This window comes from Vulpes lagopus, chromosome 16, assembly GCF_018345385.1.
Source record: "Vulpes lagopus strain Blue_001 chromosome 16, ASM1834538v1, whole genome shotgun sequence".
NCBI classification, from domain to species: domain Eukaryota; kingdom Metazoa; phylum Chordata; class Mammalia; order Carnivora; family Canidae; genus Vulpes; species Vulpes lagopus.
The window spans coordinates 16,031,625-16,103,713 of NC_054839.1; the positions used below are offsets into that span (position 1 = coordinate 16,031,625).

The 72,089-nt window shown below is 44.2% G+C and overlaps 1 protein-coding gene across 1 annotated transcript; it reads left to right on the top strand.

Moving 5' to 3' along the window:
• The first annotated feature begins 24,900 nt into the window (after nt 1-24,900).
• SOX21 (SRY-box transcription factor 21) lies at nt 24,901-27,395 on the top strand. The gene has a single exon (XM_041730894.1). It carries the CDS (start codon nt 24,935-24,937, stop codon nt 25,763-25,765), a length of 831 nt encoding a protein of 276 aa, XP_041586828.1. The 5' UTR covers nt 24,901-24,934; the 3' UTR covers nt 25,766-27,395.
• Nucleotides 27,396-72,089: the final 44,694 nt, after the last annotated feature.

The window sequence follows — 72,089 nt, forward strand, 5'->3', positions numbered from 1 at the left end:
GCAAAGTCCCTTTCACCTGTAAGGGAACATATCCACAGGTCCCAGGGATTAGATTTTGGACATCACTGTGGCCACGATTCAGCCCACCTCACTCTGTATGCTGATTGTGGCCACTGTTGGCTGTTCTACTTTATCACAGAAGGTAACCTCTTTGTTTTTCTTTTCTCCATAAGGATAGAATGAAAACATTTACCTTCACCTCCCGGAAAATTTGTCCTCAAGAAAAGAAGAACTAGGGGCACCTGGGTGGCTTAGGGGTTGAGCATCTGCTTTTGGCTCAGGTCGTGATCCCGGAGTCCCGGGATCGAGTCCCACACCGGGCTCCCTGCATGAAGCCTGCTTCTCCCTCTACCTGTGTCTCTGCCTCTCTCTGTGTGTGTCTCTCATGAATAAATAAATAAAGATCTTTTTAAAAATTGAGAAGCTTATAAAAAAAGAAAAGAAGAACTAGACTTTTGATTGTTAATGATTTGAATTCTGATTCTAAGGGACACCCACACATATTGGGAATGTTCCTGAGGAGGACACTGCAGGATTTGAGAGACTCTGAAATGGCAGAAGCAAAAAGGAATGACCACAGATTAGGAGGAGAGGGCGGGCTGCAGGAAGGAGAGAGACCTATGAGTCTGGAGTAGCAAGGCTGCCAGGAACATGGTCCCCTGGCGAGCTCATTATTTACCTGGAGCATCTCAGCTCTGATCTACCCTTCTCTATTTTACCTGTGATTCTGAAACTGGGGCTTTGCAAATTTCATTTCCCAGACTCCTTTGTCATCTTGCATCCTTGCCATGTTCTGCCAACAGGAGGCTCTGAGGCAGATTAGAAGATTGAAGGAAGAAAACAGAAATACTCTCTTGTTGTTGTTGTTGTTGTTGTTGTTGTTGTTGTTGTTGTCAGCATGGCCCCAGCAACAGCAATTGGTTTCAGCATCCACCTTCTTTTTATGAAACCAGAACCAGCCCCACCATTCCAGGGATATCAGCAGCAGACAGGTGGTACCCCCTACTCAGAGGTCTGAGAACCAACTCTGCTGGATGCCTTCTAGACTCCTACATTCTGGTAATCCCCATTTTCCTTTAATTTTCCAAGTGTTGGCAGGGGGTGGAGGGGTAGGGGTGGTGGTGATTTCTTGCATCAGTATGCCTGGTTACTCAGTGATCCCTGTTTGCTCTTTCTGTTTTTCATCCCCTATGAAACAGATTCCATCTTGAGTCCCTTGTATTCAAAAGACCCTGTGTGGTTTCTCTGTTTTCCTGAGGAGACTTTATTGGCATTCAGGTCCCATACTTCAGATTCCTGAGTCCTGGCCACAGCATGGAAACCACAGAGGACTTGTGGATCTGAAGGGTCAAATGGCACTGCATAAAGCCCAGGAATTTGATGAGACACCCATAACAACTAACATTAAATGTTCTACCATGCTGGCTGCCCTGAAAACCTAGAACAAGTTCATTCATAGAAAATTGGAAGAAGCTGTATTTCTTACATGCCCAAGAATGCAAACTGAGGCTAGCACCAACTATACCATTATTAAAAACCATCTCCTCAGATAAACACATTTTCTTGCTTCTCAGTTCTCAAGATAATCATAAATATGCTCAAGTCTCTCAAAAGTGCTAGCCATTTCTAAAAGAATAAGAATCAAGGGCTTTCATTTCAAGAACTAATCTCCTCTTGGCTGCTAACTTAAAAAAAAAAATTTATTTATTTATTCATGAGAGATACAGAGAGAGACAGAGACATAGGCAGAGGGAGAACCAGACTGCCTGTGGGGAGCCTGCAGGACTCAATCCAGGATCCGGGAATCTCGCCCTGAGCCAAAGGCAGACTCTCAAACTCCAAGCCACCCAGGTATCCCAGCCGTTAACTTTTTTATTCTTATTTTCCCTTGTCTTTCTTTTAGAAAGCATGTAAATATGTTTTGCCCAGCTAAGTTGTAATCATCTTTATTATATACTTTATTATTATTTATTTAAGTTGTATTAAATCATTTTAGGCACAGAGTAAAGTTTTAATTTATTAGCCATATAATTAGCTTCCCCATCCAATCTATTAGCAAATGTTAACCACTTAATTTTCTATATATCTTTCAAACCATTCACTTAATTCCATCCTCACATGCACCCTAGAGCAGATCCTCCGATTCTTCATAGATCTCCAATTTCCCCTCTGCTCCACAGACAGAGTCATCTCTTTAAAGATGAATCTGATTTAACTTAGATAGTCTGCTATTGTCGGTGGGTGAAGGACTAACCTCTTTAAGAGGCTGACTTAAGGGTCTGTGATCTCCCTTTCTCTCCCTCCAGCCTCATTTCTATTCATTTTCTGTCTTGAATTTTGACGTACTTGACTTTTATGAGTTCCTCAAACCCCCTAGGCTATTTCTTGTCCCTGGGCTTTGAACATGTTTTTACCACTTTCTAGAACTTTCTTTCCATCTCATACCGTTATCCACTGTTGCTTTTCTGTTAACTCTTACTCATCCTTCAAATTTCAGCATCAAATCCCTTCCTCAGAAAAACTTTCTTGGAAAGATTCTCTGTACCACCAGTGTTGGTGAGGAAAATTGTGACTATTATATCCCAATAGTACCCTATATTTTCTCTTTCATGAAAGCCATCACTCTTGTTATTACTTGTTTCAATGCCTGATGGTTTCATGATGGTAGGAGCTATATCTTCTATGTTCATTGTTCCTAACACAGTGCTTCACACCTAGTAGATCAATAAATATTTGCTGAATTAATGAAGCAATGATTATTTCAACTATGCCACTTAGAATCATGGGATTTTAGAGCAGGAGAAATATCCTTAGAGATTACTAATCCTTTTATCTTATGAATAAAGAAGTTTAATAGTTTGTCTAAGAAATGTCATATAGTTCCTTACAGTTAAAAAATGTTTTAAGTATAATGAATAAATAAATGAGTGAGAAAATAATGGCAGAAGTAGATCTAAATCTGCCCCTCAATTTGAAATATTATCCTTGGAGATTCCATAAAATTCCATGGACATTGATAAATTATACTAGCTCTAAGAAAATAATTGCATCAACTAATAATTTGGGTTCTTGTAGCTTTTATAAATTGTATGTCAGCTTTTCACAGACAAACATTCCTTCTAAAGTTACTTCTCAATATATTCAATCATAATATTTTTAATCTTTAAGCAGAATATTCTGTCTCATATAATAAGGTCTGTATTTCCTCTTTGCATTCTTTCATGCCATGGGAACAGTACTTACTCTTATTTATCTTTTATCTAATAATATCTCCCTCCCCATTGATAGTAAATGCCTGGATAATTCACCCAATAGTGGTGACAGATGTATACATATACGACCCTTTCTGAGCTCCAGTTCAGCTGGCAATTAATTTAAAGAATTAAAAGGTGTATAGAAGATTTAAAAAAAACAAACTGATGGACACCAATCCAAGTACATCACTAATAACATTGAATTTGAATTAGGTAAACAATGCAATCAAAAGAAGGAGTCTGATATGATCTCACTCATATATGGAATTTAAGAAACAAACAGAATCATAAGGGAAGGGAGGGAAAAATAAAACAAGACAAAATCAGAGAGGGAGATAAGCCATAATAGACTCTTAATCATAGGAAATAAACTGAGGGTCACTGGAGGGGATGTGGGTGGGGGGATGGGGTAACTGGGTGATGGACATTAAGAAGGGCATGTGATATAATGAGCACTGGGTATTATATAAGACCGATGAATCACTGAACTCTACCTCTGAAAGTAATAATATATTATATCTTAATTGGATTTAAACAAAAATAAATAAATATTTTTAAAAACCACATGAGCCATATGTAAAGCAAGTAGTAAAATGGCAGATGCAAATCCTGCTTTATTATACGTACATTGTTATTACATCAAATGTATGACTATGTGAGTGGATTAAACACCCCAAACAAAGGGTATTAAAAGCCTTACATTAAAATGCACTAAATGTGAATGGCTTAAACACTGCCCTAAAAAGGTGGATATTAAACACACCCACCCACCCACCCACACCACACAAGAGTGAGACTGTCAGACTGGCTTAAAAAACACAAGACTCAAGTGTATCCTATAAATAGGAGACACACATCAAATCCAAAGATTCAAATAGACGAAAAGAAAAGGAGTGAAAAAGATAAATTATGCAGACAGTGACCATAATATAGCTGGAGTGGCAATAGTAATACCAGGCAAAATAAACTTTAGAGGAAAAAAATGTTAATAGAAATAAATATAGGGCAGCCCAGGTGGCTCAGCGGTTTAGTGCTGCCTTCAGCCCAGGGTGTGATCCTGGAGTCCCAGGACCGAGTCCCACATTGGGCTTGGAAAAACAGAATGTTTTCCGTTGTGTAGTTTCCAAGAAGGTGCCTGGATGGGCTGTCTCCGGGTCAGGCCTGGTTTTACTCACAGGGGGGGCGGGTTTCTTCATTAGATTCCAGGGAGGCGCCTGGATGGGCTGTCTCTGGGTCAGGCCTGATTTTACTCACGGGGGGGGGGGCGGGTTTCTTCATGTGGAACTAAACTTTTTCCTGTTTTCAAAAATAATGTGTGCTTATTACAGAAAGCTTGGAAAACTAAATTGATAAAAAAAGAAAATCAGGCAGCCCCGGTGGCCCAGTGATTTAGCGCCGCCTGAAGCCAGGGGTGTGATCCTGGAGACCTGGGATCGAGTCCCACATCGGGCTCCCCGTGTGGAGCCTGCTTCTCCCTCTGCCTGGGTCTCTGCCTCTCTCTCTCTCCTCTCTGTGTATTCTCATGAATAAATAAATAAAATCTTTAAAAAAATTTTTTTAAATAAATAAATATAGACATTAAGTAGTGATAAGAATCAATCAGGAAAATAAAATAATTATGAATATATATATATATATATCTAAACAATAAAGCCCAAAATAGATAAAGCAAAAACTGATAGAATTGAAGGAAAAGATAGACAATTCAGCAACAATAATATTTGGAAAGTTCAACATCCCACTCTCAATAATGGATAGAACAACTAGAAAATCAACAAGGAAATAGAAAACTTGAACAACACCATAAATTAACTAGACCAAACAGACATCTATGGAACATTTTTACTCAATAATAGCAGAGTGCATATGCCTTCCTTTCTCTTTTTTTTTTTTTTTTTTTTAAGATTTGTTTACTTGGGGAATCCCTGGGTGGCTCAGCAGTTTAGCCCCTGCCTTCGGCCCAAGGTGTGATCCTGGAGTCCCAGTATTGAGTCCCACATTGGGCTCCCTGCATGGAGCTTGCTTCTCCCTCTGCCTGTCTCTCTGCCTCTCTTTCTCTCTCTCTCTCTGTCTCTCATTAATAAATAAATAAAATCTTAAAAAAAAAAAGATTTGTTTACTTATTTGAGTCAGGAGAGGAACAGAAGAAGGAGAGAGAGAATCTCAAGCAGACTTCCTGCTGAGCACAGAACCTGAGGTGGGGCTCAATCTCAGGATCCTGAGATCATGATCTGAGCCAAAACCAAGAGTTGGATGCTCAGCTGACCAAACCATCCAGGCATCCCAGAATGCATATGCTTTTCAAGAGCATATGGAATATTCTCCAGGATACCATATGTTAGGTCAAAACACTAACAGTAATAAATTTAAAAGGATTGAAATCATATTCTCAGACTACAGTGGAGTAAAATTAGAAATTGTTAACAGAAAGAAAATCGGAGAATTCACAAATATGTGGAAACTGAATGACATATTCCTAAATAAGAAACCGCAAATTCAACATATTTTGTAAGGCATCAAAATATAAACACAATATAACTAAACATGGCTTACAGCTAAAGCAGTGCTTAGAGGAAATGGATACCAATAAAACCCCATATTAAGAAAGAAGATCTCAAATCAGTAACGTTAACGTTCCATCTTAATATACTGGAGAAAGGAAGAGCAACTAATCCTAAAGCAAAAACAAGGAAGAAAATAATAAAGATTAGAATGGAAATTAGTGAAATACAGAATAGAAATTGACAGATAATATCAACAAAATCAAAAGTTATTTCTTTAAAAAGATCCAACAAAATGATCAAACCTTTATCTAAACTGACCAAAAGGGGCATCTGGGTGGCACAGTTGGTTAAGTATCTGCCTTCAGCTTAGGTCATGGTCCTGGGATCCTGGGATTGAGAACCATATCAGGCTCCCTGCTCAGCTGGAGGCCTGTTTCTCCCTCTTTCTCTGTCTGCTCCCCCTGCTCATGTTCTTTCTCTCTCTCTCTCTTTCAAATAAATAAAATCTATTTTAAAAAAATAAACTGACCAAGAAAAAGAGAGAAGACTATTAAAATCAAGAATATAAGAGGAACGTGACTTACAATCTAACAGTAGTAATGGATTATAAAATGGATTATAAAAGGATTGTAAGGGAATACCATAAACAATTATATGCCAACAAATTAGATGAAGTGGAAAAAATTTAGAAAGACTCAAGAAATCTTAAAAATACAAGATCTAAGAAGAAATAGAAAATCTGAGTAGAATCTTTAACAAAATGAGTGAATTTATAATCTTAAAACTTCCCACAAAGAAAAGCCCTGGCCCAGATGCCTTCACTACAGACTTCTACCAAACATTGAAAGAATTAATATCAATTTTTCACAAACACTTTCAAAAAATAGAAGAGGAGAAAACACTTCCTAATTCCTTTGTGAGGCCAATGTTATCCTGATATTAAAAGCAGACAAAGATATTGTCAGAAAATAAAACTCTGGATCAATATCTCTTATGAATATAAACACAAAAATACTCAATAAAATACTAAGAAACGGAATCCAGCAACATATATAAAAGATTATCCATCATAACAAAGTGGCATGTATCCCAATAAAGCAAATTTGGTTCCGCCATCAAGGTCAAACACTATGTCAATAAAAGAAAGGACAAAGCCACCTGATCATCTCAACAGAGGTAAGAAAAGCATTTGACAATATTCAACATCTCCTCATGATTAAAAAATAAAAGTCTCAATAAATTACATATAGAAAGAAATCTCCTCAACCTGATAAAGTGCCTCAAAGCTAACATCGTACTCACCAGTTAAACACTGAAAACATTACACCTTTGTTCAACCCTTATATTGGAGGTTCTTGCCAGGGCAATTAGTCACACACACACACACACACACACACACACACACACACACACACAAATTAGAGGCATCCATATTAGAAAAAAAGATTTCTGAATCTTCTATTTGAAGATGATATGAGCTTGTATTGATAATTCTAAATAATTAAAATATCAAAACTAAAAAAATAAGTTCAGAAAGATTGCAGGATACGAGACCAATATATAAAAACCAATCATTTCTATACACTATTATCACACAATCTAAAAATGAAGTTAAGTAAGCAAGTCAATTTACAATGATGTCAAAAGGCAAAAAGCACATGAGAATAAATTTAACAAGTTAAACTTGTGCACTAAAAACTATAAAACACTACTGAAACAAAGATATTAATAAATGAAAAGGCGGGATCCCTGGGTGGCTCAGCGGTCTAGCGCCGTCTTCAGCCTAGGGCGTGATCCTAGAGACCCGGGATCGAGTCCCACGTCAGGCTCCCTGCATGGGGCCTGCTTCTCCCTCTGCCTGTATCTCTGCCTCTCTCTCTCTCTTTCTCTCTCTCTCTTTCTCTCTCTCTCTGTCTCTCATGAATAAATAATAAAATAAAATCTTAAAAAAAATAAATAAATGAAAAGGCATCCTCTGCTCATTTTTCCAAAGGCTTAATATTGGTAAGACGGCAAAACTCCATAAATTGATCTATAGATTCAACACAACACATAAAGAAATCCCAGCTGGACTTTTTGTAGCTATCAACAAACTGATCCTAAAATTAATATTTAAATACAAGGGACCCTAGACAACCAAACAATCTTGTCAAAGAACAGGGTTGGAGGACTCACACTTCTGTATTTCAAAAAGAACTCTTACTTACAACTCAATAATAAGAAGATAGCCCAATTAAAAGTGAACAAAGAATCTGAACAGACATTTTCCCAAAGATGATATACAATTGATCAAAAACACACAAGAAAAAAAGCTCAACAGCTAGCAAGTAAATGCAAATCAAATCACAGTGAAATGCCGTTTCATATGAGCTATGGTGGCTGGAATCACAAAGATAGATAATAACAAGTGTTGGCCAGGATGTGGAAAAAGTGCCACCCTCATACACTGCTAATAGGGATTTACAAAGCTACAGTTACTTTGGAAAATAGCTACATAGTTAGCTATGACCCTTATCACATTATCATTCTATAAATCCAGAGTTCATCAGAAGGTTAAACATAGAGTTACTGTGTCACTAGCAATTCCACTTCTAGGCATATCCAAGAAAAATAAAAGCCTATGTCCACACAAAAGCTTCTACATAAATATTCATGACAATATTATTCATGATAGCTAAATTTTTTTTATTTTTTTTATTTATTCATGAGAGACACAGAGAGAGACAGAGAGGCAGAGACAGAAGGAGAAGCAGGCTCAATGCAAGGAGCCTGACATGGGACTCGATCCCAGGTCTCCAGGATCAGGCCCTGGGCTGAAAGTGACACTAAACCGCTGAGCCACCCGGGCTGCCCATGATAGCTAAATTTTAGAAACAACCTAAACGTCCATCAACTGATTAATGGATAAATAAAATGTAGTAAAGCCATACAATGGAATATTATTCAACAATAAAACTGGGGGATCCCTGGGTGGCGCAGCGGTTTGGCGCCTGCCTTTGGCCCAGGGCGCGATCCTGGAGACCCGGGATTGAATCCCACGTCGGGCTCCCGGTGCATGGAGCCTGCTTCTCCCTCTGCCTGTGTCTCTGCCTCTCTCTCTCTCTCTCTCTCTCTGTGTGACTATCATAAATAAATTTTAAAAAATTTAAAAAAACAATAAAACTGAATAAACCATTGATATATGATACAACATAGACAAACCTCAGAAACATGGTGCTTCGTGAAAGAAGCCCCTCATAAAAGACCATATATTACATGATTATATGAAATGTCCAGAATGGGCAAAACTGTAGAAATAGAAATTAGATTATTGGTTGCTCAGGGCTGAGGGGAGGGGAGGCAGCTCAGGTGTAATGGAGCTTGACTGCTAATGAATATAAGTTTCCTTTTTTTTTTAATATAACATTTCTTTTAGTGATATAAAGGGTCTAAAACTGATTGTTGTAATGGTTGCACAACTCTGTGAAGATACTAAAAAAATCGACTTGCAGGCTTTTAATGGGTGAATTGTATGCTATGCAGAATACATGTGAATAAAGAAGCATCATATAACATGACTATTCTCTCTGATGACTGAGTCCTGGGAGGGATGAAGAAGGGTGCTGAGCATCAGAGCAATTAGAGGAGGAAGACAGAGTAAACAAGCCTTACAATGTGCCTTTTTTTTTAAGGTTTTATTCATTTATTTGCAAGATGAGAGAGAAAGAGCTCGAGCTGGGGGCAGGGAGAGAGAAAAGCAGGCTCCCTGCTGAGCAGGAAGCCCAACAAGGGGCTTGATCTCAGGACCCTGAAACTATGACTCCATCCAGTGACAGATGCTTAACTCACTGAACCACCCAGGCACCCCTACAATGTGCCTTAACATGGAAAACATCATGTGGGGAAAGATAGCATGGACAGTTTCAGCCAACTCAACCTCTGTGGGGCTCTGGACGTTTCTCTGCACTAGACTTAATGTACAGCCTTCCCCCGCACCCTATCCCAGGGGAACCAGATACACCTCTGTCTCTAGCTTAGGTTTGGCCAGTTAACAGATATTTTTCTGAAAAATGACCCTTTACCACTGATTTGCATAGCCTCATTTCATTCCAGTCTTCACAACAACTTCCCGAGTTAGCTAAGACAGGTAGCACTATGATCATTTTACAGATGAGAAGACAGAGGCTCTAAAAAATTAATCTGGAAACCTGTGCAGTGCAGACAGGGAGCTCAAACACAGAGCGCGTGCTTCCCGGGTTAGCCTTCCTAACCATGCACTGCTCCTACCTGCCTTTTTAATACATATTGTTTATTCCCTATGATAGTGTCCTATTCAGAGTGTTTATAATGAAAAACTCATTAATTGCAGTATGTATTTTAATTGATGGGCCCTGCTGATGTCAGAAACCACAAAACCACTGATTCATCAGATTGAGTAGGAGTCCAGTCGGCTATGGAATTTATTAATTCATCTTTGCAGACATTACTAATATTTTCCTTAAGCAAAACATCCCCCCAAAAGAGATGAAAGTGAAAAGCTTGTGGCTAAAGCAATTGAGGTGGAATCACCCCCAAATAAATGTCATCATAGTCCTTTGTTACATGTTAATTTTTCAGTGAGGCTTTTGTGTCCTCTAGGGATGTCTTCTGCTGCTACTCCGTTTTGTTTTGTTTTGTTTTGTTTCGTTTTGTTTTGTTTTAAGAGCATCATTGTTAGATGTGCAATTGGCTCTCATTAAATAACAGATTACTTTCTCAGACCAATGAAGATAATTTATTCACATATATTTCCAAAAAATAAAATCCAAAATTTAGGGTTTAAAAAGAAAAAGAAATGTAATCCTGAATATAATCTCTAAAACAAGGACTGTGTTTAGGGGCTCTAGAACCTTCCTGACACTAGACAAATATTAACAAGGAAAATGAAATATTCAAAGTCTGTGTATTTATCTTTTAAATTAAGATTTTTTCTGGGATGCCTGGGTGGCTCAGCAGTTGAGCATCTGCCTTCAGCTCAGGTCATGATCCCAGGTTCCTGGGATTGAGTCCCACACTGGGCTCCCCAGGAAGCCTGCCTCTCCCTCTGTCTATGTCTCTGCCTTTCTCTCTCTGTCTCTGTCTCTGTCTCTCATGAATAAATGAATAAAATCCTTTTTAAAAAATAAAAAAAAAATTTCTAATACTCTAGATTTGAAGCATTGTTTTTGTTTGTTTTGTTTTGTTTTGTTTTGTTTTGTTTTTTTTAAGAATTGCCTTTAAACCATAATCATACGGATAGAAAGAGGCATACATGGTCATATAAAGTTCGTCTCTCTCCTATGGAGAGCAAAGGGTATATGGCTGACTGGCTACTCCCAGAAAATCTGGAAGAGAAAACCTAATTTTCTAGGCAGTGACTGAAAAAAGGCTAGCTTGTTTTCAGGATTGAAATTAAAGCCCATTACTGGAAATGAGAAGAGATTACAATAGAGTAGTCTCAGCTATGCATAGGGGCTCCCGATTTCTCCATCTTCTCTGCAAAACTATGTTTAATTTCATAAGGTTTGTGAGGAGGAGGCTGTCAGATACAGAATTTCTTCAGCTGTTAAGCCATTTCCTTTGCACCAAGAGAAAGTCTCCCCCTGCAGGCTTTACTACCTGTTTGTTTTCGTCCTTTACTTGATATATTAAATCTGACATCTCCAGGTTGAAGGCAACTCAGAAATCTCCAACAGAATGAACTTGTAAAGGAGTTGGTTGATTTGTTTAGTTGTTATACTCTCGACTTTGATGTCCAGACGAAGGCTGTTCTGGCTCTCTACTGCTGTATAACAAGCTGTCCCTAAACTTAGGGGTGTAATATAGGCATTATATTGTTTCTCATGATTTTGTAGGTCAGGTACTGGGGCAAGGCTCAGCTGGGCAGTTCTTCTGTTGCACATGGCATGACAAAGGTCATGGGGGGTTTTCTGCGGGCGGGTGAGCTACTCTGGAGAATCCAAGCAGCATCACTCTCATGTCTGGCCCCTTGACGGTGAAGGCTAGAAGGTTTGGGTCAAACAGTACTGTCTATCAAAGCATATCTCTAAATAGATAGTCTCAGAGTAGTTGGATTTTTCTCATTGAAGTTTAAGGCTTCCAGAGACCAAGAGACCCTAATGAAAGCTGCAAGGTTTCTTATAAATCCCACAAGAACCCTTTTGCTAGGTCCTGTTTTGTCAAACAAGTCACTAAGACAAGCCCAGATTCACTGGGTGAGTTATTAACACTTCACCTCTCTCTCCACTAAGGGGTAACAGAGAATTTGCCTCAATCTTACATCTATGATAATATCTATAGTCATTGAGCACAGGTTGGTGGAAGCAGTCAACTAAATTTCCATTGTAACACAAAATTGAAGATTCACATACTTAACCCTCAGTCTGTCCTCTCAATCTCATGTAGACTTAATTGTATTAATGCCTTATAAGTAGTACAGTGTGCATTCTCATGGTAGCTTTCTGCACCTACCCTCACAAATTTTGCCTCTGGGGTCATCACCCTAAGCAGTGCAGAGTCAGGCAATCCTGTCTCAAAGATCCCTGCCTCAGAACCATGGTTAATACTCCTCAGTCCCAGCTTGGAAACCCAGACCTCTGCTGGTCTAAGAGCAAAGGCAATAAATATCACCAATTCTTACAATTTGTGCCATTAAACCATTCTGTACTTAGAAATGCAACCAGTGTGCTTTGAAAATAATGAAGGATATTATTCACCCCAGAAGGATTTATTTTACTGGGGTGGGGTAAAGCTGTCAGTGGATGAGGGTTATATTTATTAGCTTTTTGTGTGACAAAAAGAATAAGAAAGTACGTTTTCAATGTAAACTATCAAACACTATAGAAGTGTTCATATAGAACCTGAATCAGCTCAAGTCGCTATAACAAAATACCTCAGACTGAATGGCCTAAAAGTCAGAATTTTTTTTCCCCATAGTTCTAGAGGCTAGGAAGTCCAAGATCAAGGTCCAGCAGGTGCTATCTCCCTGCCTGGCAGTCAATGGTTTTGTCCTTCCATGGCCTTTCTTCTGAGTGCCCGCAAAGAAAGTGAGCTAGCTCACTGGCATCTCTTCTTCCAAGGACACTAATCCTACTGGATTGGGGCCCCACCGTTATGGTCTTTTTAAACTTCATTACTTCTGTTAGAGGCCCCATCTCCAAATATAGTCACACTGGGGGTTAGGTCTTCAATAAATGAATATGGGGGGAGGGGCACAAAGTCAGCCCACAGCCAAAGTTCAGAACAAATCAAGTCCTCCTTCCCCAGCCCTCAGTCCCAAGCCCTTGTTTTGTGATTCAAATGCAGCTCTTGGAAAAAGGCTAGCCTTGTCACACCTGAAAGTCCAACAGCATGGATAGATTGGCTGAGGGTTCACTGCTTCCGGATCTCAGAGTAAAAACCATATCATTCATAGTAAAAGCATGGAAAAGACACGTGGTGGTTAGCATGTAGCCAGCGAGATGTACAGTCACCTTTAAGTGCTTTAAGTTTTTAATTCATTTTATTGAAATATAAAAGTAAGGACGACTAGGTGGCTCAGCGGTTTGGCGCCTGCCTTTGTCCCAGGGTGCGATCCTGGAGTCGCGGGATCGAGTCCCGCATCGGGCTCCCTGCATGAGCCTGCTTCTCCCTCTGCCTGTGTCTCTGCCTCTCTCTCTCTCTCTCTCTCTCTCTCTCTATGTCTATCATGAATAAATAAAGAAAATCTTAAAAAAAGAAATATAAAAGCATATATTGATTCAATTCAACTGTAAATGTTCATTTTATAGTCAAGGAACTTCAAAAAAACTGAAGGTGGAACAACTTCTCCTGTTGTCCTTGCTACAGACATATCCTCAGTTGCAATGTAAGATCCAGAACTTCTGTAACGGCCGAGCACCCTGGCTACAGAAGGTAAGAATGTGCGAGTTTTACTAGGGGTAACAGAGACGTTACTGAGGTCGCCTCGTTTTCAGCACTACTGGAGACTTCGTTAAGATTAATTAATTAGGGCAGCTCGGGTGGCTTGGTGGTTTAGCGCCACCTTCAGCCCAGGGTATGATCCTGGATACCCGGGATCGAGTCCCACGTCAGGCTTCCTTCATGGAGCCTGCTTCTCCCTCTGCCTGTGTCTCTGACTCACTCTCTCTCTCTCTCTCTCTCTCTCCTTCTGTCTCTCATGAATAAACAAAATCTTTTAAAAAAAACCCTTTTAAAAAAAGATTAATTAATTAAATAACGGATCAAGATTAGCTTGATGATCCTATGCCTGAATCAGGCGGTTAAATCCTCAACCCCTTCTTGGCGGTGCACACAAGGACTTCCAGCATGGGGCAATTCATTCATTCAGCCATTTATTTTCTGCCCCTTCGAAGCCAGGAGCCTCACTAGGTGCTGAGATATAAAGATCAATAAGATACGATCTCTGCCCTTAGGATGTTTAAAGAGAACATGTAATGAGTTAATAGTTGAAATCAAGAGGTACTGGCACTAGAATAATGGTTGGGCCGGGTATGGAGAAACATAAAGCAAAGAGCAGTCAACTCAGCCTCTTGACAGTATGTTTATGAAAGAAGCAACTCCAAGTAATTATTAATGAATCAATCAATCAGATAATATTTTCTTGTCAGGTTGTTGCCAGCCTCTTAACTCACTCTCATGTGTTCTAATAGTAAAGGCAGAATTTTATTAAAAAGCAAGCCCTGGGATGCAATGAAAGGCCCTTTTGCCTCAAGTAAATAAACAAAGACAAATTTTGTCAAATACCAGTCTTTGTTTGACAGCAATAGATGTATTTGCTAGGAGACAATGTACATGTATAAATGTCAAATACTGTTTTAAAAGTGCATGGAAAGCAGCGCTGCAGGCATGCCTATGATCATAGAGTCTGGCCACTCCTGACATCTGACTGGAATGTGAAATTGGAGGCTGATTATGAACAAAAGGACACGTCAACTAGGAAGTTAGTGTATAGAAACACTTCAGTGCACAAACAAAGCGTTACAATACAATGCAGCTCTCCAAATACCAGGGGGGCGATAAGTCCACTGAGGTCATGAGTCAACTTTTCAGGCTGCTGGAACGATTAGGTGCAGATTGCTATCAGACTAACCACCATTCCTCAATGCTTCTGGATTACTGCCTTGTATCCTTTTAGTACATTGAACTCACAAAAATTAGAAAGAGTTGTGTCATTTGCTTGCTCATGGATTATTTTACTGTGCCTCTAGTAGAAGGAAATGCTGGGGAAAACAAACATCCTGATGGACCATGTGGAGTGAATGGAGGACTTGGCCTGCCCTCCATACATTGAACACAGGCTGGAACAAGTAGTGACCTTCTGCATGGTGGGTGCAAGAAACTAGAGAAAACTAGTCCCACCACCTAGCCCCTAATGGTACAGGTGCAGAGGCTACAGTTGCAAAATGCAGATAGCAAAGTAGCATTAAAACAGGTCAGAGCAAACAGTCTAACATGACAGCCAGGCAAGTGATGACCAATTGTATTTGGTGAATACCTCTGCCAGGCTGACAGAGGAATAGAAGATGCACGAAATTATACCAATGGAGTTAATTCTTCCAGGGTGCAGAATTCATGGACCAAACCAAGTAGGCTTCTTGTTCTAGAGATAAAGACTGGATGGTTCAACAAACTGTCCAAAGTAAGAAAAGCACAGCCAAGCAGAATCCCAGGAAAATGGATAGATGTGTGTGATCAGATGACAGTGGGACCATGACTGAAGTAGGTCATTAAAACCCCCAAGTTCTAAAAAGAGTACCATGGCTCCCTCCCCTACTATGCCATACACAGGCAGGAAAAACACAAAGATATCCACTAGCATAACTTCTGTTCAACAATGAACTGAATAGTTTAGACAGTGCAATAAGACAAGAAAAAGGAAATAAAATGTACAAGGTTGGAAAGGAAGAAAGAAAACTCTCAATATTCACAGATGATATGATTTTGTATATAGAAAATCCAAAAGAACCCACAAATAAATTACTTGAATTAAAAATGGTTTCACTAGTTTGCCACTTAGAGTCAATACACACATATCTATTGTATTTCTGTATATCGACAACAGAATATAAAATTATTTAAAAGAAATCATCTTTTTAAAAAGATATCTTTAAAATATGCTATTTATAATAGCATCAAAAATAATTTTTAAAACCTAGGAATAATAGATGAATAAGAATTCTACTAGAAAACAGTAAGGTATTCCTCAGAATATTAAAGAACAACAAAATTAAGGAAAGGAAACTAGGCTCATGGATTCCAAGTGTTAAAGGTGTCAATTCTCCCTAATTTGAACTCAAGAATCACAGCAATCCTAACAAAAAGACTTATTAAAAAATGTTTGGGTTGGCACACCTGGGTGGCTCAATCAGTTCAGCAGCTGCCTTTGGCTCAGGTGATGATCTCAGTGTCCTGGGATTGAGTCTCATGTTGGGCTCCCTGCTCAGTGGGGAGTCTACTTGTCCTTCTCCCTCTGTCCCTTACCCTCCCCTCTTATGTGGGTGCTCTCACTCTCTCAAATTAATGAATAAAAATCTTTTTAAAAAATGTTTGGGTTTAGTGGATTATAAAAGTTCTCATCACAAAAGAAAAATTTTGTGATTACTTATGATGACAGATGTTAGACTTATTGTAGTAATCATTTTATAATGTATACAAATACCAAACCATTATGTTGTACACCTAAAACAAATATGTTATACGCCAATTATACTTCAACTTAAAAATAATTTTAAATTTTGGGGTTTTTAAAGAATATTTGGAATGTAACTACCTGTTCTAAAATTTATATGGAAATGCAAAGGCCAAGAGTAGCTAAGATACTTTTGAGTAAGAAGAAGATGAGAAGACTTGTCCTGTGAGAATTAGGATAATGCAAAATTAATGGGAAAAAAACGGAAAAATTGAATAATATGAAACAAAATAAAGAGCTCAGAAACTGATTCATATCAGATGGCAAAGGTAACACTAATGAGCAGTATAAAAAAGCAGTCTTTTCAGTTAATGGTTCTAGAAAATTGAGTATCCTAATGGGAAAAAAATCAAATCTCATCTCAATTTCAGATGAATTCTAAAAACAGAGAAATAGCTCCTATAAGACCAACCCACCCATAGATAATAACCATAAACTTGAGACAAAATATAAAATATAACTACTATGCTCAGAAAAAAATCTGAAGCAAACAGAAATACAAAGAGACACACCTAGAAAAGGAGTACAGCCTAGGTATTTCCCATTTCCATAGCTTTTTGCCTGTGAAATCTCTTGCATGTGTACAACAGATACAAATAAGAATGCTTCTGGCATTCTTCACCCAGTACACATCGTTAAAAACTGGAAACACCCACATGCTCATCAATAGGAGAATATAAACAGATACACTGTGGTATATTTATACCATTGAATATTACATAGCATCTAGGATGATTAAACTCAGTGATATGCACTAACATTGAAGCCAAACAATATGATTAAATGAAAACAGTTTATTAATAAATACTATATTAAAAATGTACTTTTAAAGGATCATATTGATAAAAAAACTATAGAGCTACATTTTTATTTTATTTTTTTAATAAATTAATTTTTTATTGGTGTTCAATTTACCAACATACAGAATAACACCCAGTGCTCATCCTGTCAAGTGTCCCCCTCAGTGCCCGCCACCCATTCACCCCCACCCCCCGCCCTCCTCCCCTTCCACCACCCCCAGTTCATCTCCCAGAGTTAGGAGTCTTTATGTTCTGTTTCCCTTCCTGATATTTCCCACACATCTCTTCTCCCTTCCCTTATATTCCCTTTCACTATTATTTACATTCCCCAAATGAATGAGAACATACACTGTTTGTCCTTCTCTGATTGACTTACTTCACTCAGCATAATACCCTCCAGTTCCATCCACGTTGAAGCAAATGGTGGGTATTTGTCGTTTCTAATGGCTGAGTAATATTCCATTGTATACATAAACCACATCTTCTTTATCCATTCATCTTTCGATGGACACCGAGGTAGAGCTACATTTTTTTCAAAAAAAATCAAAGGAATGAAAACTGTTGCATTGGGTTAGGGGAGGCAAGTACATAGTTCACTGGGGAGATCATTTGGTTTGATATAGGTTTACAGGCAGATTTTATTTTGAGTGGTGGATTCATCGTTACCTTATTAAACAAACAGACCATTGAGGGAGCAAGCAGGGGAGCATGTCATAAATTGGGTGGGAATTGAGATTGTACCAACTTTGTGTACTTGGAGTTTACAAAAGAAAGGTAAGCTCTGGGGCACCGGAGGGGCTCAGTGGTTGAGTCTGCCTTTGGCTTAGGTCGTGATCCTGGGGTCCTGGGATGGAGTCCCGCATAGGGATCCCCACAGGGAGTCTGCTTCACCTCCTGCCTATGTCTCTGTCTCTCTCTGTGTGTCTCTCATGAATAAGTAAATAAAATCTTAAAAAAAAAACAAAACAAAAAAAAGGTAAGGAGGGATGAAGAGCTGAAAGAGGGAAGGAGAGAAGTGGGATGGACAAGGACCATCCTGAGATTAGAAGTCACTGGTAGGAGACTATCTTGCAGCAGCCCTCAGCCCTCAGAGAGAGGGTAGAGATGGGGTTCTTTCAGCGCTGGCAATTGTTTGGTGCTTGCAGTGGGAGGCCCACGTAGGGTGGGAAGGTGGATTGCAGCCGAGACCCAACTTGTGCTGATAACCACCGGAGCCAGGACGGGGCTTTGAGAGACTACCTTTGGTAACTGAGGTGCTGCTGTGGGTTTGGAATGCCTTACTGGGGAGACTGCCACCGGGCACTCCCTCAGAGGGGCGGTGGGGCATACAGTGAGTCACACGAGGCAGGAGGAAGTAGGTGGAATTCAGAATCTGCGCCAGGATGGGGCTGAGTCTTGTGCCCGATCTCCAAGTGGTGGTGGTGAGGAACATCAGCTTAAGTCAAAGGCCATTTCTTCCACTTTGGGTTGTAGGACTTTGGGAGGGTTATTCATCTGCTCTAAGGCTTAGCTTCTCAATGGCAAATATAGGTAGCTTTTACCTCGTAGAGCTCTCCTAAAAAAGTAAATAAGAGGGATCCCTGGGTGGCGCAGCGGTTTGGCGCCTGCCTTTGGCCCAGGGCGCGATCCTGGAGACCCGGGATCGAATCCCACGTTGGGCTCCCGGTGCATGGAGCCTGCTTCTCCCTCCGCCTGTGTCTCTGCCTCTCTCTCTCTCTGTGACTATCATAAATAAATAAAAAATTTAAAAAGAAAAATTAAAAAAAAAAAAGTAAATAAGATAATGTATGTGAAAGGTACCATATCTTAGGAACTGAACATATGGGGCGCCTGGGTTGCTCAGTGGTTATCTGTCTGCCTTTGGCTCAGGTCATGATCCCAGACTCCTGGGATCCCTGCATGGAGCCTGCTTCTCCCGCTGCCTGTGTCTCTGCCTCTCTCTGTGCGTCTCTCACGAATAGACAAATAACATCTTAAAAAAAAAAAAAAAAAGAACTGAACATATTATTGCTATAAAATAATCAGATCTGCTCAGCAAATGAGCTCCAAAGCAGACCCATCCTTAGATAGGAGACTGAATCTGCTATCAAATGGCAGGGCCATGTGGACACTGGAAGGAAGGACAGGAATACAAGGGATATGTAAAGCCAGAAGCATGGCTTCTTCACCACCCTGCTGGAACATTTGAGGGGTACTCCTCCCAGCTTTGTTCCTTCTCAAAATCAACCAGAGTCTGTGTGGTACTAAAATTAGCAAGTACCTCCACCACACCAGAACCCAGGCTCCTCATCTGAAAATGGGTGGGAAGGATTTTTCATTACATAGGCCACAGGATACACAGCCCTGAATGTCCTCGTTCATTCCTGGGTTTGTTCACGACTGGCTCCCTCACACTCACACTTAAAAAAAAAAATACAAAAAGAAAAACAAAAACCTCTTGTCCTTAGATAAATCTCTCCATTACTGTTAAGGAATTCTTGGGGGATCCCTGGGTGGCGCAGCGGTTTGGCGCCTGCCTTTGGCCCAGGGCGCGATCCTGGAGACCCGGGATCGAATCCCACATCGGGCTCCCGGTGCATGGAGCCTGCCTGTGTCTCTGCCTCTCTCTCTCTCTCTCTCTGTGACTATCATAAATAAATAAAAAATTAAAAAAAAAAAAAAAGGAATTCTTGGGATCTGAAATCAGTACTTTGGGAAGTTGTCTGTCTTGGATTATTTGCATTGTCTTTTTTCCCCTTAGGTGTTTTTGGCAGGGAGAGGGGGAAGAGAGAGAGAGAGAGAGAGAGTTTTTCCTGGTCCATCATCTAGGTAAAGATCCTTTTTGAAAATGCTAGCCTGCGTGAGCACTGCTAAGGAGGGATGAGGAAAGGTGTCTCCAGGATTGATTTGTATAAGTCCCAGTTTCCAAATATGGCAGACATCTCAAAAGATGAAAATTTAGCAGGAAACAGTGAAGGGGCTGTTGGCTCCTGCCATGACTGTTCCAACTCCCCTTTTTGTCTCCTTGGCTTTCCATGGACCCCAAGTTTGGGGTTCCCTCCCTTTTGGGGGTCGATGGGAGCAGAGCTCGGGAGCCAAAGGAGCGTACTAGAAAACTGAGAGCAGCCTGAGCAAGGTAGCTTTTGTCATAGTTTGTTCGTTTCCTCCTTTAACCGGACAAACAGGCTGTATTACCTTTCTATGTAGGTACGGAAGCTTATGGATTCTTTCATTACCCTTGCCTAAGACCAGAGCCCTAAAGTTTTCTAATAGTTGCTGCTAGTGCTCCAGGGGCAGAGAGAGCCTTAGCACTTTGAAGGCATCACCTTTACTGCCCAGACACTTTTTTCTGCTCACCTCTTGGCCCCCCACTGGTAGGCTTTTTTCTTTGCTGTGGTTCACCACCTCCATGGTTCTAGGGAAATCTCTTGGTGGGCCAGCTAGGTGAAAATCCAGTACAGGACCAGAGACAGAAAGGACAGAGGGAAATGATTTAGTTCATTCTGATCCCCTGTCTTCCTTTGGGACCCAGACAGTCTCCCCTCTTTGGTGGAAGAGAAAAAGAAAGAAAGCCAGTCAGTCTGGTGTTGCCAAGGTGTTGTTTTTTTGTTTTTTGTTTTTTTAATTCCCCAACAGCCTCATTGCTGCCTCCTAGTGAAAACTTGAGAACTGAAAAGAGACCATTTACTGGGGAGGACTTCAGGGGGAAAAGAAGAAACTGAATTTACATAGACTCCCAAACTTTATCAGTGTTAATTGTCTGTTTCTCAGTTTCTGATGAGATGTATTTGTGATCACGGGTATTACGTGGCCACAGTGAAAATACAGAGCCCACCCAGACCCTACTGATCAAGGTACACAGTTCTCTGGTTGCTCCCACTTAAGAGCCAACCATAGAAAGCCCAACGAACTTAAAATTCTCTTCCAAGTTATTTTGCCTTCACTATTCACTCACACAGACCATTTTCTTTCCTATATCTTGGTCTTTTTCATCTTCAGATTAAAAAGCAAAAAACAAAAGCATAACCTCATATCAATTCAAGCGTAAGACCCATGGACTTTAAAACTGAATTTACATTTTGGCACATGAGAAAAGGATGGCATAAAAACTTTGTGAAAAGCTGCGCCAGATTCAGAGAAGTATGAAGGCTGGTTCACAGTAGCAGTCCCACCTTTTTCTGCCTTTCACTCACGGCTACTGTGAGGGCCCTGGCTGGGAAGGGCGTAGGCCAAGAATATTGATCCCCTGAAAGCTGAAATTGAAACCTCAATCTCTCCTATTTTGAAATGTGTGAGATTTTATTTGGTGACCAGGTAAACAAACACACAATGAGCCATGTCCTTTTTGGGTATGGAAAGCACCTTTGTTCTCTACAGTTCAACATTCTTGGACTTGAGAACTTTCAAATTTGGGTCGTTTAATACCCCTAAACAGGCAATACTGTACAATTTATAAAACTACATCCAAGGAAGCTTGTGGATTTTACTTCTTATAAGATGTGGTACACATAAGCACACATTTCAATCGCATATACAAACATTTTTTCCCCATGGCAATCATTTTCTTACAACAGATTTTTAAATTTAAATTTGAAAAGAGTAGACTATAATTTAACTCACCAATATAAACACCTTTTCTCAATCCTTATCTGTATATGTCAAGATAATTTTTATGATTAGATTCAACTTCTCTCACGATGTTTAGTGAATAACAGTTTTTTTGTATCTTGCATCCCTACATATATGTTCTTCATATGACAGTGTATAATATTTTTGTCTCAAACCTACTATACAAGTTGGGTTGAAAGCTCAGGGATGATAATTTTGTAGTTTATCATCACAAAACAGTATATTTAATATTCTAGTCTATGTAATTACACCTGCTAGTGTTTCAATGTTACTCCACCCAGAGTCTGTGAATGACAGGGTGGCTTTATAGAGCCTGTAAAGGAATATGGTTCCACAGAAATAAGTCCAATTGTTTCAGCAATACAAGGACATAACTAATACGAAATAAACATTTGTAAATGTGATGCTGTAAGAAAAATACAGACCCTCATACATTCCACTGTTAGCTCACATTTCTATCCGTCACAGCAACTAAAATGAAAGCAAAAATCACTATTCTTAAAATAAGCAGTAAGACAAGCGTAACTTTTAAATAGATCTGATGGCCCCAAACAGCTTTTATTTAAGTCCACAACTACAATCAAGGCTCTGTGTCTGCGTGCCTGTGTATGGGATGAACATATACTGCAGGGACGTCTTAAAGAGTTAACCACTTATAGAACTTTCTACTTGCACACGCCACATGGCTAGGTCCAATCCTAACTGCCAAAGAAAGAAGGCAAGCGAGTGCTCCCCGGAAGACAGGCCAACTTGTGAATAAAACCTCCGGACTGGTCATGCTATGGGTGTGCTGCAGCATACCAAGAAGTGATAAAAAATATGCAAACAAAATCATGCTATTTTTGCATCGTGTCAATTACAAGGAAAACCCTGCTCTTTCTAAAGGAAACTGAGTTTAACAGCATAAAGCCATTTCAGTACAGAGTTGATTGGCATGTTTTACTTTGTTCTTCCAGAGCGCCGTTCTGAACACCTGATTCTGAACACCTACCTTCACCCTATCTGTGCATTTAAGTGAGATAGTGTTAACTGTACCTGAAAGAGATCAGCATATAGATGGCTCTGTCGACCAGAACAGAAACAAAACAAAACACCCAGATTTTTCAAAGAGCTGAAACGGTCAGCCAAGGATGCCTATTCTCAGCCTGGGCGAGCTCCTTCCCGAAAAGGTTGCCAAGAGCACGCTCAGTTCCTCCTCAGTTATTTTTCACTTCACTACCTCTGACTGGGTGCATCATCAGCGCAAGAAAATGCGAGAAGCATCTGTTGCAAGCAAGTGACATCAGGACCTCCAAGGAAAACGAGCACTTTCTTCCTAGGAGAAGTCTCCAACATTTTCTAGAGTGCGTCCCCTCTTCTGCCGCAGCTCGAGGGGCTCCCCTCGTCCCGCGAGCCTCCTTCCTCCGGGCAGAGGATGCCAGAGCCGAGACCGGTGCCAGGGTGGCCGGGATGACACCGGGGGCTGCCCGCACCACGCAGTGCGCAGACTCCGCGGCGCGCTCCTGGCTCTCCGCCCGCCTCGACCTGCTCTCCAGCGAGAAGGGGCGGGAGGAGGCGTGCGGAGGGGGCGGAGGGGATCCACTTTAATTCGCGGGCCCGGGGGTGTGGGAGCGGGAGGAGGCTCGGCTGGTCCCTCCCCCCTGCCGGCGTCCTGGGCTCCACCTCCTCCGCGTGCCCCCAGATATACACACACCGGGTCGCGGCCGGACATGCACACCCCGCGCCGGCTCCGGGCGCGTGCACACGCAGGTGGCCGCACTCACCTGAGCCCGTGCCCGGGGCTCTTGCCGCCTCGGGAGCCGCGGAGCGGCGGCCTGGGCCAGGAAGGGGCCCCCGGTGCTGCGGGAGTGGGGGCAGCGGGAGCAGCCCCAGCGCGGACCTGCGAATAGAGGTGATGGCGCGTTTCCCCTAGATCCCCTCCGACGGCACCTCCGCCCGGCGCCAGCCCGGCCCGGGCCCGAGAAGCCGGAGCGGGGCCCCCGGCGCGGCGCACACGGGCGCACGCAGCGAGGCGAGCGCGCCGGCAGGGGCGCGGCGGCGCCGGCGCAGGAAACTTGCGCGAAGTTAGTTGCGAGCGCCGGGCGGCGGCCGGGAGCAGCCCGAGGGGACGCGGCCGGTGCCCGGCCCGCCGCGCCGCCCTCCGCGCCCGGGGTCGGCCGGCGCCCCCGGAGGAGCTCGGAGCCCGCGGAGCCGGCATGGCCCGGGGGACTGCGGGACGCGGCGCCTCGGCCGGCCGGAAGGATCGCCCCTGAGGCCCAGCGCCCCCGGGCTTGCTCAAGCCTCAGCCTCCTTCGCCGACCCGCAGCCGGAGAGGAAGACCCGCGAGGCAGGTGCGGGCGCGGCAGACCTCTGCCCCCGGAAGCCCCCAGCCGACCGGGGGCGGGGGCGGTTCCCACGCGCGAGCCCTGCCCGGAGCAGCGAGACCGGCCGGGGACGCCGCGTTCGTCTCCCGCTGCGCCCGGACCCTCCTCCGCCTCCCCCCCCCCCCCCCCCCCCCCCCGCATCTGCCGCTGTCAAATGAGAAAGTCACCGAGGAGAACCCAAACACCGCAGCCACCGAGGGCCCCCTCCGGCACCTGGCAGCGCGCGGCGGCGGGCTGCTCGGCTGCACCCGGCGGGGCCTCCGCGGCGCCCCCCTCCGAGCCGCGGCGCGTCTAGGGGCGAGAGGGCCGAGGCGGAGGAGGCTGCTGCGGGCGGCCGCTGCCCGCGCGGAGCCCGGAGCCCACGCGGCCGGAGAGGAAGGACAAAAGGGAAGCGGAGGGCGACCCGCCGCCGCGGGGCGGGGGCGCCGCCCAGAAGTTGCTGTGCCCGGAGAGGATTTTCCCGAGCGCTGGGCGGGAGCGGCCGGAGCGGCTCGGGGCGCGCGCGGCGCAGGGCTCGGCCCCCGGCCCCCGGCCCCCTCTCCCGCGGCGGGAGCCACGCCCGGGCGCCAGGTGGGGCGCGGCGCGCGCGGGCCGGCCGAGCGGGTCCCCGCGGGCCGCCAACATTGATTTCCTCCGGGCGGAGGGCGACGGCCCCGGCGGCGGCGGCGGCGGCGGCGGCGGCGGCGGGGGGGGGCTGCAGCCGCGGCTCGGCGACAGCATGTCCAAGCCGGTGGACCACGTCAAGCGGCCCATGAACGCCTTCATGGTGTGGTCGCGGGCTCAGCGGCGCAAGATGGCCCAGGAGAACCCCAAGATGCACAACTCGGAGATCAGCAAGCGCCTGGGCGCCGAGTGGAAGCTGCTCACCGAGGCGGAGAAGCGGCCGTTCATCGACGAGGCGAAGCGCCTGCGCGCCATGCACATGAAGGAGCACCCCGACTACAAGTACCGGCCGCGCCGCAAGCCCAAGACGCTGCTCAAGAAGGACAAGTTCGCCTTCCCCGTGCCCTACGGCCTGGGCGGCGTGGCCGACGCCGAGCACCCGGCGCTCAAGGCGGGCGCCGGGCTGCACGCGGGCGCGGGCGGCGGCCTGGTGCCCGAGTCGCTGCTCGCCAACCCCGAGAAGGCGGCCGCCGCCGCCGCCGCCGCCGCCGCGCGCGTCTTCTTCCCGCAGTCGGCGGCCGCCGCCGCCGCCGCCGCCGCCGCCGCCGCGGCCGGCAGCCCCTACTCGCTGCTCGACCTGGGCTCCAAGATGGCAGAGATCTCGTCGTCGTCGTCCGGCCTGCCGTACGCCTCGTCGCTGGGCTACCCGACCGCGGGCGCCGGCGCCTTCCACGGCGCGGCGGCGGCGGCTGCAGCGGCGGCCGCGGCCGCCGGGGGGCACACGCACTCGCACCCCAGCCCGGGCAACCCGGGCTACATGATCCCGTGCAACTGCAGCGCGTGGCCCAGCCCCGGGCTGCAGCCGCCGCTCGCCTACATCCTGCTGCCGGGCATGGGCAAGCCTCAGCTGGACCCCTACCCCGCGGCCTACGCCGCCGCGCTATGACCCCGCGGGGCCGCCGCGCGAGGACCGCTGTGCGCACGTGTACATACGCCTAGGTACGAGCTCCGCGGCCTCCCCGCGCGCCCTCCGCGACGGGGGCCCCGGGGGGTGTGTACATAAGATGTTTAGGTGCAGGCAGAGGCGGGGACGCCAGTCGGGGCGCGAGTGGCAGAGCGCGCGAGTGCTCGGGCGAGTGTGCGTGTGAGTTCACAGGAGCATTTCAGACCCGCACTTCGGCAGCCCCCCTTCGGGAGGGCGCTTGTATCCGACAGCAGTTGATGTTTGCTTTGCACTTCGGAACCTGTTGCGTTTGGGCCCACGGAGGTGGAGGAGCCCCTTTTCGACACGTTGGGCTTTCCAGTTTTGTTTGTTGGAAGTTACATGGTCGGTTTTGTTTTTGCTTCTCATTATCTTGTTTTTTTTAAAAAAAAAAAAAAAATTTTTTTTTTTTTTTCCTCCTTTCTTTCTTCCCTCCTGGTCTGTGCCGCATGCACTCTGTTCAAGCGTTAGGTCTGAAATGGCTGGCACAAGGGAAAAGCTGATCTGTGTCAGGAGTTTTCTCAGAGCGACATGGCTCTGAGCAGCCTTGCTCCCCATTTGTACTATTTGACTTTGCAAATCTCTGTTCTCTCAAGCAGAACTCACAGACCGGATCCATTCTTGACCAGTGACCGGCTCGAATCTGGCCTTTTGTATGTGAGATGATCACGCTTTCTTTTGTTTATCACGTCATATGCAAATGAGAGCAAGAGCTCTTAGGAGCAAGGAATGCAAACAAGAAATATGTGCGAGATGAAAACTTGTCAATTGGGTTTTTATCCCTTAAAAGCGAAAACTGAGAAGTCTCCCTGGGTCCACTTGCTGGGATTTCTGACACAGTTTACAGAAAGATAAAAGGCACTGTTCCTATTTCTCCCCTTATGGCTGAGTTCACCTTAAGACTGTAAATGTGTATATGTCCGTGAAAACATGGAGTCTGAAAATGTGTTATTTGCGTTGCCCTAAACTTGAGTCGGTTTTAGACTCTAAAGCATTTTGAGCAAATGTCAAAGTTGACTTTTAAAAATTGCGGGACTATTTCAGAATCGCAATTTTATCTAAGATTAAATCAGACTTTTTCGTCTGAGTGGTAATGATATATTTATTATTTAGCAAAACTAAAAAAAGAAAAAAGAAAAAAAACCGCCCGAATTGTTTGACAAATGTCTCTGATTTTCAGCTAGCATTTCTTCACCAACTTGAACCGCTTAAATGTGTTTTGGAGTTCCCTCCCTAATTAGCTTATTTTTTAGATGACCTGCAATTCATTTGCAAATTATGATAAAACACATTTTAGAGAAAAGAACCTCAATTATAGCTTTTTGTTTCTTTTTAAATGTATATATTTTGACTAATGTTTGTGAATGAAGTTGGCTAACATGTATTTAGTTTCATTTTGACTTTATGTAATATAAAGTTTTTAAAAGTTTAAGTATTGGTTTTAACCTTTATGTGTAAATGGTTTTCTTGTGTGATCTTCTAATTTAATATTAGACGTCTAAACTATATCTGTAAATTAGAATCCGACTATCACTCTGTTCATTTTTTTTGAACAAAGAGTTTAAATAAAGCCTGAACCAGGGAAAAGAGAAAATCCTCTATTTCTTGTTGAGTTCCTAACAAGATTTTTATCTGAATTGCCCTTACGTGCCTGGTCCAGGTGAAGTGTAAGGTATCCTCCAAAGGCAGCCTTTGTTTCACTTTTGAATAGATTTACTAGGAAATCTAAATCAAGCCATTGTTATTCAGAGCCAAAAACCTGATTTATCACATTTTTAATCGTGAATAGGAAAGAAGATAAAAAAAAAAAAAAAAAACCCAAGTTAGTTGTATTATCTTGGTTAAAAAAAAAAAAAAAAAAGGGCATTCATGAACCAGTAGAACAGAGCCCATTGAAAACATCCAGACCGTTCAAAGCATTTCACTAGTTTCCAGTAACATTTTAAGAGAGAAAAGTTGCCTGACCACTTTATCTTGTTAGTAGGAGAGCCCCGCCACTTAAGTCAGTGTAATTTGTTCACGTATCTTTGGCATATTCCTTGTTTACACTTTAAGATTTTATTTGGAAGGATAATCACTGCTAACGACAATGTACGACTTCTGGCCTCTCTGGGGCTTTATTCTGTCCTACTGAATGGCATTAAAATAGAAGTATTACAGATTCTGATGGAGAAGGTTGAATTTCCAGGGCTAGACAAGTTTTCACATAAAGGGTTTTCATTTGAGAAAGGAAATTATAGGGCACTAGGAAGACTCTCGGAGAAAAAAAAAAAATTAACTGTAGGAAGATCTTGATTTTCCATCCCCTGAGATAGAAATTCTTAAGATACAGGACTCAACTAGTCATCAGCTAGTTTCCCCCCCACTGACAGAGGCCATCTCTGGGAGCTGCACATCTTTATAAGCGACCCAGCTCTTTAAAGTCATTGTTTTCTCCCCAACGGAATAATATTTTAAAAACCATGAAAAGTTTTGGAAATGTGAGAAATAGGCTCTGCTGGTTTGACCCTGATTCACTAATTAAAACGATCCCTCTCCTGTTATTCCCTGAGCTCTTTGCAATATTATAAGTTAATTCATATGGTTCTGAGCGATTATGCAAAACTAATTTGGACTGTCCAGGGGTAATTATCCCTGACACGGTTAATTAAATCCTTTCAAGGCTTCGTCTTTCCCTTTTGTAGCAGCCCATCACTTCTCAACACGGAACTTCCTGCGGCTTGCTGGAAATCACCCCAGCCCTAAATCTAAGTTACCTCCCTGAGCCTTCCAGCTCGGCCCCACCGGCCAGAAGATTCCCCGCCCCCTCCCACCCACCCACCCCCTCCCTTTTTCCCAAAGATCAGCATTTTCTGGGAGCGACGCTCCGGAGTGCTGATGAATAAGAAGAGGTCTGGAAAGATGAGTAAGGGGAGGGGGGAAGCTGCCGGGGCTGCGCACACAGGGTCACATCGCCAACAGATTGTGTGCGCGCCTGTTTGGTTGTCTGAGTAAGTCCACAGGCCCCACGGGGGTGACCAGTTTATCACCCCTTCGACTCCAGCCTTCTTGCCAACAAGTTGCGTCTGGAGAAAGCCTCCCCGCACGTTAGACTGGGCAGAAGTAAGTGGGAGGGAGCGCCTCTAGGGCAAGAGCGTGGAGAAGGGCCTGGGTGTGTGCGCAGGAGCCTGAGAGCGGCCCACAAGTAGGGCCGGGACGAGGCACAGCGCAGGTGCGGGCTGGAGAGCTCCCCGTTTACATCCATCCCTCTTTCTTCTCTGCTCCTTCCCTCCCCTCTTTTCCCTCCTTCTTACATTTTCCTTTCTTTTTAAGGTTCGAAAAAGCCACGTCGGCATTTTTTTTTTTTTTTTTTTAGGTTGCCCAAAGGCTTTAAACAAGCCTCACCCCTGAAGGGCCCGGCGTGTTGCCTTCAGGCTTTGCGCAAACAGGTGGAATGGACCGTGTTTGAGCTCTAAGCCCCGGAGCTGGGGGACGCACGGGGCCGCGCGCGAGACGGCGGGGCCGTGATTGTCGCTTCTCCTGACAACTAGCCCCCACCCCTTCCCCCCCCGCCCCCCGGGCCGCCGCAAGGAGCAAGAACAGAACCGCGCCCGTCTCCCTCTGGTCCCGCGACGGGCGCGGAGGATGCGGAGGCTCCGCCGGTCCTCCCGGAGCAGCAGGGACCGGCGCGCCAGCCAATCAGAGCGCGGCTGGGCGCGGGCGCTCCCCGCCGCCGCCGCCGCCGCCGCCGCCGCCCCCTGCGGGCCGGGGAAGCTCCCCGCACCTCGGCCGCCCCCAGCGTCGGAGTCTGGCCTGCGCCCGCAGCCCCGCCGAGGCAGAGCGCGCCGTCCAAACTTTATTAATCTCTCCCCGGTTCTTTCTCCCTCAGCCCAGTGCATCTCAAAGGTCAGCCCTCTTCTTTTAAAAGACTGATATTATTAATTCACTGACAATCCCCCCTCCCCATTTCTTTTTTTCTCTCTTGCAGGGTGGGGGGGGAGAGAAGGGGGGAGAAATCGTGAAAGAGCTTTTTTTTTTTTCATCTTTTTTTTTTTTTTTTTTTTTTTTTGTCCTTCAGTGGGAGCGTTTAGACAGTCGAGGAGGTTTTGTCCGGGAACAAAACGCAGGGTTGGGAGGTTTTGTGAGAGTGTTGTTTGTTGAAGTGGAGCTAAGAAAAAGCGGCGGCTTTCTCCTTATTGTGAAGAAACCAATCAGTGGTATTTGGAAAACTGTTAGCATTGTGCACTTCTTCTGTGTCCATTGTGAGGCGTTTCTTTTCACAAGGTTTTTTTTTCAGCCGATCCAGCTGGCCGGAATGAATAGCGGTGCAATGTGTACACGCTTTGTCCCCCCGGCCTTCAAGTAGCCTCCATTGAATAGACTAAGTTGACACTGCGTGACAGTGAAACAACATAATAAAAAATACATGAGCCCCTGAATAGGAGCAGGCGCATAAATAAATAAAATGGGTGACCAAAACTGGATAAACTGAATGACAAAACGGTGAAAGGGGAACAAAAAGATATTTAACACGCTAGATTAGCATTAGAATGCGATCTACAAGGCAGAACAATTGATGAATAGGTTTACCGGCCAAGAAAGAAATGGACTAAATGCCCTTTGAATAGATATGCTTTTTGCAAGGGCTTTGAATAGATATGCTTTTTGCAAGGGTTGAATGGGAAAAGGTAAAGATGAAGCTATGCAAATGAGCGGGGGAACTTTTTATATATATTCTTTAAACACACACACGCACTGCGGGAGGAGAGTGCTGCCTGGGGATGTTTATAGAAGCAATAATTGCCATTATTAGCATTGTCTGCAGCAGATAGGAATTGAACAGGTTGGGATAATATAGGGTAGCGGTAATTATTCTTCTAATTAATGGTGCTTTGGTACTTGAAAAAAGAAAAAAGGAAAGGAGAAGTAAAAGTTATGCAGAAGTTATGTTTCCTTGTGTCCGTTTGCCCAGCGTTGGAATCTGTGGAGCAGCAAGTCTGGCGATTCCAAGATGCATGCTGATCTTAGAACATTCCAGGGAGCCGATCCTTAGCCTCTGGATTGGGGGGCCTGATTTCCATTGACGCCGCGTTTTTGAGAGGCTAATATAGTGGCTGGTACCTGGTAGGTGCTGAATGTAGAGTTGTGGAATGAATGAATATAAATTTAATGGGGGAACCCGCGCCTCCTATGGAGGTGGGGGGAGGGGTGATACCGAGGCTGCTTTGCCTTTCACCGCCCCCTGCCACCCCCGCCCCCTTTATCTAGAGGAGGGGAGTGGTCCAGGAGGGAAGATCGCCGCCTCCCCCCACTTTTCTAAGGTGCGTCCTTTGTCCATCTGGGCCGCTGGAAAAGATATAAACACCAAACAAGCGACGAGCAACTGCAGCCCCCCCCCAATTCCATTCCTGTCCTCACCCCTAAATCCACCCCAAAGGCAGAGCCTTTGAGCAGCCCCACCTGGCTGTATAGAAACATTGTACCCACCCGTTTAAAGAGTCGTTCTCTCCCCTTGCCCTTCCCGTCTGTCTTTGACCCAGTTCCACAGGCCCCGGGAACCTCCTGGCCGAGCTGCCCGCGAAGGCAGGGCGCGAACCCTCGGAGATGCGGGCTGTCCTCGGATTGCGCGCGCTGCCCTGGAGGCGGGTGTCGTAGGGGCCTTTACAGCCAACCGAGTCCATTATTTTCGAGGGTTGACCACCAGGCCTTCGGGGCCGCTGGGCCACCCAGCCATCGAGGTTTCCAGTCGCTTTCCGAGTTGCCCCTAACTTAAATGAATAATGCAAATTACAGACAGCGGAGCTGACAGGTCCCTGCGAGCGCGCGGAAGCTCCGAGGGCGCTTGGGGCAGCGGCTCTCCCGACCTCCCCGACCTCCCCGACGGCTGGCGGGAAACCGAGTTTTGAGAAGCAGTGACAACTGCTTCTGAACTGTGGTGACCAAGGGGGCGGGGGACGGGGTGGGGGGGTGTAGATTCCCAAACTCTAAAAGCAGTGGGTTCCTCCCCCCCCACACACACACTTCTTCTTTTTAAAGAAGCAATTGAGCCTTACCAAGCGCCGGGAGCCGCGCGGAAGCCTCGCATATTTTAAAGTGTAACCCGAGCCTTCGCTGTTTCAGCTTCACTTAAAACATGCAAATTCTTAGAATCTGACAAATCTGAAAAATTTGGAGAGAGCTCTATCCGGGATAAACCCGCTAAAAGTCACTTTAAGGTGATAACTGGGGGGCGATGGGCGTGTGTGCGGGAGGTGACGACCTGCTGGATTGGGTTTTCCAGGGTCTAGGCGGCGCCGGGCCCTGGGCGACCGCCTGGACCCGAAGCGGGGAAGTGGTACCCACAGGGCAACCAGCCAGGGCGTCTACGCTTTGGTGACCCCCACCGCCCCGGCCGCTCCCCACCCGGGCCCTCACCGCACGCTTTGTCAGGTGGACCCCAGCACCCTCGCCGCCGCCGCCCCATCATTCACACTTGACTGGAGGAAATAAAACCGGCTTTGGCTTTTTAATTCCTTTTGAAGATGTTTCCACCTGATTTCTACCTCCTTTGGGCTCCTCGCTTGATTGGGGGAGGGGTTATTTAGGGACTTTTTGACAAACAGCAGAAGTTAAGGTACTAATTGTAAACACCCCGTTGCTCTCTTTGAATGTATTTATTATCATATTAGCCGAGCACTTGGAGACACACGGCCTATTACTCATTTCGAGCCTCTAGGCAAAGAATTCTCCTACTGAGATCGACCAGTAAAACCAGATTTCTTGAGGGAAATTACGAGGACGTCTGCAGACGCTCTTCACCGAATGATATTCCTGGGTTGTCAATTTCACATGAGTACCCTCCTCCCTACTCAGCCCAGCCTTAGTATTTTATTTCGGGATCACCCCAAGGTAATTAGCCGCTCGCAGAAAGCTTGAAATCTCAAAAGGAGAGGCGCAGCCTAGGATAACACAGACCGAGTGAGGCTTTTCAGATCGGTTGACTCCACTGGGGCTACCTTTTTCCTGAGGTCAGGAGTGGAGAGAAGTCTGTTTGCAGAGGAGGGAACACCTTTAAAAGGGGTCTCAGGAACCCAGGGTGTGTGTGGTGGGTTGGGGGGGGGATGGGGGGGATGGGAGGCGAGTTTCCTAGAATGTCACCACCTTGACCTCGCAGGGAGCTCAGCCTATCCTCCCTAGAGTCCCCCGAAAGTACTGCCACTGAGTTCGGGGAACTTTATAGCGCTTTCCCCATTTGCCCATTTCAAGTCCAAAAGTTGGTGCGCGTGCACGCGCGCACGCACACACAGGCACACCCCTGGTTTGGAGCAAACCCGGGTTTATTTAGCACCATATGGTAAAGCCTGGGTTTGGGAAGAGCCGCCGACATTCCGACAGATTGGAAGTCTGCGCGGGCGTGTATCCAGCGGCGGAGGAAATTGCGTGGAATCCTGACCGCGCCCAAACACACGGGAACTTGCCCCACAAAGTTTTCGCGCTCGCTCCCCCTCGCTGTCTCCTACTTCGCTGAAGTTTTGATAAGGGTGTTTGCTTTCATCTGGATCGCCTGAGAGGTGGCCTAGATGGCCTCACTCTCCCCGCATAGACCGGCTCAGTGACGACGAATGAAAAAACGCACGTAGAGCTTGGGGAGAGGAGACGGAGAACCTTTTCAGGGAGGCAGCAGAAAAGTGGGTGCTGAGCGAAACGGAAGGATAAGAGCGAGGGCAAAAGAAAAAGAAAATCGAGACAGGAAAGGTAATAGAACAGCAGCACCACTGACACTCCCTCTTGCCTTCGGGTTCAACACCTGGGAGAGGTGCTGGCAAGGGCAGGTGAGGGAGAGGACGTGCCGAACAGCAGCAGGAGGAGGAGAATCTCAGCCCTTCAGACGCCCCCCCAACCCGGACTCCCCTGCCGGATCCCTGCGGGTTGCGCCGCATCTGGGATGAGTGGCCCGGCCTGGGAGGGCGGGGAGTGGGAAGCCATGATCATGCGGGCTCTGGCAGGTTCCGCGTGGACCTGAGGGATCCGGAAGCCACGGAGGGCCCTGAAGGTCCCCCCGTCTCGGCCCCTGTGCCTCCTTGCTCTGCTGCTGGAGCCACAGGAGAACGAGGAGCCTCTGGAAGTGGGGCCAGCCTCTCCCGCACGAGTGTAATCCCTGCAGACCCGCAGTGGAAAACCCATTATGTGCGGTCTGAAACTTACTTAGGAAAAATAAATCACAATTATGATAGAACTTTAGAAGAGGGGTCGGTAGCAAGCGTGGGACTGTGGAGCTAAAGCTGTCGTTTCTTCCTGGGAAATCTGCCCTGATGGACCTTTAGGACAGCTCGGGCGCTCTTTCCAGCTCCCCGGCGAGAGCTGCGGGTGTAAGTAAGGCCCTTAGCTAATCGCCCCAGACCCGCTTCTCAGCCAGCGCCCCACTTCGGGCCTCTCGAGGACGGGGCTGCGGGACAAAGGCTCCGTCTGCCTAGCTCCAGACCCAAGGTTTCTTTGCGCTTCTAGAGTGCAAGCCCAAGTCGCTGTTCCGCCTTTTTCAGGGACTCGGTTTTCTCCTGCAAACCCAGACTTGAGTAAGTAGTGAGAGCGGTTGATGAATATGTATTCGAACCGGCTGCTTAAGGCAGCGCGAATAAACATGAGCCCCGGTGGCAGCGCCCACCCGCTCCCTTTCACCTCTCTGGGGCGCGGGGAGCCGGAACGGGTGAGTCTCGCATTCCTGATACCGCGGGGACCGTGGGTCTGCTGGAGAAGCGCTGAGCCTCTCTGAGCTCCCCCACCCCACCCCCACCCCCAAGGACCCTCCCCTGTCCTACCTCCCGCACCCCCCCCCCCCACACCTGGCTGCCCGAGCGCAAGGCAGGTGGCGCAGATCCGCGCACACCCACACCTCGGGGTCTTTGGACACCGTTTTCCTTCTAGAAAGCTGCCTCGACTTGTGTCACTGAGGTGCAGATCTTGCGAACCTGGGGGTGGGGTAGGGGCGTGGGGGGAAGAGTGCTCTTCTCCCTCTCCAGATTTGGGGTTAGCATTACTCCACACGAGTCTCTGCGCAAAACTCGAGAACCCTGAACTTGTCCCCGGGGGTAATGGATGGAGGTCGTGAGGGGCCTGCCCCCGCAGAAGGCGTTTGTTCTCAGATGTCTGCCGGCGGAGGGGCGGCCGCTGGGAACAATTGCCCACCCACTACACTTCCCAAGCCCCGCCACCTCCCGCTGGGAAAAGTCGCCCTTGGGCCTCTTTGTCTCCCCGGAGCCAGGGCGTCTTCGTCTTTGGAAGGCGAGTGAAATAACAAAGCTGGCTGTACACGCAGGCCTCGGCAGCTTCGCCACCCGCAGCCGCCCCGGGCCCCCGGCCTCTGTCTCCTCTCGGGCACACGCCGGGTGACACCGGGTGCCCGCGGCCCGCAGCGCAGCCCCGGGGCTCAGGAGCGGGCGGCGGCGAGGCCTGGCTTGCCCCTGGTCCAGGCCCGCGGGGAGCAGCCGAGATCCAAGCCTCCTCGGACCTCGAGGCCTGCTCCAAGCCTCAGGCTCCCTCCCGCAGCTGCGTTGTTGCCAGCCCCCACTTCGCACCCAAGGCTGCCACTCTCGCCCTCACCTTGGGTGTAAGAGGAGAGTCGGCTTCTGCACCACGCGCCCCCCCACGCCGAGCGCCCGGGACAGTGACCCTTCCCCGCGCAGAGAAGCCCTGGGGGGCGGGAGGCGCTTCGCACCACCGGGCCGCTGGTTTCCGCGAGTGGGAAGAGTTCCTAACCCCACCGGGCTAGCGCCTGTCACAGGTCAAGAGAATGCGGCCCTTGAGATAAAGAGCAGGGTTTGTCTTCCTGCTAAAGCTTAAGGGGACCAGGTCGAGACCACGTCTCTACCCAGATGGGACCTCTGGAGGCTTTCTCAAAAAGTGTTCCCTGAAAATGATGACTTGTGGGCAAAAGCGTTGGGCGTGGGGGATCGCCCCTAGCTAGATTACCTTCACCAGGGAAGTGGATGTAAAGGATGCTCTAGCACGCCACTGAAAGCTCTTCTTCCTGCAGGAAAAACTGGGGCTGGTACTTCTAGAAGCATAGGGCAAGCCTTGGGGAAGGTTTGGAGAATTCAGAGTGGTTCCGTTGGCTAAGGAGAGCTCCTGGCTCGGGGAACGCCCTCACAAGAGGATCAGGAGTGGGAGAGGAGAAGGCACTTGGGGATCTGGACTAAACTATGGGAGGCAAAGCAGGATGTCTGGGATAAATTTCATTCAGATAATAGCAAGGTGGAGAACCCTAAGTCATCTAGAGATGCCGACAAGCCACTACTAGCAAGGGCTATTCCCAAGCTCCTAATTTGTGCCAGGTGAGCCCCATCAGATACCCAAGACCAAGGAAGCATCATTCACATTATATTCTGTGTGAGTGCCACCCCCTAAGCAACAATAAGATTTCCCCTCTGACATCCTTAAAAATCAAAACAGAAACCCCTTGATAAAATGCTCTTTCTGATGTTCTCTGCTTTCCAAGTTGAAATTCACTTTCTCCTGACTGTGGGCAGATTGGGCTGGGGATGCTGCTGGTCAAGATATAAAAGTGTCTCCTATTCATCGCAGAGTTATTTACAATAGCTAAGATCAAGAAGCAACCTAATGCCTGTGAATAGATGAATGGATAAAGAAGATATGGTATGTGTATTTATATATACCATGGACTATTACTCAGCCATAAACAAGAATGAAGTCTTGCCATTTGCAACAACACGAATGGCCCTTGAGGGTGTTATACTAGGTGAGATAAGTCAGACCAAAAAGGAAAAATACTGTATGATTCATTTACATGCGGAATCTAAAAAATAAAGCAAGCCAATAAAACAAAATAGAAACAGACTCACAGGTACAGAAAACAAATTGGTGGTTGCCAGAGGCGGGAGGGTGGGGGGTGCGATGGGCAAAACAGGAGATAACAGGTACAAACTTCCACTTATAAAATAAATAAGACACTGGGATACAATGTACAGCACAGGGAATATAGTCAATAATATTGCCACAACTTTTTATGGTGAAATGGTAACTACACTTACTGTGATGATCATTTTGTAATCTATATAAATATTATATCACTATGTTGTACACCTAAATCAATATCGTATATCAATTATTCTTCAATTTTAAAGAAAGAAAAAAATTGTCTCATTTTTCTGCTTCAACAAAGCAAGCCACCAAGAAGCCTTTTCCCTTGAACTACAAATGTGCAAAGGCAAAGGCTTCTGGCTTAATATGGCTTTTGAAAAGTGAGAGAAACCCATGCATGAAAACCCAGCTGGCAAGTGAATTCCTCAGAGGGTGCCACAGCTCTCCTCTCCCTTCCTCATTTCCTTCCCCTACTCATGCTTCCCTGTGGGTCTTCTGACATTTTTATGAATCAGAGTAAAGTAAAACTGTTAGTAAACCCTGATAGGGTGCTTTAAACGCATCATTGTTAAGAATTGGAGGGGGTAGAGGGGTGCTCAGTCAGTTAAGCCTCTGCCTTTTGGTTCAGGTCATGATCTCAGGGTCCAGGGATGGAGCCCAGCATAGGGCTCCCTGCTCGGTGGGAAGCCATTCTCCCTCTCCTCCCTGCTCATGCTCTCTCTCGCTAGCTCTGTCTCTTTCTCTCAAATAAATAAATAAAATCTAAAAAAAAAAAAAAGAAAGGAAAGAAAAAAGAATTGGAGAGGGTAGAGCTGTGTTGTGCTAGATTTAGAATCCCAGCTATGCTGAGGCTACAGAAAGGAAAAGGAGTCTGATTCTTCATGTTATCTCCTGCCCGTTCTCCCAGGTGCTCAGTGCTAATGAGCAGATACCTTCACTCCACCCCCACAACTACCTCCCTACCAGCTGTGCACCCACAAGAAAGCTGTGCCTTCTTTCCTGTGACTAGAGATGGACAGTCCCGGTTTGCAGTGAGGGCCAGCCTCTCTGTTTGGTCATTAGACCCCATCTCCTTTCTGATAGGTGATCTCTTAGGTGCCCCCAATGATCCCCCACTTCCTGGAATTCATGCCTTTGTGTAAGCCTCTCCCTTTGAGTGTGGGCTGTACCTAGTGATTTGCTTCTAACAAAAAGTAATGGGAGGGCACTTCCTGATTCAATTACAAAAAACGATGACTTTCCCATTCTCTCTTTCTCTCTCAGCTCTTGCTCTGAGGGAAGTCATCTGCCATTTGTGAGATGTTTGATAGAGAGGCCCAGCAATGACCTGAAACCTGCCACCCATGGAGGGAGTGAAATGAGGGCACCTGGGGCCAACTCCTGATTTTAACCTTGGGAAAGACCCCAAGCCAGAAGCTATCAAAAAGGTACCCCTGGATCTCTAACCCACAGAAATCATGAAACAATCAATTTCCGTTGCTTGAAGCCATTAAGTTTAGCATAATTTGCTATGCAGGAAGAGATAACTAATATATCATGTAGCTCCAGAAAATCTCTCCCCTTTCTACTCCAATAGCAAAGTTTTCCCTCCCTACTGAATCATTCTTGCCAGCAAAAAATTGATGCTGTTTTCTCTTAAACAAAACAAAACAAAACAAAACTCTTATGACTCCATTTCCCCCTCCAGCTACCATTCCACTTCTCTGCTCCCCTTTACAGTGAATTTGTTAAAGAAATAAAAGATGTCTATAATATCTATATTGCCTATCTCTAATTCCCTGCTTCCTCTTTTCCTTAAACTCCCTCCAGTCAGATTCCCTCCCCCCACACCACTCCACCAAAACCTGCTCTGACCCAGGTCACCAGTGACTTCATAAATCAAATGGTCAGTTCTTATCTATAGCATGTGACAAGAGTTGGTCACTCCTCCTGGAAGCTATTTGGTTGCTAAGGTACCACACTTACCTGCGTTTTCTACTACCTCATAGGACCCTCTTGGCTAGACTCCCTTCTTGGTTTCACTTCTCTCTAACCTCATGTCAAGTTTTATCAGGGAAGATCAGTATTCATTCACTATTCCCTTCTATAGGTGAATGTCTGTGTCCTTCCGTGCCACAATCATTGTTCAATTCTGATACCAGTGTGATGGCATTTGGAGGTGGGGATTTTGGGAAGTGATTAGGTCATGAGGGTGGAACCTTCATGAATGGGATTAGAGCCAAGAATCTCCAGAGAGCTCCCTTAACTCTTCTGCCTTTTGAGGACACAGCCAGAAGAAAGCTGTCTGTGAACCAGGAAGCAGCACCCCACCCCCCAACACTGAATCTGCTGGTGCCTTAATCTTAGACTTCTTTGCCTCTAGAACTCTGAGGAATAAATTTCTGTTGTTTATAAGCCACCCAGTCTATGGTATTCTGTTTTTAGCAGCTGGGATGGGCTAAGACATTCTCTAATCTTCAAAGGAACTGCAATTGTCTTGGGATATTATTTTAACGGTTTCAGTAAGAAAACCACTATAATAATGTCAATTACAGATCTTTGTACCTGGCAATATAAGTTTATCAGTATCAGCGAGTCAGCTAAAGTAACCTATAGACCCTTAATCTCAGTAGTTTAACATGACAGAAGTTTATTTTCACCCCGACATGGGTTAGTAGGGGGATGGTGCTCATGCAGGCTGATAGAGATTCCAGAAGGACCTGTTTCCCTGACTGCCTCGGCAGGGGCCATGCAGCATAACAACCATACACTGGCTCTTGAAGTTTCTCACTAAAAATTATGCACATCACTTCTCACATTAATTTGGCCAAAGTAAATCTCACGGCCACACCAACCTCCAAAGGGGCCCAGAAGTACAATCCCTACCATGTCCCCAGAAGGTGGAGAGCCAGAAATATTTGATGAACAGCACTATGGACCGCCTCAATGGGCTTTATGTTAAACATCCTCAATCTTAAAAGAAAACATTACCAACTGGGCTCCTTTGTATGGAGACAATGTTATCTGGAAGAAAATGTGGCTAAACCACCCCTGACTTAACCAGTGGTCTTTTTACCTCCCATAATTGAAAAGACTTCCCATTGCTTTGCAGGTGCAGCCAAATTTGGGGAAGCCTTGTGATGCTTGCAGCTCTGCCTTTCATCTCCGGCTTTGATAAAAAATGTCCATCTCCTCTCTGAATTCACAGCTTGCCAGGCGGTCTGTTGCTGCCGAGGATTTCTGGAAGGTCCATAACCCCACTGCAGGATTTGAAACTGTGCTTCTGCAGGGCTTTAACAAATTTCTTATTTCCTGCATTTGTGCCCTCTACTCCTAAAAAAGTCAAACCACTGCTTTCATTTTTCCTTCCATCTTACCAAATTTATTTCTACCCTCTCCATATACACACACAGACATTCATCCTGATACACGGTCCCCATCGTATGACTCTCTTTCAGGAACTGGTGTCATGATTCTCCTCCATTTGGCCCCACTCCAAAGTCCAACACATCATTCAAAGATCTACTCAGATCTCATCTTTCTTGAGATCTCATACTCTGCCAACTTTTGATGCCATTTGGCTTTTTTTCCCCTTCTGTTTTTCATTGTATTTTTCTTGTTGCTTTTTTTTTTTTTATTCCTCTATGAGGCACTTACTGGCTGAGTTGAATTTAGTAATTCTCTGTATGTGTCTGTATCAACACAATTGTGTGGAAAGCAAAGATGTCTCACTTAGCTTTGTATTTCAGTAGGGCCCCTTCTCCTTTCCCCAGTGCCTAGCTCAGACTCTGGTCCTCAGCAAATATTTGTAATAATGTCCTCTCTGTGTTGGAATATCTTCCACCCTTCTGGACTTCTCCACAATTAGAAACACTTCTAGCTTTAATCACATAGCTTTCTCTTCTCTTCTGATCTCACTATGTGTAGTCTTACCATGAGCTCCTCTATTAGTTCAAATCTAAATGCCAGATTTACTTCAAAGAAGCCTAAATCTTAGCATTTAAATATGAGATTAAGTCATAAATCTTCTGGGCCCATACCCTGTCTTTCTTGTCTATATCTTGTGGGGCATACAAGGAGCTGAAGGTAGGAGACCATTGAACACATAACATGAGAAGAACCTGTATTTGTTGGGGTTATTAATGTGCATTGCTATAACAAAAAAACCCCTCCAAATCTCAGTGGCTCAACACAATTTTTCATGCATAGCATAGTCCAAAGCAGGACGTGTGGCTCTTCTCTAACTAGTGACTAGGGACCCAAACTTCTTCCATTTTGGAATGAGGCCATTGCCCAGGGCCTTCTGGATTCTCTGCATTCAGCTGATTGACAAGCACAGACAGTCCATGCTCTTGCAGGGAGGGGTCTTATGGCCATGCCTAGAAACTGGAGGCCTCACTTAGCCTATATTTCTCTGGCTAACATATCAACCTGGTTACAAGGAATGCTGGGAAATACATTTTACTAGTGGACCAAGACAAAGAAAAGAGGATTGGTGAACATCTAGCCTGTTTCTTTCAAAGGACCTAAGAAGTCATTTTCTCACTGTGGGATATAGAGACACAGTGCCCACACTTCCTGAACAGGGAAATAGAAATCCACATAGAAGGGGATTGGGGGAGTTTCCTTGTTACAATTAATTTCTACTCCTCTGTTTTTTCTATAAATCCCAGAATTTACTCACTCTCCAAAAAAGATCAAGAGATAGGTAGGGAGCCTCTACCATCAGGTGTGGCTCTTCTCTCCTAGAACTCCAGCTACAAGAAATGTTCTCAGAGAGTATTTCTCAACCCTAGCAGAGCATCAGAGTCAATGTGAGCTTTTGAACCATACTATTGAATGTGACTCTCCTCCTTGAAACACTTCCTTTAGTCAACTTTTTGGCTTTCCTCCTGTCTGCTCCTTCCTATCTCCTTTTTCTGGTTTCTCTTCTTTCCACTAACTTTAAACATTAGGATGCCTTGGGGCTCAGCCCTTGGGCCTTGTCTCATCTCTTTCTATGCTCATTTCCTTGGCAATTGTGTTACTTTTCTATTACAGTGCAAAACATTATCACAAACCAAGTGGCTTATGGCAACATCTGTTGTCAGCTCACGGTTCTGGAGGTCAGAAGTCCAGGTGTGGAGTGGCTGAGTCCTCTGCTCAGGGTCTCAGAAACAGAAGCCAGTGGGTCAGCTGGGCTGAGTTCTCATCTGCAGGCCCTGGAGAAGACTCTGCTTCCAAGCTCAGTTAGATTGTTGGTAGAGTTCAGTTCCACGAGATTATAGAACTGAGATCCCCATTCTCCTGCTGGCTTTTGTCAGGGAGCTGCCCTCAGCTCCTACAGGCTGCCTACATCCTTTGCTATGGGGCTGTCATCCTCCACCTTCAAAGCTAGAGATGGAGAATTTCTTATGCATGTAATCCCTCTTGCTTAAAATTGCTCTCCTCTCCTGTCTCTGCCCCCTAAGGCCAAATTCAGAGGACTCATGGAATTAGATAAGGCCCATCTGAATATCTCCCTTGACTTAACTCAAAACCAGCTGATTAGTAATTGTTATGGATTGAATGTGCCCCCCACCCTGATTCAAAAGTTGAATCCTAACCCCCAATGTGATGGTAATTGGAGATGGAACCTTTGGGAGGTAATAAAGCTTAGAAGAAGTCATGAGGGTGGGGCCTTCATGGTGGGTTAGTGCCCTTGTAACAAGAGGTGCCAGAGAGCTTCCTCTTCATTCTCCCCTCAACCCCCTCCCCACTACTTTCTTTCTATCTCACTACCATGCAGGGACACAGCCTAGACGTTGGCCATCTATAAACCAGGAAGATACTTCTCTCTGGAAAGTGACCATGCTGGCACCCTGATCTCAGACTTCTATCCTCCCAGTCTGTGGTAATTTGTTATGGCACCCCAAGCAGACCAAGACAGTAACTTTAGTAGCATCAGCAAAATCCCCTTTGCCATATACTGTGACATAATCATAGGAGAGAAATCTCATATTCACAGGTTCCACCCACAATTGGGAGGAGATTCTGAAAGGGCTATATCATGTTGGATATAACATCTATCAATGTCAGAATGTTGCTTACCTCAATAATCCGACTTTGTCTCATGGCTACACACTCATGATTCTCAAATTTATTTCTCTGGTGTAGATTTGTGCCCAAACCTAGAATTATCTATCTACCTTTCTAGACATTTCCACTTGGATGTTTTCCAGGTGTCTCAAACTTCAAACATAGATGCAACCAAACTCTCCATCTTCCTGCCCAGACCTGCTCCTCCCATAATCTTTCGACCTCAGGGAATGGCAAAACCACTCTTACTGTCCCTCAGGCAAAAATCCCTGAATCATTCCTGATTCCTCCCTTTTTCTACACTCCATTCAGGAAGTCCTCTGGAATTTAGCTTCAAAAGTCCACACCATCATCATCTCTCACATGAATTATTGCAACCACCCCTGTTTTACTTTTCTACTGCTGCCAGAACAAATCACCACAAATTTAACAACTTAAAACAACACTCACTTCTTATCTCACAATTGTGTGGGTCAGAGGTCCAAGGGCTTTGGCCAGATTCTCAGCTCAGCGTCTCACAAGACTGAAATCAAGGTGTTAACTAGCCTGGGCTCTGATCTGTGGAGAAAGTCCTCTTCTGGAATCCTTAAGATTGTTGTCAGGACTCAGGTGCTTCTCATGGTTTCCCTTTAACAACAAGATATCAAATCTCTGCCATACGTGGCCTCTTCTTGTTTTCTCTTTCTGCCATGTTCCTCTTCTTCTAGCTGAAGAAAACTCTCTGCTTTTAAAGGCTCTTGTGTTTAGATTGGGCCCATTGGATATTCCAGAATAATCTATTTTAATCCATAACCTGAATTGCACCTGCAAAGCTCCTTGGGCCATGTAATGTAACACATTCCAGGGATTAGGGCGTGAAGAGGTTGGAGGGATCATTGCACTTGCCCCAGCCTCCTAAACTGGTCTCTCCGCTCACATACTTGTTCCCCTACAGCCTCTGCTCAACAAAGTAGACAGAACTGCTGTGACTTCCCATCCCACTCAGAGCAAATCCATTGTGAAGACAATACCCCGTGTCCCCTACACAGTTGGGATCCCTGTTTCTTCTTTCTGACTTCAGCTCTCTTGCAGTCACTCACACATCAAATATGTTCCCTCTTCTAGACATTTGCCCTTACTTTTTCTTGGCCCCATACTCTCTCCCCACTCCTCTCCGCCAAGTCTAAAGTCAGGATTCCACCTTCTTAGCGAGGCCTGTCCTGATTACCTGTTTAAAACTGCAACCTCCACATTCCCCAAGACCCCCTTAGTCCCTTTATAGGCTTTAGTGTTCTCCACGGCACTTTCCCCTCTGGAATGTGATAAATATTTTATCTGTATTTGTTTATCATAAGCATCAAAGCAAGCCCCCCAAAGTAGAGATTTTTATCCGTCCTGTTCACTGCTTCATCTCCAGAGCCTAGAACAGTGCCTGCCACACAGAAGGCACCCAGGAAATGTTTGTTGGATGACCAAATACAGGAGTGTGCAAGTAGCCTGCCCTGCAAGGAAGAAATGTGGGCTTGGGACTAGGGGGAAGGAGTTGGCCTTCCATCTTATGGAGTGCCCTGTATGTGTCAGACAAAATTGTAAGTTCCATGAAGACCAGGCTGGCGTCACATCAGAAGACCTGGCACACAGCAGATTCTTGATAAATATTTGCTGAATAGGGACACCTGGGTGGCTCAGTGGTTGAGCGTCTGCCTTTGGCTCAGGGCATGATCCTTGGGGTCTGGGATCGAGTCCCACATCAGGCTCCTTGCAGGGAGACTGCTTCTCCCTCTGCCTATGTCTCTGCCTCTCTCTATGGGTCTCTCATGAATAAATAAATAAAAATCTTTCAAAAAAATTTGCTGAATAATGTTGATGTCACTGCACTAGATTCTGCACACACGTGATCTCATCTGACTCCTGACAACCTGCGAATTATTAATTTCATTTTACCACTTTAACCCTCTTCACAGGTTGAGCCAGATGAGACATTGCAGCATGACAGTACATTGCCAGGTGTCACAGCATCTCTGGAAAGGAGCTTTGGGTCATCCGGTCCACCTACATCCCATGCAGTATTCCCCTCCACAAATGTGCACATTTTTGAAAGCATATTTAACTGGTGGGAAGATAGCATGGCACAGTGGCCAGAGTGTGGAGTCAGCCAGGGAAAGGTCTGACTGTCATCTCGCTGCTGACCGGCTGGGTAACCCTGGAGTGGTTGCATAATCTTGCTAAGCCTCCCTTTCCTCTTCTTTAAAAATAGGGCCAGTCACCGCACCTCGTGGGGATATTGTGAGGATTAATGAGATAACGCAGGTGAAAATGCCCAGCGGAGCACCGGCTACTGAGTAGGTAGGCAATAATATGAGCGGCCTCCCTTCCTTTATAAGAGCCCAAATCCACCTCTCCCGACGCTTCCCCTTTCACGGGAGCGCGGCTCCGGAGAGCAACAGAGAATGAAACGCCTCTCCCTTCCCAGCAGCTGTGCAGGCAGTTATCATGTTCTCCCTCAATCTTCTCTTTCTAAAGGTGAAAAACGCTCAGTTCATTCGACCATTCCTTATGAAGCTGGTTTTGATTGCTAAGTGGGCACTAGTTTGACAACACAGCTTCTGAACTGCGCTGGAGAAGAGAAGGACCGCTCTGAGTTCCCACGTTGCACGGAGGCAGGACTTTTGGGGGGCTTAGTGCCAGGCACACAGTGGGCCCTCCCTAAAGACACATCTGTTTAAATGATGACTCCGCAGAGGCGGTCTGCATCGTTCTTGGTGGGGCTCATACTGCTTTGAATGCCAGCTCTCCTTCTCCCATCTCCATGGTTCTAAGTAAAGCAGAAATCCACTTCGAACACATTTTTTATTTTTTAAAGATTTTACTTATTTTAGGGATGCCTGGGTGGCTCAGCAGTTGAGGGCCTGCCTTCGGCCCAGGGCGTGATCCCAGAGTCCCAGGATCTAGTCCACATCAGGCTCCCTGAATGGAGCCTGCTTCTCTCTCTGCCTGTGTCTCTGCCTCTCTCTCTCTCTCTCTCTCTCTCTCTCTCTCTCTGTGTCTCTCATGAATAAATAAATACAATCTTTAAAAAAATCACTTAAAAAAAAAGATTTTACTTATTTGAGAGAGAGAGCATGAGCAGGATGGGAAGGTCAGATGGAGACAGGGCAAAGCAGATTTCCCTGCTGAGCAGGGAGCCTCATGAGGGACTCCATCTCGCAGGACCCCGGAATCGCGACCTGAGCTGAAGGCATACACTTAACCGACTGAGCCACCCAGCCCTCAAATTAGTTTTTAAAGATAATTGCTCGGACAGTTTCCTTAAGGTTTCCCAACTAGAAAACTTGATTTTTGTGCCATATATTGCCCAGGCATCCTTCCAATTCTGGGTTTTAGTTGGTGCCTCTTTTTTCTTTTTAAAAATTGAGATATAATTCACATAACATAAAACTCACCACTTAAAGTGTACAATTCAGTGGTATTTGATGTATTCATGGAGCCGTGCAACCATCACCACTACCTATTTCCAGAACATTTCCATCACCTCAAAGAGAAACCCAGCACCTTTGAGTAGTCAGTCTTAATTTACTCCTCCTTCCATCCCCTGGCAACCACTAATCTCCTTTCTGTTTCCAGGGATTTGCTTATTCTAATGCGAACATCCAGTATGTGGCCTTTTGTGTCTGGCTTATTTCACTTAGCATAATGATTTCAAGCTTTGTCCTTGTCAGGCACATATTCCTTTTTATGACTAAACAGTATTCCATTGTGTGGAGCTGGATATAACATATTTTGTTTATCTATTCATCTGTTAATGGACATTTGGTTTGTTTCCACCTTTTTGGCTATTGTGAATAAAGCTTCTACAAACACGTGTGTACAAGTTTGTGTGGAATATGTTTTCAACGATCTTGGGTGTACACCTAGGAATGGACCTGATGAGTGATAGGGTAACTCTATGTCCAACCTTTTGGGGAATAGCCAAACAGTAGCTGCACCATTTCACATTCTCATCAGCAATGTATGAAGCTCCAATTTCCCCACTTCCTCACCAACACTTGTTATTTTTACTTTTCTTTGATTCCAGCTGTTCTAGGGAGCATGAAGTGGTATCTCACTGTGGCATCTGATTTGCTTGTCTCTCGTATGTCAGAAAGTTTAAGGATGCTCCCTCCAAATATTCATCAGCATCCTCATTGTCTTAATCTTCATTGTCTTAATCTTAGTCATATATTTGTTAAACAATTATTAAAATTAATTTATATTTTCAGTTTGCATCACTTCTTAGAGTGACAAGCTTGTTTCATGCACTCTCTGCCTAACATCATAATGCTTGCTCTTGTCACTTAAAAAAAAAAAAGATTAGTTCAATTCGCACAAGTTATGCCTTATTCCTCATCATCCATTAGTTGAGGGCTTTCATACCTCTCCTCAATCTTCAAGCTTCTGTGGCTGTCCTGAGAGTTCTGCATTTTTCAGCATGCTCTGGTCCCAGCTCTGGCGACAGGGATGGGTTCTGGGTCTGAACTGAGGTGCAAGGAGGGCAAAGGGGTGCCGGGACCTTTCATCCCCCCATCACTTCTTGTAGAGATCAAAGTCAAGCCTCTATCAAAGAGCAAGACTAGAAAAGAACTCTGGGATACATACAAGTATTCCAGAACCACAAATTCACAGTGGAAACAGATCAACCAAGGACCACACACACTTAATGTGACAGAAAGGTTTTCAGTGGACAACTGCCCCAAGGGAGCATTTGGCAATGTCTAGAGACATTTTTGGTTGTCTACTGGCATCTAGTGGGTAGAGATCAGGGACGCAGCTAAAGATCTTCAGTGCACAAGACAGCTTCCAACAGCAAAGAACTATCTGGTCCCAACTGTCAAAAGCATAAAATTGAAAAACGCTGGCGTAAGAGGATACCAGAAAGGACGTTTCCTATCCTTGGTCTTTAGCATATTTCACAGGCTTTGGCTGAAACTATTTGGTTCAACCTCTCTAGTTGAGCCCCCAGGTGATAGTGGAGAATAATTCAGGTTTCTATATTCCTATTAACAGGTAATGCTCAAAATCCCACCTGTGACTGCAATGAACTCCAGCCATATATAGAAAATATAGGATTATTACAAGGTAAGCAGAGAGATGGTGCTTAAATATAGACATATGTAATACACACACATACTACATGTACACTATGTGTGCATGTACATATAGTCATTTCTGAAAAATCATTGTCACATAGAGAAAACATATCTAGACAAAAAAGGGGAAGATATTATAGAGGTACATGGGGCAGTAAATTAAGAAAAATATTATTTTTCTGTATGGGATTTGTCAGATATTTTATTATTTATTTATTTATTTATTTATTTATTTATTTATTTATTTATGTTTTTAAGCAATGTCTATACCCAATGTGGGGCTCAAGCTCACGACCCTGAAATCAAGAGTCACAGGCTTTACCAACTGAGGCAGGCAGCCAGGTCCCCTTGTCAGACTTTTAAAATATATAATTTATTTTATAATTTCTCATTCCAAATAGATTTTTTACATTTACAACTAATTTAGTTCGTATTAATTCTGTATTATTTTTCTTTGAAGGAAGCCCCAAGTTGTAGAGACCTCGGGTCCAACAGTTAGCCTTCAGAGGTGGCCATCTTAACCATCACAACGCTTTGCCTTTCTTTCTTTCTTTCTTTCTTTCTTTCTTTCTTTCTTTCTTTCTTTCTTTCTTTCTTTTCTTTCTTCTTTCTTTCTTTTGAAGATTTTATTTATTTACTCAAGAGAGACAGAGAGAGAGAGGCACAGACATAGACAGAGGGAGAAGTAGGCTCCCTTTGGGGAGCCTGATGCTCAGGACCCCAGGACCCCAGGATCATCCCCTGAGCCAAAGGCAGATGCTCAACCACTGAGCCACCCAGGTGCTCAATGCTCTGCCTTTCTCCACACACCAGGCACAGAGCTGGGTATCATCAAGCTTGGTCTGCCCCTGCATGAGCCTATCCCAAACAAGCTTAGTCCACAGCCTACCACAGGCTACTCTAGGGATTACCCACAACTTCACCTTGGCAAACCTTACCTCTGGATAGCCTTCAAAATTGTATGACCCAAGCCTTTGCGGCATCTTACACCATTGATTGCGCCCTCCTTGAAACTCCTTCCTTGGCTCTCAAGACACCACCACCTTCTGGTTTTCTTCCTCCCTCTCTGCAACACCCTCCCCACCTCCCCACCCCCATCCAGCTGATCTCACCCCGGGCTATGGCTTTAAATGCCACATACATGCTGCAGTCCTCAATCACCAGCCCTGATGCTTCCCCCAGAACTCAGACTTGCTTATCCAATGCTTTGCCTGACCTTTCTCTTTACTTGCATCTTAAGCATCACATCCAAAACAGGACCTTCGGTCCTCCCCAACTTTTTTTTTCTTTAAAGATTTTATTTACTTATTCATAAGAGACACAGAGAAAGAGGCAGAGACACAGGTAGAGGGAGAAGCAGGCTCCCTGCGGGGAACCTGATGTGGGACTTGATCCCAAGACCCCAGGATCATGACCTGAGCCAAAGACAGACACTCAACCACTGAGCCACCCAGGTGCCCCTCCTCCCCCATTTTGACCTGCAGTCCTTCCCCCTGCCATAAATGATACTACCACCTACAGTGCCAGTAGTTCCAGCCCAAATCCAAGTCATCCTGTCCTTCCTTTTAATCCCTAGATTGAAATGCACTAAGAGCTTCTGTTGCCTCTTCTTACCCAACACATCCAGCCTCTAGCCGTATCTCGGCACCACTCTCCTCTTACCTGGCTCACAGTTGCAGCCTCCGAACTAGTCTCACTGATTCCATTCTTGCCTTGCTACAATCCACACTGCCCACAACACTGCCAGCCCAAGTCAGAGCCTGTCGTCCCCTGCCTAAAGCATGCTGGTGGCTTCTTTATATATAGAATACAATACCCTGGCCTGATTTCATCCCATCTCCTGATTATCTGCAATGCTTCAGCCACACTGGCCTTTCTTTGACTTGAACTCACTGTGCCCATTCTGCCTTAGGGCTGGTGCCTGCTGTTCTGTCTGCCTGGAAAGCTCTTCCCCATGACCTCCTTGTGGGTGACTCCCTGTCATTCCAGTCACTGTGATAATGAGCCATCTCGTGACTCTACCACATAAAGCTATTTTATAAAAAAAAATTTTTTACAAACCATTTTTTAAAAAGATTTTATTTATTTATTCATGAGAGATACACAGAGAGAGAGAGAGAGAGAGGCAGAGACACAGGCAGAGGGAGAAGCAGGTTCCATGCAGGGAGCCCAATGTGGGACTCGATCCTGGGTCTCCAGGACCATGCCCTGGGCTGAAGGCAGCGGTAAACCGCTGAGACACCCAGGTTGCCCTACAAACCATTTTAATTCTCTTCATTGCACTTATTAGTACCTGCTACATCCTATTTTGTTTGTTTTTTGCATTTCCTCCTACTCTAATGGACATTCCACGAGAGCAGACATTCATCTCTGCATTGGAGGATTCAATAAATGTTTATAAAAGGGAATGGGTGAAGGAATCCCTGTTTACATATGGGGAAACTGAGGCACAGAGCGTTAAGTCTCTAGACCAAGGTAAAAACACAGCCATAGGTGTAGAGGCAAGCTTTGAACCCCAGCAGTCAGGCTTCAGAGTCTGTGATCTTAACTGCTATAACACCCTGCCTTTTCTCCACCCACCTGGCACAGACCTGCTTATAATTAGAGACCAGAAAGGCAAGAGCACAAGCTGGCTCCTCTGTCTTGGATTTAAGGGTGATGCCTCCTGGGACACAAGGAGATAGAGAAACATAGTAGGTCTATTCTTAAATACTAGAAGGTGAAATATGAGTGGACTTTCAGAGTCTTCTGCAAACCACTCCTGTCCTATGAGAACTCGCCACCAGGTTTGCAAGCCAAGCCTGCAGGCGTGACTTTGGCTAACTTGCTCCTAAATGCTTCCCAGGGACTCTGAACAGACCCAAAAGCTACCCTCTCTTCATTCAAACCCAAAACAAAGCCAAGGAAAGTCCACTTCATAGTCGCTTTCAGGAATAGGTAGGGTGAGCCCAGGGGCTACCAACTTGGTATTTCCAACTGCGGTCCCCTCATGAGGTGAGCAGTGAGTGTAAACAGTCTGGGAAGCCACCTCCCACTCCCTGGGCACCTGCTGTCTCCCATCCCCAGAAAAAGGAATTTCCTTCTCTTGTGAGCACTTCACACTTAGAAAGTGGTCTCTGGAGTCCTGAATCTGCAATATTTGTTTTTGCTATATTTGATGGAATACTGTGGCCTATTCTTCTCAGGGCCTAAGTCACTTCCTGAAGCCCATGGAGTGGCGCTCTCATACAGTTAACATATAGAGGCCCTGCCAGGGAATTCACTTTTGTTAATTCAAGTGTTTAACAGTATCTTCAACCCACCTCCTCCTCCACTGGTTTCCCCCCAGAGCAACCTGTTGGTTATTTGTTTTTTTCTTTTTTCCCCCAATACCTAGTAAAGTAGAACACCTTTCGCGTGTGGTAGACACTCTGCGTGCATTTCTTGTTCTGTGTGTGACCACAGCAGAGGAAGAACAAGAGGGTTATATAGATCCCTGAAATGGAGTCTTTTCAAGCTCATCGCTTGGAGAAATTACCAATCACTTTTGCAAAGGTTATTCATTTGGAATCATGTGATTTAAAAACACATTCCTCCCTTTCAGATGTAATTTCTGTGAAATGATAATAATTCAGCAGTTAGTACCAAGAGCAGTAAAGTCATATATCAAGATCACATTCTAGCCCTCTACCATTTCTGTTTCTGACACATAAAAAAGGGCAACATACTAATAAAAGAGAAATTCAGAATTTATTTTCAACCAAGAATGACTGAGAAAAGATTACTTTTTGACCTTTGTCTTTCTTTGCTGAAGGAGGGCTAAAACCAAACTATCAACCTTGGTTACCTTGAATTAACCAAGATGAAATATCTTTAAATAATGTCTTCTTATATGTTGCTTAGAGGTGATTATTAGCAAGCTCAGATATATACAGATGTATGTACTTTAATGCCAGAATTTAAAAGTTATTATTTGAATGTGGAGAAAGTTAAATCTTAGGTACATCAGAAAATTTGGGATCAACTCAGTTATAAATCAGATTAAATGTGTGTGTTACTCCCTATTTCTTGAGGCTTGGAGCATCTAGCAGATGTTTACTTATCAGGGTTCCCAATAACAAGGGCTGAAGCCATTGCTGGGGACATCAGAAACAACATTTCTATTGAATTCAGACCTATGAAAATGTGCAAGTATAGTCATCTTAATGAACACTTGTAGGATCTCACAGTTGGGAGGACACTTCAAAGTTATTTAATCCCACCCTCTTGCATTAAAAAAAAAAAAAAGAATTCTTATCTTGTTGAGGAGTGGAGGAGGAAGAAGTTCCTCCCTAACCTGATCCAGTCTGGCTGAGTTGTGTGGTAAACTTTTTGATTACTTAATATTTGTTATCTCCCAACAAAAGGTCTGATCATTAGTAAAGCAGAATTTCTCTATGGGATTCTTCTTTGGATTTAACACATAATATTGAGAAATCTGAGTGTTTGCTAAATTCAGATGCTTCTCGACCAAGGAGGGATTGGGGATGGGAGATGGTAATGCCCAAAAGATCTCAATATTGTCTTCCGGGTTTCCCAAGGGTCTTGGGCAGTTGAGCTTGGGCGTCAGTTAAACTCTCATGTCTTGTAGGAGAAAAGCATTATCACTTCTCTAGTCCATCTAGAAATGGTTCAAGATGCTGACAGATTCTCTCAGAGCAGTCTGTGGATCTCACCTCTGGTTAAGAGCAGGTGTAAGCTCTGCTGATGGAATCAACAACAGTGGACAGGATTTTAAGGTCTTTGTGTCCAGGTGATAACAGGGCATGGTAGTTATGACTCCACTGACAGACAAGAATCCTACTCTTGAGACACCCTCTACACACACACACACACACACACACACACACACACACACATTTAAAACACCGTGGAGCTGGGAGCCCCAGTGGCTCAGCGGATTAGCGCTGCTTTCAGCCTAGGGCCTGATCCTGGAGACCTGGGATCGAGTCCCACATCAGGCTCCCTGCATGGAGCCTGCTTCTCCCTTTGCCTGTGTCTCTGCCGCTCCCTCCCTCTCTCTCTCTCTCTATCTCTCTCTCTCTCTGTGTCTCATGAATAAATAAATAAAATCTTTAAAATAAAATAAAGCACCATGGAGCTCACAGATGACTATAGAGCCTTCAGATTCCCTCCTAAGTCTCATGGGAGGGTAAGCACTACTGATGCGCATTTGTGAATTACGAGGAATCCTTCTTCTAGATTTGGAAGCCAATTGTTTATTAGTGTTTGATTTTCAAGCTAAAAAAAAAATCTTTCCCTTGATTTTCAGATAATGGCTGACTTAACTGACTTGGTTGGTCTCCTGATTTTCATAGCAAAACTCAAACAATAATCACTAACATCTGAGTCATGTGGGAAGATTTTGGCAGCTAAGTCCACACACCCAAGCATGAAAACCAAAGCTGTTTTATTTCTATCATGTTCACATTTTGATCCATAATGCTATACTTTTTGAAAGATATGGTCAGTTGGCATTTAGTCTGGTGGAATTCCAAGTGGCCACATGCCACTGGTTAAGCAGCACACATTAAAGGACACGTGTGCCTCTTCTTGCTGATTCCTTTTGCTAGAAGGATGCGCTTTCCTGGTAAATGAAATCTGAAAACCTCTCTTCCTTCTAATTTGCATGAGAGAATTAGGCAAAGGGCCTACAAGGATTACAGAGGCTCTGGTACTGTTCATCTGGAGTTACATCATGGTCACAAAGCTCCATGTAGATAGTGCAATCACCACCACATTCAACATGGAAATTATTCTGTAATTGAACTTTATTAGACACTAAGGCTGAGCCTCCCTGAAGGAAGAAATTTGAACACTTGAGAATGTTATCTGGGAAATTTAGCTTTAAAAAATATTCATTTGAAATATTTGGCTGATTTATTAAAAAGTACTTTTCCAGAAGTTTAAAATATTCAAAGAATGACCTGGATTCTTCCTTCCTGTTGATATGGTTTAGGGTCTATCCTAAAATATGCACTTTCTATCATAATTGCTTAGTCATTGTATTTCAGTTCTTTCTTGGGAAATAAGTTAGATTGACTTATAAAAGAAAGAGGTATAGGTCCTGAGCCTGACTGCCTTCCAGAATCTGTCTTGCATTTCCACCTAGCTGCTGGACCTCTGACCCCGGGTGCCTTGTAGTTACCCTAGAGCTCAGCTAATTCAGCACTCCAATCTCCCCACCATGCTCCCAAATGACTTCCCATCCCAATTCCCCTCACTGGGTCTTGTACCAGCGCTCACTGCCACCTTTCTTTCCTTTGTCCTGAATATCTATGAGTCCCCAAGGTTTGCTGGGCATTCCCTTGCACTATCTCTCACACTCCACCTCTCCTTTCAATTCCCATTGCCCCCAGACCCCTGCTGCTTCAAGCCTGGGTGATTATAATAGCCTCCTAACTAATCGCTTCCTTGTTTCTCCCCCTCCAATTCACTGCTGCCACAGTAATCTCCCTAAAACACCATTTAATCATGCCAAACCCTTAATTAAAAATCTTCATTATCTCTTCATTACCACCAGGATAAAGTCCAAGCGCCTTAGTTTCTTTCCACTATCTGGCCTGAATCCACATTTCCAGTTTATTGCCCACTGTTTCCCCCATAGTTTTCTTAGACTCCACTAAAACCTGTCTAGTCACACCTTTCATTCACCTGGAATGAGTTTTCCAGCCTTTCACTGGGATTTGTACTCATTCTTTGAGGCCTGTGCTGAATTATTCTAACTCTTGCGAGGCTTCTTCTCCAGGCAACTGTGTCCCCCTCAGAGCTCCTAGAACAATGTTCCCATCTCAAGCCTATTCTGAGACATTATTCAATTTTTGAAGTGTTTGTGTTTTCTGTCTACTTGGACTACATGTGTTTTAAGACCAGGAACTGGTCCAGATACATGTTTCTATCTCCCTCTTGTTATCATCACCACCGCCATTCATCACCTGCCACCCCCAGTAAATATCAATTATGATATGATTTGGTTATTAGATACTTGGAGTTTGATGGCCAAAGGACATAACTGGTGTAGTGTGTCCATTGTGGTCCTTTTTATTTGGGACAAACCATATGGGTGACTGGCATGCCAGTTTATAAAGGGAATTTATTTGGTGTGAACCGGTACTCAGTTAAATTCATCCAGTCCCAAAGAGATCTAAATAAAGAAGGAGAAATGCTGGGGGAAAGCATCTGACTGTACAACTCACCGCCCCTAAAGACTAAGGGATACAATGAAGGAAAATCCCTTGTGCACAGCTGTAGAATGGGGGAGAGGCTGCAGGGAAAGCAGGCACAATTGTGTTGGTGCCTAAGTTATAATTTGCATCTAAGTGTTCAGAAGTGTGTAGCTCTGCCCTTGTTTGCATTCATGCTAAACTCACACAGGAGTAAGACACAGTATACCTAGTATGGAGAAGTAACAGGTGATTCTCCTGATTTTCTTTTGCATTTCAGTTCCGATTAGAATGTAGATAACTTGTCCTGAAAAGGCTTTCATGGTTAAAAAAGGACAACTAGACAGTGTCTTTCCTGCTTTCTGCTAGCCTGTAGTGCATTTCACCTCAAGGACCTTTGACTCTTTTTTTTTTTTTTTTATATGCGGTTTCTCTCTCTCTCTCTCTCTCTCTCTCTCTCTCTCTCTCTCTCTCTCTTTTTAAAGGTTTTATTTATTCATGAGACACACACACACACACACACACACACACAGAGGCAGAAACACAGGCAGAGGGAGAAACAGGCTCCATGCAGGGAGCCCTAACTTGGGACTCAATCCTGGGTCTTCAGGATCACGCCCTGGGCCAAAGGCAGGTGTTAAATCGCTGAGCCACCAGGGCTGCCCAGACCTTTGTCTTATACTTCATCTCAACTCACTGTGTCCCTGCAGGTGTTAAGTGCTCTCATTTTACTCATTTGAGTAAAGAATGTCTCCTTCCTGTCTTTCCCTCCTTGCCTCCCACTTTTGAGGAAGAACCATTGGGGGAGGTGGGGATATAAGGCTTCATAAGAACAGCAACACTAGATAGTTGATGTTGAGTTTTCTTTTTTATTTCCTTTTTCTTTTTTCTCCCTTCTATTCTTAAAATTTTTTTCTTTCCACCAAGAAACAGGGATCTGGGCCACTTGTGCATTGGCATCACTATGAGAAGCCAGAGGCAAAAACAATTATCAAGATTGTTGGCCTGCCCCTGGTTTCCAGCTAGAGGCTTTCCCATGTTACCTGTGTCCCCACACTGAGCTGTCACTTTAAGGAGCCCCCCAAATTAGCTGATGACCTCTGACCAGATCTTCCTATGTCTTCCAAAGGGTCTTCTGCAACAGGCTTTTATTCTCCTAATAAAACATTAAAAATCGTATTTTAGTCAATGAGATCTGAGGTCACATCATGTGTGCAAGACATCGTCTTCAAGAGCTTGAAATCATTCTGAGCAGGTGAACTGACTGACACTCATGACTTGACGTTGTCCCTAGGTAGGTTAAGGTGACATATAAATACTTAAAAATTACAAATACAATTGAGGATGTGGCTTAAGTAAGTAATCTGAGGTAGATGGTGTCCTAAAAGAGGTAAATTTGGGCAAGATTTTGATGCATATTATATAAAAAACTGGAAGAGAGTGGTATACAAAATGACATGGAGCTGAGTCAGAGTAATTCTTATGAGGACGATGGGAGTTTGATCAAGAGAGTTCAGGATGAAAGTTCATTTTCCCAACGGCCTTGAAACACAGAATTAGTCTCATCTGTCTTTGCATCCATGGCAACCAGGATAGTGTCAGGCATATAATAGGTGGGCAGTAAATGTCTGAGGTAAAGCATAAAAAATTAATGGTTGCAAGATCAAATATATCAAATAAAAAGTTAGCTAGTGTATTTCTAACTTTCTTCAATCTTGGTTTAAAGTTTTTTTCTTCCCCTACTGCTTGCTGGACTTCTGGACTTTCTGACAAAAGTCTAGCAGTAAATGGAAATCCCTAGATTATTATTTTATGCACATTTGTAATGTTTTACTTGCCTCATGGTGGGTATGAGAATCAACAGGAAAAAGCACTTTGATCCCTTCTTAGTAGAGAGGTCATGTCAATGCCTAAGGAAGATAATGCCACCAAAGCATGTTTAAAGGCTTTTTGTTGGTGGTGGACGTTAAGGTCTTCGGGGAAAGGGTGAGGGCAACTTCCAGATCATTCATGTGCTACAGGGAACGTCTCTAAAGCTCTGGTTCAACTGGTAAGTTGAATTTTCCCAGGGTTTTTGTTTTGTACACCCCCCCCCTCCCCCAGGTCAAAGTAACATTTGCAATGACCATTTCTTGTCTGGGTACAAACTTTCCATAACATACCTCTCAGTCTAAAGAGGAAAGCACCACACTTTCACTCCACTTGGAAGGTCATATATAACGCAGAGCTGAAAAATGAGTGGAACAATCATTCTTTAGAGAGGAGAAAATATGGAGGCCTTTCCCTCTGTGTGAACTGGGAGGTCTCCATAGTAACTGTGAGCTAATTGGTGAACTGTGCATCAGCGAACAGCGGGGCGGGGCAACTCCCTCCCGGACCTCCAGGCACACGAGCGCCACCTAGTGATAAAATTCCACTTCAAAACTTCCTGAACAAAACGACCCCAACTGTGTTCATCTAACCTCTCCTTGAAGAACGATTCCTTCAAGTTCACATAGGTATGTATATAATTTTCACTATTTTAACAAAGAATTTTAACTTAGGAGTCAAGAGACTAGTCAAGTGAACTGAGAAAATTCAAAGAAGCAGCCAATACTTTTTTTTGATCACCATTTAAGATTTCTTTTCACCTGTGTATATTTTCAAAGTGCTGATATGTTCTTTTTCAAATACAAAGAACATCTTCAAAACTCTGGAGGAAAACAAAGGGATATGGATGAAGGGCTGGGAATAGCGTGCAGGGGGACAGAAATAAGACCTTTCACTCTGTACTGTATTATGTTATTTTCAAACCATATGAATGGGGTGTTAATCAAAAAATTATATTAAAAAAGCGTGATTGGCACATAGTCATATCGCAAAGAGCTGTTTCATGTCAGCAAAAACAATATCACGAAGTTACATTAAATATACTAATTTCGAAAAAAAATTTGCAAATTTTCAAAGAAAAATAAGTCTTGTCTCCACAAGATTAATGAATTTTCTCCAAGTAAAAGTACTTGTCTGCTAAATGTAGACTGGTACATATAGAAACTTCATCTCAAATGCACACATACAGTATGCACACACCTCTGAGATTCCTACGTGTTACAAAGGCAGACATTTCAACTATTGATTTTTTTAAAAGATTTTATTTATTTGAGAGAAAGAGAGCACAAGTGGGGAGGGGGCAGGAGCAAAAAGAAAAGGAGAAGCCGACTTCCCACTGAGCAGGGAACCCACCCAGGGTTTGATCCCAGGATCCCAAGATCATTACCTGAACCGAAGGTAGCCTCTTTTAACCCAGCTGAACCACCCAGGTGCTCCTCAACTATTCATTTAAAAAAGAAAACAAACACTTAAGTCAATGGTACTCAACTTACTTGAACAAGGTTTACCAAGAACTTTACCTAATTTGATTCTTGGACATACCAAGTAAAAAAAGTAAATGATGTTAAAAGTTACAAAGCAAAGCTCATAGGACATGTCCTTCAGGTTGCCATAAGTGCAGAAATTATCTTCTGAGACTTGGGAGAGGAAAGACACATCGAATCCTACACCAAATGCCGCGGACTCTCATGACAGAGACATAGACCCATAGCCATCAGGCTGGCTTTGTCAACATTCCTGTGATACCTACCAGGCCACCTGTCACTGTGTTCAGGAGGGGCAGACCACCATATTGCCTTCCATCACACCTCAAAAACTATGAAAATTTGTGTTGAGGTTATTTTATAACCAGGCCAAATTGGTTAAAAAATGTGAAAAATATCATGTAGTCTTAGAGATTTTTTTCAGCCTCTGGTTGCGGTTGATTTTTTTCTGTCCACAGACCACTTTATGGTTAGGTAAAAGACCCTGGAAACATAATTGTGTCCACAAAATTGAAACAAAGCAATACACAAGCAAACTAGACAGCTTTTGTTGAGCAAGTGGATGTGATGTTTTTCAAGGTCATGTTGAAATTCTGAACTAGCCCCTTAGTGAATAAAACACACACCCCACCATAGTTTACTGTTTTGCATTTCGGATGAATAGTGAGGGAAAAATACATTTCTGTCATTTAAAGCACAATAATCAAAAATAAAAGTACAGATTTAGGATTTTGCATAGTCTAGATACATGAACCACAGATTGTAGCCTAAATACAATCTAATCTTTTATTTAAGAGATTTTATTTATTTTATATAGAAATGGACAATATTAAATAAATAATCTCCACAATTATTACATGACACGTATTTATACTTTTCCTGATAGTCACATAAAGTATTACATTGAATAGAGGCTGACAGAGAAAAAAAAGTTCAGATGAGGGTGTTTGAAGATTTTTAGATACATACCTTTCAATCTTTTACTGTATAAGCTTGTGATTTCAGCAAAGAATTATAAAAATAGAATAGAATCAATGATGAGGCCATTATCCTGTATGAGTGGACTAAGATGAGAGATTTTTAATTTATCTGACAGTTGGTTTCGGCATTGTAAAAAAAAAAGGAAAAATATGTACATTTGCAACTGTTGAATGATATCCAATTTATAACTAGTCACATGGCTACCAAACTAAAAAGCAGTGAAATTGAACCATTCTCCAGTAAATTAAAGTCATGCCAATATCCCATCTAAACTGTTGGCCCAACCATTCTCTTCATTTCATCCAAATTGACCTGACCCTAACCTGTCCATTGTGAATTGTTCTTAGAGCGATAACTACAATCTAACATTTAGTAATGGATTATTAAATAAGGGGAAGAAACAAACTGTACGTCAGTCAGAACTGGATCTTGAATTCTCACTTAGAAAATATTCATCTTTCTAGAGCTGTAAGTAGTATAAGAAAATCTTTGGTGTTTTTGTTTAAATATGATTTTAAGGTTATTTTCTCTAAAAGTGTAAGCCAGGGACGCTTGGGTGGCTCAGTGGTTGAGCGTCTGCCTTTGGCTCAAGGCATAATCCCAGGACTCTGGGATCGAGTCCCACATCAGGCTTCCTGCATGAAGCCTGCTTCTCCCTCTGCCTATGTCTCTCTCTCTCTCTCTCTCTCTCTCTCTCATGAATAAATAAATAAAATATTTTAAAAAATAAATAAAAATGTAAGCCATTTTGGCTGCTTAGTTCTTTACAGGTGGGGAGGACTTGATGTTCTCCATGAAATTTTATCATTGTTTTCTTTCTGTTCTTTTTTTTTTTTACGATTATTTATTTATTTATTCATGAGAGACAGAGAGAGAGAGAGAGGCAGAGACACAGGCAGAGGGAGAAGCAGGCAGAGGGAGAAGCAGGCTCCATGCAGGGAGCCCGACATGGGACTCGATCCCCGGTCTCCAGGATCACGCCCTGGGCTGAAGGCGGTGCTAAACCGCTGTGCAACCCGGGCTGCCCTTTGTTTTCTTTTCTAAAATTACTGTATGTTACAAGGCATCTTCTATATAGACTAGATGGGTTTCTATGTCCAACTGAACGAACTATTTGTAGCTTATTCTTCAATTAATAGATAGTAATGCTAATTGCTTCAATGTGACCATTTTAACAGCTGAATTGGAGCTAATCAATTATTCAAAAGTCTTCCTTAGAACAAATAGCAGATCTATTAGCAACATTATTTGAATTAGGTTAAGCTTATTAGACACTTTTGAGCTTAATATATAATTCTTTGAATATATACTTTTTAACATATAATCACATGCTACATGGTTATATATATGTCTTTGAACATACATATATGATTCTTTGAACATATACTTTATAATGTAAACATAACATCTACTTCATCACAGGTAATTACATACTCCATGATCTGAGGTACTTTAACACTACTCCCAACATATTCTATAAAAATTCCATTAACTTCATGAGGACTGAGTATCTATGAATTCTGTTGTTTCTCTGAAATTCGAGATTTACTAGCCATCCTATCTTTTATCTAGTGACTCCAGGTGGACATCTGAGGACAAAGTCAGTGGAAGGCTCTGAGGTGGGCCACGGCCCAGACACTTTGGACCAGGGGAGGAGGCAGCCTGTGTGGGTCATGGGAGGGGGTGTGGCTGAGTCTAGGTCAGACAACCAGGAGCCAGGAGTTTCTGCAGGACTTGTAGGTATCGGGCTTTCATGCCTTTGATTTTACCTAAAGCAAAGTTTTGCAGAACACTAGTCAGAAGCTGATTCCAACATCATATGATAACTTTTCAATTAATATAAAAACCTGAGAAACATTCTTAGCAAGTATATGAACTATAAACTCCAAAAAGATGTGCTTACTGAAAGACTGGTTTAAGTATGACTTTGGTGGATAAGGATTGCATCTGTTCAATCTCTGCTTTCCACTTGGCTGTTTTCATCCTGAATTGGCGCAGCCTATTGTGATAGGTGCAGGGGTCCTGGAACATGCTTGCTGCCCAGGGAAACGTTATACTGGCAGGCTGAGGTGCCCTGCAGAAGGATGTGACTCAACGCATGCCCATTAAAAGCTGCCCACTTCAGGCCCCTGAGGTAGTCTCACATAAACCTCTCTGGGTAGCACATAAAACTTAGTCTTTTCAGATTTTGAGTCAAGTACAGATACTAGCAGCTGGTCTATATTTTCTATTTGCTATTCAAAATCATATTAAGGTTCAACCTCCCCTGCCATGTTTCCCCAACCCCCAAAAGTGTGTACAAATGTCAGAAGTTTTGTTTGTTTGCCATGTGTTCCAAATTCGGTAACATTTAGCTAGTAGCTTTTTGTTAATATACTACTAAAAAATATCGCAAAGTCTTTTGCCTCATTCCTGAAATAGTCTAGGAAATAATAGAGAAAAAAAATCAAACTGCCTCTGGTCTGCAAAGAACTAACATAGAATAAGGTTAGCTCTAGCTGCTACGGAGTTACATATATTGAGAAATTGGCCTATCATATACATGCATTGTGCCTCTTCTGTATTTCATAAACTATATTGACAAAGCTCTTACTATGTGCCACACAAAGTATTTTCTTTTTTTCTTTAAAGATTTTATTTATTTATTTATTCACGAGAGACACAGAGAGAGAGGCAGAGAGACACAGGCAGACGGAGAAGCAGGCTCCATGCAGGGAGCCCGACGCGGGACTCCACCACCAGGGTCTCCAGGGTCAGGTCTGGGGCCAAAGGCGGCGCTAAACCTCTGAGCCACCCTGGCTGCCCTTCTAGCACTTTCAAATGAAAGGTCAAATGGAGCCTTGTTAAATTTACTAAATAATTCATTCATTGAGGGTCTATTATTTAAAAACCAAGCACAGTAACAAATTCTAGGGGTGCTAATCAGAAATACTGTAATGAAGTAGCATAAACTGGTAGCTTTGTCTCTCAGGCCTGGAGGCTGGCAGTCTGAGATCCAGGTGTCTGCAGGGTTGGTTACTTCTCAGGCGGTGAGAAAGGATCTATTGAGGCCTCTGCCGAGCTTCTTTTGGGTATCCTCGGCTCATAAAGCATCACCACAATCTTCTGTCTACACAGGACACTTGCCCTATGTCTTCCTATCTTTTTTTTTTTTTTAATTTTATTTATTTATTTATGATAGTCACAGAGAGAGAGAGAGAGGCAGAGACACAGGCAGAGGGAGAAGCAGGCTCCATGCACTGGGAGCCCGATGTGGGATTTGATCCCGGGTCTCCAGGATCGCGCCCTGGGCCAAAGGCAGGCGCCAAACCACTGCGCCACCCATGGATCCCTGTCTTCCTATCTTCTTCCTTCAGACTGTGTCGGACTCTGTCCAGATTTTTTCCCTCTACAGTCAGATTGGAATAAATCCCTCCTATTGACCTCATCTTAACTTGATCATCTGTAGAGACCCTATTTCCAAATAAGGTAATATTCACAGCTACTGGGATTGGGACTTCAGCGTCTTTTTGGGAACACAATTCAACTCAGAACAGGAGCGACTGAACAGATGGTCCGAATACCTTGGGTTTTAAGAAAGGGAAGCCTTGGGGCCCCTGGGTGGCTCAGCGGTTGGGCATCTATCTTCGGCTCAGGTCATGGTCCCAGGGTGCTGGGATCGAGCCCTGAATGGTGCTCCCTGCTCAGCAAGGAGTCTGCTTATCCCTCTGCCCACTCATGCTTTCTCCCTCTCTCTCTCTCAAATAATTTTTTAAAAAAATTCTTAAAAAAATAAATAAAAAAGGGAAGCCATGTTAAGCTGGTTTTCCTAACCTCGATTTTATTTAATGAAGAATCAATGTTTGAGTCTAAAGCATCCTAATCCAGTCACAGCAAAGCATGTCACACTGGGTAACGTAACACAAGATGAGAGAAGACAGTCGTGGGGGAGTTGATAGCAACTCATTTCCCTCACCACTGACCAAAAATAAATGATCAAACGTTTCAAAACGATTGATTTTAAAAATTGCTAGTAGAGTCTGATTTTGACAAGTCAAGATTCCTTATAGAGACAGACTGCCTCATTACGTAGTAAAAAAGACTAAGGAAGAGACAGAGTTCTACCTTCCAGGCATGGGCTCCCCAAGAGGACAGCTGAGGGCTTTGGGCAGATCATGAACTTTCTTGGTCTCAGTATCCTCAAGAGGGGATTGGACAATGATCCCTAATTCCTTCCCAGACCTACAGATCAATTAGCACTTGAGGGTGTGGCGGGATATGCTCATGCATCCCCGAGACAGGGGAAGAGACAGCTCTTTCGAATGCCCCAGAGTAAGATCCTCAGGCCCCAGTCCGGGCTGTGTGCCTACTGTGTGCTCTATTGATTTAATAAGAGCTGCCAATAAATGTGACTTTTGCTCTCACACACGGTGGCCCGTGGGGTCATGGAAATGTCAAGGCCCACTCACAGGAAATGAAAAACTTAGAGCAACTCATACTAGGCAGCATGTCTAGGTGCTTTCTCTCTACTCACAAACACTAGGGAGGCACAGTGTAAACAGTGCTACAAAGCACATGAGAGGTAAGGCCTTTGCCTTTCAGGGACTGGTTGGTCTACGTGCAAGGTAACCAAACAAAGGCCCATGTGAACCCAAAGGAGCATGAACACATTGATAAGTATTGATGTAAGTATGGAGGAAGAGCCACTCCAAATTGAGTGGTCAGGTTGGTGGCCACTGGCCACCTTCATTAGGGTGATTTAGAAACGCCTCATGGCAGGGCTGAGAGACTGGGTTTTTCTCCTCAGAACAAAGATCATACAAAGTACTTTATAAGTCACAAGGGTTTTTTGGTGACTGAACATGCCAATGGCAGTTGTTAGCAGAACTTTTGTTTTAGTGGGTTTTCACAAGGATTCCAAGTACCCTGAATCTGGCTTCCTTCTGAATCTTTGACTGCATCCTCAAAATACAGAGAATAGAACCAGACTCATGTACGTCTGTGAACGAAGACTTGACAAGACCCTCTCCTTTCCAACATCTCAACCAGGCTAATGCAAGGTTTTCTTGTAAACTCATTTTAAAAACTGTATGTTCACCATTATATCCCCACACATCCTTTCCTGAGGGAGGGCAAATCAAATTTCTTACGGTACTTGCTCCAAAGGGTGGAAGTAAAGTTAGGTTTGGTTTGGTAGATTTTTCTACCTTCCCAGAGGGGGTTATATAAGAGACTTTCTTTTTTTTTTAATTTTTAAAAGATTTTATTTATTTATCCATGAGAGACACAGAGACAGAGAGAGAGGCAGAGACACAGGCAGAGGGAGAAGCAGGCTCCATGCAGGGAGCCCAATGTGGGACTTGATCCTGGGACTCCAGGATCATGCCCTGAGCCAAAGGCAGACGCTCAACCACTGAGCCACGCAGGCTGTCTTTCTTTCTTTCTTTCTTTCTTTCTTTCTTTCTTTCTTTCTTTGAGTGCAGGGGGAGGTGGAGAGGGAGAGGGAGAGAGAGAATCTCAAGCAGACTCCACGCTAAATGCAGAGCCTGACACAGGGCCCAATCCTACAACCTAAGATCACGACTTGAGCTGCAATCAAGAGCTGGACACTCAACCAACTGAGACACCCAAGTGACCCAAGAGACCTGCTTTTTTTCTGGCAAGGTCTGTTGGAAGAAAGGTTTTTCTGGAACCTCTCACATCAGAAGTAGTAATTGCCATTTTCCTATACAGTACCACATTTGAAGGGGCTTCTCTTTGGTCAACAGTCATGAAGCTTCCAGCATTCCAGAAAGGGAAATGATTCTCCTAGGCTGGATGTTTAAACTGGCTGCTTGAGACAGTTTAACAGAGCGGAGGTTTTTCTCTTGAGGACAGATTGCTGGGTCCTATTGAGTGAGAATGTTGGAATGGAATCTCACTACTCAAATCAGTAAGGCTAAGACTGTCCAGTGATTTGTCTAATGTCTGTAAGAGTGTACATTGATGCAGCTGATAAGACCTTTCTGGCATGCAGAAATCTGGCACTGCAGTAATCAGTGTTGACTGTATATGTATTTTAACAGAGGCACATACCATAATATTGATAGAAAGGCACATGGTGCAGGGGGGAAATCTGCTGGGGAAATCACTGCAGTTCCTTTTCACTGAAAATCTTGATCAAATGCCAAGCAATATAGTATCAGATGTGATTTTGGATTTGCAGCAGGGCTTCGGGCTTACCAGGCATAAGACAGAGCCACACCAATATACATAGGAGTCCTTTATGAATCTCCGTAATTATAAATTCCTGGCTCCTTATTTCTGGACAAGTTGGGGATGTGCTCTTTTTTAGTTGTCATGAATTACTTTCAGCAACACGTGTGTGCAAGTTACCACCTATGCTTCCTCACTCACTTGGCTCACCACAATAAGGGCAGTCCCCGATTCTAAATGCACCTAGGGGGTGATTTATGCATAGAGATAGCAGTATACTCAGTGTTGCTTTAGGAAGAACTCACTATCGTTAATGGCAATGATAATAATGCGGGTGTAAAGAGAAGTCGGGGTGAACAAGGAAATAGGCCTTTATCGCCAGCAGATCTGTCCCGTCTGAAGATAAAGGGAGCCCTTTGGACTGGCCGGTGGAATCAGTTGTCCTCCTGGCTGCATCTCACCTCTTTCATGGTCCCATTTATCTCTTCACCTGATATCGTCTGTGCCTTAAAGCTTCCCATCACAATAGAGACTTCAAATGGGTGGGGAGGAGAATTAAGAGCTTATAGACATCTGGTGATAGGCAACTTGGATTTAGGCTTGGACGTTATAGGATCTCCATTTTAAAACATCAAAATGTTCATTTTGTGCAGTTTGAAATGTGACTTTCAAAGATGACCCTAATCTCAGGGGAGAGATAGTCTGTCGACATATGTGAATTTCACTAGACAGCCTGTTTTTGCTTCCCTGTGAGGAATTAAAGTAGATATGCTAAAAGGTTGTACCTCTTTCAAAGCTGATTCTCCCTGTAAGAAAGTGTCGAACCGCAGTTGGCGATGGAAGTGGCCGATAAGGCGTCTAGTCAGTCGCCGCCTCCGTGGGTGGCTGCTCTTTTGACATATCTGAATTCGGAGTGAGGGGCTGTTTGTAACAAAGACTCACATACAAAATTTACATGGTCAGAAAGGTTTGTAATATAACGAATGCCCTTATCATCACCAGAATCTTTACAACAGCTTGGATGACTTTTTAATTGTGGCTTAATATAGTTAATTATGGTAACTCTTCCCCATTTTCCAGGAAGATGAATTAATATTACAGATCATTAACGTTACTAAATTGGCATAATGATATACTAGATTGAACGTCGCAGTTATGTTAAGACCTGCTTTATAATTTGGCTCTTTTGTTATTTGCCTTAAATAGGAACAGCATTCATGATGCTTGCCTCTGAACAGCAGGCTGCATGTGACCACTTGTGTCATTTTTCTTAATAAATTATTGATATAGAAAATCCCCAATGGAAGACTTCTTCATCTTCAGACTGTATGTGAAGCCAACATTTTCTTTCTAATATCCACTTCATCAGTATAAAAGTTAGAAAGCTCTGGCTCTTGAGCCAGGTTTTATAATTAGACAAGACTGTATTTTACATCTGCAAAATACTCATGCTTAGTGAGAAAAAAATGAGAAACGCGATATGTTCCATTCTGTTGCAATGGTTATACCATTTTAATCTCTTAAGTTCAATATGTATCCTCTAGCAGGCTATACTTCTAGGATTTCATTTTTAGATCCTTAAGGCTGCATATATCTGTCAAACCGACATAATGAATTTAAAGTGCTAATGCCTAGAAGACCAGAAAAACATTGAAATATATCCTTGGTTGATTAAATTACCACCTCCAGCTACTTTACATCCTTATGTCCAAATAGATTTTCTTTTTACTTACCAAGTGCCGGATCTGGAAGATGTGGAAGATGTAATTTTATGGTAAAAACATGCACATGTCTTTAGACAAGAGCATTTTATTTAAGCATCTTTTTAAAGTCTGTACGGTATTTCTGTGATAGGACTTGAAATTTGATTACGGGTCCTTTCAATTATGCTCAACCTGCAGGTTCACCGGTGACTTTCAAGTGTATTCTTGGAATGGGATTTCTGTTTAACATCTGGAGTACTGGTATTCAAATGTTCACGATGACAATATTGGAAATATGCGAACTGGTTTGGCAAAGGTGCGGCCAAAAGAATCCTAGAAATAAAAATGTGATGGACCCCAGCAGGGAGAAAATAATGGTTTTCCATTCAACTTTTACTTCTGGAATTTAAGGTAGAATTAAAACTAAAAGGTAATAATGTCTTTTTTTGAATGCCTATCATCGAAGACTTCTACTACATTGCCTTAAAAAACTTCACACACCCTCCTGTGTACACTTATCACATTGTCCAGGTCATACCCACACACCCACACCCACACGCACACACGTGCACACTCACACTCAATTACACCATCACAGAACTGAAATATACACGTATTTCAGTGATCACTCTCACACAAAGGGAAAAGTAGAAGCAAATGCGGCTGTAGTATATGGGGCTCGTTTTCTATTGGAAGATGGCCCATTATGAGCATCCACTCCAAGATACCCTGCCCTGGCCAGCCAGCATTGGAAGGACCGGCTCTGACCACACGTTCACCGTCCACACCCGTCCTAACTCAACCGAGGGTGTGAGGGAGGAATGGTTCTGCCCACAAGGTTAGGTTTCTGGAACCTTGCAGAAACAACACGCAATGCAGAGACAGTGAGTATCAGTGGTTAGACATCAGGGTGCTGTCATGTCTGGGGGTGAAACTAAAGACTGCAATGAACGTGAAATAAAATGACAAGTATCAGAGGAAACAGGAGCAGGGACCGAAGGCAAGAGAGCAGATTTGTAGTGCTTTGAAATGAAACGTTATAATCCCTCCGACAATCCTGTTGACTATGAGCTATAGCACTAGGAATACAACACAGGAAAAAAGATACATTGTGGGATAAACAGCTTCTTATAAGGTAAAACTGAATGGCCAAAATAGATGAATAAGAACACACAATGGAGAGAAAAAAGAAATGAGTCAGTGGCAATATAAGAAAAAGGTAAAAGTGAACAGAGGACAGAAAAGCAGAAAAGAAAAAAAATGTAAATGAGTGAGACAAAAAAGCCAAAAGACGAAAAAGAAAAAGAGAACGAGAGGGGGAAAGAAGTAATATTTTCCTTGATAAAAATGCACAAAAGGGAAGATGAACTTTGTTCTTTTTCTCTTTCTACTCTCCTCTCTTTTTCTGCTTTTCGCCTCGCAGCACGCCAGCCTAAGCTGAGAGCTGTAATGTCATTAAATTGCAAATGCTTTTTCATTTCCGACACACACTGTTTACTTATCTGGCAAAAACATATGTTGGAAGGAATCCGTTAAATTCTGCCCATTGCCTTGGGTAAAAGTGCAATGGAAACGGACCCACCGAGCGTCCTCTTTCTTCTTCTTTAGCACTACCCTTATCTACAAGACGGCTTCGCAGAAAACTGGCTAGTTCAATGAAAAATGAAGATACAGCGGGAGATTAGGGAAGAACACTGAGCACAAAATTCCTGGAGAGAGGGTCACTCCATTGCAAATGATTTCACTCCTCTAGATCTGCATAAATTACTATTTTTAAGGCATCTCCAAAGTCTGTATATTTTTCTCACTCTGTCAAACATTTAATTTCACGCCCCGTGTTCTGAATATGCTAAAATGCATATCTCTGATGCACCTTTAAGCCAGAAAAACGAATGCAAAATTGAAGATAAAATGATGTGATTTGCACTACAAGCCTATTACTTGAGGTATTTACATATAGTTTACCTCTGCAGTTCTGAGGATGATTTATTAAAAAAAATCTGGATTAAGCTCATATAAATATGTATAAATCTTTGTTTAGAAAATAGATTTTGCAGCTGTTGTGTCAAAAAAGTTCTTTAAGATTCTGTGAAGAATTTTCCTTTTAGCATGCTTTAAGAGGGAAAAAATGGGGGACAGAATTTGACATTCTGCTTGGGGGGGGGGGGGGCATATTCCACCATCCGGCAGTTATAAAGACTCCTTTATTGCCCTTCTATTCCCAAAGCAGCTTGGCCCCTCCTCACTCTTTTATTGTACTTATTTAATTTTCTTTTTTTTTTTTCTTCCTTTTTGCTTGGGCACAAATAATAGTGCCCTGGATTACTCAGCTCAAATTAAATATCGCTGTTTAATGACTGAAACAATCGTGAGCCTTTTGGACTCACCCCCAGCCCCCTTCTCTGGCCTTTCCCAAACAGGCTGTCTTCCAATCCGACACACCCTCCAAGGGTCTCCCTGCTGACACCAAGCCCCTGACCTACCCGAAGCGACTTGTAGTTACTGATTTGGAAATGATTATTAACACACTGCAAGGAAGAGATCTTATCCGCTGGAGAAGCATTTCTGAAAACACTGGTGTGTCTTTCAAACCATCCCCACATGTGTGTGTTACCACCCATTGTCACCCCCACCCTCAAATCTTGCCTCTTTGTCTAAAAAATGTTTCATTTAGTCTGGCCCCTCGAATTCCCGTCTGATCCCTGTCCCTCTGTAATCATTGTGGGGGAATTACTCTCCGCTATTTTCTTGTTAGGCTTTGGGTTTAGGAGAGTTCAGATAACAAAGTTGACTAGTTCAGAGCTGAGCGCACACTGGGCCCTGCAAATATACCGCCATGGGTAAGGAACGCGATGAGGGCCAGACCCAGCCTCTGGGCTGCACCTGCCAAAATGCTGTGGGAAGAGTTGCTTCTGGAAAGCAGGTAGTGGGGACTGTGATTTCTTCAAAGCAGGCATTAATCCTTTGCAATTAAAACAAGAAAGGGATGTTTACAGGCGTTTGATCACTTTCAGTGGAGCAACGAGTTTGCTCGCAAAGATTGGATTCCAGCTCTGGTGTGTTGTCGTGCCTGCTTCCAGTTGACTAATGACGATTGGAAAGAATGAAACTGCAGTCATTTTTAAAAAGTTAAGAGTCATTCTTTTTTTTTTTTTTGCACAAAATGGCTTAACAATCCCCCCTAGTGGTCTGTTTCCTGTTACTGTGATTTAGGAAAATCCCAGTATCCCAAACTGCCTGCTTGGTTTGTTTATAGGTTCACAGCAAAGGAACTGCAAAAAAAAAAAACAAAACAACAACAACAACAACAACAAAACCCCAAACCCAAACCAAAGTCCAGCTAGAGCTGGGATGAGCTACCGCTGGTTCCTTCCTCTCTGCGCCCAGGGGCTTCCCTGGTGTCCCACACAGTGATGGGACTGAATCCTTCCTTCCACAAAGCCAGCCTCCTCTCTCTCTCCAGGGTGTTCTCTGAGCTCACAAACAACCTCACCTTTCTAGGGGTTCACAGCACTCACCACCAGAATCAGTGGATGGATGGGGATGTGATGCACACAGGATTTCTAATATTTCTGGTGCTGGGTTTGGCAAAAGGTCCTGGTCCTGAAGGCAAAAGGAGTGAAACACAGATATGGTCTGTGCCTTTTTTACAGGAAGGCTGGGCCCAAACTGGATTATTTTAACCCTCCAGGAGAATTACCTTTACATGATTAAAAACGCTTTGTGTTTTTCAAGTGTCAATGAAGAGAATGCCTGGTCATTGTCCCCAACCCATATTTAAACCTTTTCTCTACTCTTCACAGTAAGGGTGGGAAATCCTGTCTTCTTCAGTGTTTGCAGGTGCCAGAAACTGCCCCCTGTCTCCTCAACTTCCCTCTAGGGCACCACCAGTGCATGTGTCGGCTAATACTGAGTTGAGGCCACCTGGTATTTCAAGCTCTGAACATTTGAGATGGGGATTATCCCATTCACCTAAAGCTCACTTCATTTCCTTTGGCCACGTTGCCTTTTCCAGACTATGTAGAAATGGAATCTAGCACATGCACTTATAATGAAGGAAGTTATGTAGTGTTGCACCCTGATAGCTCCAGGGGGGACGGTATCAAGATTTCTTATGTTATTGGGTATATTTGTTCAGGCTGCTATAACAAAATACCACTGACTTGGGTGCCTCATAAACGACAGACATCTATTGCTCACAGTCTGGGGGTACTAAGATCAGGGTGCTAGCATGGTCAGGTTTTGGTGAAGGTCCTCTTCTGAGTGCTGACTTCTGGCTATGTCTTCACAAGGTGGGAGGAGAAAGGGTCTCTGTGGTGTCTCCTTCATAAGAACGTTAATCTCTGGGCACATGGGTGGCTCAGGGATTGAGCATCTGCCTTTGATTCAGGTTGTATTCCCAGGGTCCTGGGATGGAGTGCCACACTGGGCTCCCCAAAGGAAGCCTGCTTCTCCCTCTGCCTATGTCTCTGCCTTTCTCTGTGTGTCTTTCATGAATAAATAAATAAAATCTTAAAAAAAAAGAACATTAATCTCATTCATAAAGGCTCTACTCCCACAACCCAGTCACCTCCCAAAGGCCCCACCTCCTAATACCATCACACTGGGGTTTAGGATTTCAACATGTTTATTTTGGGGAGACACCATATTCAGAGCATAGCATTGGAATATGGGAGAAGAAAAATATTAGATATTTACTAAATATGCATTCACAAAAAATAGTGTAAAACAATCCTAAAACCCTAGCCCTGACACATAAGAAGCTAACACCACCAGGAGAAATTAACATATAAAAATGAATCATTGTCAACTTTCATGCACTTCAGCCTTGAAGGTTTGTAGACTTGTAGGATATTTCTCCCAAATACTCAGATTATTTCCCTCAGTATTGCCTGGACTTGGCTTTATTTATTTCAGTTTCT

Coding starts and splice junctions, on each gene's coding strand:
- SOX21 (XM_041730894.1), top strand. CDS start 24,935: ATGTCCAAGCCGGTGGACCACGTCAAGCGGCCCATGAACGCCTTCATG.